Raw genomic sequence first — 72,089 nt, 5'->3', positions numbered from 1 at the left:
TGGAAAGTATTAACAACAGACTTGGTGAAGAAGAAATCTGAGCTAGAAGACAAATCTTTGGAAATTTTTCACTCAGAGCAAGCAAAAAAAAAAAAAAAGAAGAAAAATTAAACATCATGTTGGAGACTTATGGGATGCTATCAAATGACCAAACATACCAATCTTAGGAGTTCCTGAAGGTGTGGAAACAGAGAATGGATTAGAAGGTCTATTCAGTGAAATAATTACAGAAAACTTTCCTGATTTAGAGAATGAAAAGGATGTCCAAGTACATGAGGCACTTGGAACTTCTTATAGACATGACCAGAAAAGATCTTCACCATGACACAATGTAGTCAAACTTTCAATAGTAAAATGTAAAGAGAAGATGTGCATGAGAGATGCCAGATTAGTTTCAGAGGATTCCTAATTAGACTCACAGCTAAATTCTCATTAGAAACTCAGCAGGCTAAGAGAGAATGGAGAGGCCAGCGCCATAGCTCAATAGGCTAATCCTCCACCTGTGGCGCTGGCACACTGGGTTCTAGTCCCGGTTGGGGCGCCTAATTCTGTCCTGGTTGCTCCTCTTCCAAGCCAGCTCTCTGCTGTGACCCGGGAGTGCAGTGGAAGATGGCCCAAGTTCTTGGGCCCTGCACCCGCATGGGAGACCAGGAGAAGCACCTGGCTCCTGACTTCGGATCAGTGTGGTGCGCCGGCTGCAGTGCGCCAGCTGTGGCAGCCATTGGAGGGTGAACCAATGGAAAAGGAAGACCTTTCTCTCTGTCTCTGTCTCTCTCTCTCACTGTCCACTCTGCCTGTCAAAAAGAGAGAGAGAGAGAGAGAGAGAGAATGGAGAGACATAGTCCAAGTGTTAAGAGAAAAAAATTGTCAACCCAGAATACTGCCCCCTGCAGAGATTTTATTTATGAATGAGGACAAAATAAAGACCTTCCATAACAAACAGAAATTGAAAGAGTATGTCATCCCTTGTCCAGTCTTATAAAAGATGCTTAAGGATGTGATATACACAGAAACACAGAAATATAGCCATCATTTTGAAAAAAAATGTGAAGGCAGAAAATCTCCCAATAAAACTACAAAGGAAATACAAGCAAATAATAGGAAAATTTATGAGAAAATGGCAGAATCAAGTAGTTACTATCAATAATAACCTTGAATATGAATGGCATAAATTCTCCAATTAAAAGATACAGGCTGGCAGAATGGATTAAAAAACAAGACTCATCTATCTGCTGCCTAAAAGAAATACACCTAACCAACAAAGATATCCACAGACTGAAAATAAAAAGATTGAAACAGATAATCCATGCTGACAGAAACCAAAAAAGAGCTGGTGTTGCCATCCTTAAATCAGACAAAATAGACTTTCAACCAAAAACTGTTCAAAGAGACAAAGAAGGGTATTATGCAATGATTGAGGGATCAATTCAACAGAAAGATGTAACTATAAAAGATGTATATGCACCCAATGCTAGGGCACTTGGCTATTTAAGACAAATATTAATGGATCTAAAGGAGACATAGACTATAATACAATAGTAATGGGGGACTTCAACACTCCATTTTCATCAATGGACATACCAACTAGACAGAAAATCAACAAAGAAACAGAGCTAATTGACACTATACACCAAGTGAACCTGATATCTACAGAACTTTTCATTTCATAGTTGGAGAATATACATCCTTTGCATCAGTACATGGAATTTCTCTTCAACAGAACATGTGCTAGGCGCTGGCACTGTGGTGCAGCAGGTTAATGCCCTAGCCTCAAGCGCCAGCATCCTATATGGGCGCCGGTTCTAGTCCTGGCTGCTCCTCTTCTGATCCAGCTCTCTGCTATGGCCTGGGATAGCAGTAGAGGATGGTCCAAGTACTCTGCAAGTCTCAGATAATTTAAAAAAGTGCAAATCATACTCTATATCTTTTGTGACCGCAATGGAATAAAGCTGGAAGTAAATAACTCAAGAATCTTGAGAACATATGAAAACAAAGGAGACCGAACAACATGCTCCTGAATGAACAATGGATTATAGAAGAAATCAAGAGATCAAAAAAATTTTCTGGAAATGAATGAAGATGACAATACAACATATCAAAACGTATGGAACACAGTAAAGTCAGTGTTAAGAAGGAAGTTTATAGCAATTGATACCTACATGAAGAAATTTGACAGGCACAAGATAAATGAGCTATCTATGCATCTCAAATACCTAGAAAAACAACAACAAATCAAACTCAAAATTAGTAGAAGGAAAAAAATAATTAAAATTACATAATAAACAAAATTGAAACAAAAATACAAAAAGTCAATGTAATGAACTTTGTTTTTTGAAAAAAAATTGATACACCATTGACCCAACTAACCAAAAAAAGAGGGAGAATACACAAATCAATAGAATCAGAGATGAAAAAGGAAATTTAACAACAGATACTGCAGAAATAAAAAGAATAATCAGTAATTATTATAAAGAGCTGCCTGCCAAAAATTGGAAAATCTAGAAGAAATGGATAGATTCCTGGACACATACAATGTAGCACAATTGAGTCATGAAATCATAGAAAATCTGAACGTACCAATAACCAAGACAAAACTGAATCAATAATAAAGACCCTTCCAACAAATAAAAGCCCAGGACCAGATGACTTCACTGCTGATTTCTACCAGGCATTTAAAGAACTAATTCCAATTCTCCTCAAGCTTTTCAAAGTTATTGAAAGGGAAGGAATCCTCCCAAACTCCTTCTAAGAAGCCAGTACCACCTTAATTCCTAAACCTTAAAAAGATACAACAGAGAAAGCGAACTACAGACAATTTCCCTGATGAATATAGATACAAAAATCCTCAACAAAGTACTAGGTAATTTGATCCAACAACACATCAGAAAGAACACTCACTCAGACCAATGGGATTTATCTCTGATATGCAGAGATGGTTCAACATCATAAAATCAATAAATGTGATACATCACATTAACAAACTGAAGAACAAAAATATGATTATTTCAATAGATGCAGAGAAAGTATTTGATAAAATACAACATCATTTCATGATGAAAACCTTACACATATTAGGTATAAAAGGAACATTCTTCAATACAATCAAGGCAATTTATGACAAACCCACTGCCAGCATCTTATTCAATGGGGAAAAGTTGGAATCATTCCCACTGAGATCCGGAACAAGACAAAGATGCCCACTCTCACAAATGCTATCCAATATAGTCCTGGAAGTTTTAGCCAGAGCCATTAGGCAAGAAAAAGAAATCAAAGGAATACAAATTGGAAAGGAGGGAATCAAACTATCCCTCTTTGCAGATGACATGATTGTATATACAAGGGAACCAAAAGACTCCACAAAGAGACTATTGAAACTCATAAAAGAGTTCAGTAGACTGGCAGGATATAAAATTCACACACAAAATCAATAACCTTTATGTACATAGAAAATGCTATTGCTGAGAAAGTAATTAGAGTTTCTTTATGGCCTACAACCTAGGTTCTTTTATTCCTCCACTATTCAGAAGGATAATTTTTTGTTTTCATTCATATTAAAGTTTTCCTTTTTGTCATTTTCATCCTTGTCTTGAGTACATTCATTTAATATGTACTTCAGATTTATAATTCTAAAATTTCTAGGCTGTTCTTTATATCATTTTTTTTCTTTGATGGTAGTTTCCACTTCTCAGGTTAGAACTAAGAGATTTCTCCTTAAGTTCTATCTGTACTATAGTCTGCATTTCTATATATCTGCAGGGATTACAGTCAGTGCAGTGGGCACTGGAAGAAATGGTAAACTCAACTTGCTTTAGTGGTACATGAAAGTTTGGTGCTCTTCACAAATCTGCCTGCTCCTGTATGTTTTTACAGTCTTTAAACAACAAACTAACTAGTAGAATTTTAAGTTGAATCTAAATACTGTAGTTATTGAGATATTTAAATGGAATTATGGTAGCAATATAAAAATGAATTATTTCTAGTAAAATAAGCTTCCAAAGTTGACTAAAGAATAAGTGTAAAACAATTGCCTACAATTTCTTACCAATTTTAAACGTTAGCTAAAATATTCTCCCTGGAAAGCATAAGCATATGAAGATTTACAGAAATGTATAACAAAACTATAAAAAATGGTTCAGAATCTCTAAGAATTTAAGAACTACTGAGCTCTACTTATTAAGTTTATCTTATTTCAATATCAAAATAGGCTAAGAATAGGATGCAAAATGAAAAATGTAACCCAAATTCACTTATGCCATAGAATCAGAAATCCAAATAAACTTGGAAAGGCAAATCCAGGATATATTCATAAATACTATAACCATATAAAGGTTAATCCTTGGATGAATAATATTATTTAGACTTTGAAAATTTAATAATATACTTACAGAGAAATGTCATTTACTCTTAATTCTTCTGAAGGTTGCAGAAAAGCACTCCTAGTAATACTAAAATATAAAAAAGTAAGACTGGAAACTGTAGCTTGATAGTACCAGAAAAGCCTACAGAAAACATCAAATTTTAATGTGAAAAACTTGAAGTATTTCCTTAATATTCAAGAAGAAAATTATGTTAGCCATATTGTTTTCTTCACCACCCACAGATTTATTACTGATTCACATAATGAAATATTGCAGGTGCATAAAGAAAAATTTTTATTCACTTCAATATAAGAGATTTTCTATCCTATCTTCAGGTTCCAGACAAATTCTCTAGCTTCTACAAAGATATTTCTCTTTGTTTGATGTAAGGAATTACATTGTAGAATACCACCCATGCTGATTTCTTAATACTGCATGGGGCTCTATGTTAGTTAATGAGGCATTTCTCTTCACCACTTTGAGAAGCTCTGAAATGTTTTCATGCTGTGCACAAAGATGAGAGTTTATAGAAATGAATATGCTTTACCGTAAAATTTCTCTATTTTCACCCATACATAAATCAATAGACTTGAGAAATCAGTAATCTACTTGGTGTTTAGTTTACATTTTGCTCACAAGGATTTAGGTATGCTATTGATAAAAATATTCATATTCTGTTAATTGTTTGATAAATTATTCTAATTACATATATAAATATATCCACTGTTATGAGTGTTGGTTTTGAATTTGACATAGATTTTAGTGGTTTAACTTTAAATATGATCCAAAAGGATTTTGTCTACATGGTGGAAAATATATTAGTAGGAAAATATGAGGCAGCACAGTTAAAGATCCCATGGTCTCATATTATTAGAAAGATATTTATTATATTTTGCATAGTAGTCTATGTGTCCCCCAAAGCCCCGTGTATTAGGGACTTGGTCGCTAAAATCTTCTGTTAAAGGTCAATAGGCTAATGTTAACAATTCATGGATAAAGGATCAAGAATTAATACAATTTTGGTTTCTGAAGGTGAGTCCTTTGGAAAGTGATTATAGTTGATTTAGTTATTGGAGTGAAGTCCCTATGATCCAGTCATGGTAGCTTTATAAAGACAGACACACGGACTTAGATGGTAAGTATGCTCCCTCTCTCTGCTTCCCCTCTCACCACATGATCCTCCCTCTGCACATGCTCCACTGATGCCAACCTCTACCTTCATCAGATACGAGATAAATGGGGCTATCTCATCTTGGACTGTGAACCTCCAAAATGTTGAGCCAAATTAAAATTTCTTCTTTCATAAGTAGCTTCTCTCGGGTGTTTCAGTTACTGTAATGAAAAGGTAACTGATACAATACCCAAGTCAGACAGATATGCAGTTTGACAGCATATCATGATAGCATGTGTGTGTGCATATATATGATACAACTAATAAGCAGTGTTTAATGATAAGCATTCTGGGATAAAGTTCCAGTAATGTGGTCCCTCTTCTACAAATGGAAACAGTGCTAATGTAAGAAATAATGGGACTTTTGTTTTACTTTCATTTTTATTTTCTGATGAAGCTTTATTTCACCATATCTTTAACTTATCTCTTTTGTTATAGCTATATAATGGAGAGAAAGCACATTGGAAGACAAAGTACCATCATTTCAATGGCAGTGCATTTACATCTGATACAAATGATTTCCTGAAGTTTCAGCATTAAAAGCAATGGGCAGTGGTGTAGCTAGAGACTGATGTCTGCAGATCCCCATATATTTCTCTGTTTTCCTATAGTGTGTATATGTGAGCTAGAATTAGAATTTTTATGCATAACATAGGCTTGTTTCTTATGAAACAGGCAAAACATAAAAGAAGATTATATCTGAATTCACAAAAGCAAATAAACTGTACATTTTTAATAGCATTCATTTGGTTAAATTTTTACACTGTGTCTTAAACTGAGGCAATGAGGTCATAATCTTATCAGTTAAGCCAAGAATGCTAGTTGTGGTCAAATGATCCACTCATCATCATTAGAGTACATATGCAGGGAATTTGGTCATTGTGTTCCCAGCTGGCAGCTTTTACTAACATCTGGGTTATTAACATCAGAATCAGCAATCTAGGGAATTGTTCCTTCTAACACATCCAGCTAATCCTGGACCCAAATTAGTTCTCTTCCAAGCCCACCTGCAGTAAAATCTAGCAGTCAAGCAGATTACCCTTGTACAGAGTTGCTTGAATTGTGTGTAAGAGTATGTCAGGATTAAATCTTCCAGAAGAATTCAGGCATAGATTTCCATCTGGAATCAGCTTTCAGTATTCTGTCTTCAGAAAGTGAAAATCAAGATGCCAACAATCTTCATCTGTCACCGAGAAATCTCAGTAAAAATTCCGACAACTCCTTACCCAATGCTATTTGGGAAACAGATATTTTCCTCATCTTTGCGATGATCACAACTGGAGAAGTGCCTTATATAAATATTTGGAAAGTTTGGACTATTTACTTATGTGAGATACTCTCATGCAGACACAAATGGCAGGTCTGCTACCATTAGAGGTTCCTGGTCCTGAATATCATTTTTGACTTGTTTTTTACCCAGTTTAAGAAAATTTTACAATATGGTAAAAGGCATCTACATCTTCCTGTGATTGATTCAATTATAGCAATTTTTGTTGTTTACAAGCTATTGGTATAGCCTATGCCAAAATATTTTAAAATGGGTTCTTAAGGTTCAATTGATTTTTCAGGAAGAACTGGCAAACTCTGTCAGGGAAAAGATTACTATACAACGTGTGCATCTGCACATAATTTGTTATTTCTGGTGATCTATCAGAAACCACTGTGGGGTTTGCTTCTAAAGCCTTATAACGTGAATTGCATCACTGTCATTTTCTCTGGTTGTACATCTGTTGTATAGAACTATCTGTGCTTTCTTATAGAACACTGATTTTAGTACATGTGCACATTTGACCCAACTCAGCTCTGCAGTGTTTCTATTAGATTCCCACTCAGGCATCTGTGCCTCCCACATTCGCCCACCCTTTTCTCTTTACCTCTCCCTATGCTGTGTCTTTTTAGAAACACCTATTTTTTTTTTCCAACTCCCACATCATATCATCAATAGAGGCTTAATTTGAATGCTATATCCTTTAAGATTTTCTTCTGATAAGACATCTGGCTTGAGTTCTTATTTTTCTTATTTTTTTGTATAATTTGTATTATTTTTCCCTTTCTGTGGAATTCTCAGATCTTCCAGCATACTGCACAATTCCTCAGGGAAGAATCTTTACATTAAGAGATTTTCAGGAAAAGAAACATAATTATTAGTTAATTAACCACTGCATCTTCTATTCAGTTCCCTTCCCACCAGCTGACCCTAGGACGAATAATTTATATTCTCAGCTTAGACCTCAATGTAGGTGTTTTTCTGCTGTATATCCTTGACTTCATAGCTATACCATATCTTTTCATCAATATTGATTTAAACATCAGGCAAAGAAGATTATGTTGCTATTGAGATTATTAATACACATACCAGGGTGAAAACTACAGAATCAATAGCCCTAGCAATAGAGCCCTGGAATCTGTATTTCAGGAACTCTCTCTACTCCTGAGTATTAACTGAGTAGTCAGGGCATGATCAACAGGAAAATGTCTGAACCTACACCTGCTGGAAGAAGAATGACAAAGTTCTGGTTATTTAAACCTCTATTAAAATTATTAGACAAGAACACATGACCATTTTGAAGTGACAGCTATTTCTGACCTGGGTTTTAAATTGTACCCCTCCATGCTTTGAACAGGTATTTTGAAGGTATGATGCTGTTAATAGACAATGCCCATCTTCAAAGTATGAAGGTTCAAAAAAAAAAAGTCCAATGAAAAAGCCCACATTTTCTAAATTTGTTTGATACAGAATCTTTCTCTAGTATATCACTAACTGTAAGATTTTTCAAATACAAAGGAACCTTACAACCAAGAAGGAAAATAGATCTCATCAGAAAATGGTACAAAGCTCTACAAGGAAATTTCAAAAAGCTGACAAAAAATGAGCACCGTGCTTTAATCTCATTTTTCTATGAACCTTATGAAATTGTAGAAAAGCAACTGGCAAAGAAAGAAGAGCAAATAGCTCTCCCCTATTATAATTTAAAATTTGAAATTAGAACTACGTTAACTCTTCTGTACAACCAAAGGCATCTGAAACATAAAAATATGTGTTGGGTACTTTGTGCATTGGTTAAGAAGCCCTTTGGGGCCGGCCCCACGGCTCAATAGGCTAATCCTCCACCTGTGGCGCCGGGACCCTGGGTTCTAGTCCCAGTTGGGGGGCCGGATTCTGTCCCGGTTGCTTCTCTTCCAGTTCAGCTCTCTGCTGTGGCCCGGGAGTGCAGTGGAGGATGGCCCAAGTCCTTGGGCCCTGCACCTGCATGGGAGACCAAGTGAAAGCACCTGGCTCCTGGCTTCGGATCAGCACAGTGCACTGGCTGCCAACGCGCCGGCCCTAGCAGCCACTTGGGAAGTGAACCAACGGAAAAAGGAAGACCTTTCTCTCTCTCTCTCTCTCTCTCTCTCTCTCTGTGTGTGTGTGTGTGTGTGTGTCTAACTCTGCCTGTCAAAAAAAGTTAAAAAAAAAAAAAAAGAAGCCCTTTGGAATGCCCACATCCTTATGGAGCCTGGTTCAAATTCTTGCTGTTCTGCTCACAAACCAGCTTCCTGCTAAAGCACATCCAATTAGACAGCAGATGATGGGGCAGGTATTTGGTCCCTGTCACTCATATGGGAGATCTGGACTGGGTTTCAGTCTCCTGGCTTCAGCTTGGTCCAGTCCCGGTAACTGTTGGTATTTAGAGAGTGAATCAGTAAATGAGAAATCTCTCTCTCTCTCTCTACCCATCAAATAAACTGAAAATAAATTATTAAACTTTTTAAATATAAAAATGAATATATTTGGAAATATGTAATGTAATAATAGGATTATAAAATGATTTACATTTCTAATAGATTAGTTGGAAATAATTATGTTTGATAATACACATACTAATTATAAAAACTTTTGTTTTAAAAAAAGCTTTATTTGCTATAAACATTAAATATTAAATGATAAAATCATCCAAATTTGGGTCAGGCTATATTAAAATAAACAGATACCCTTCTTTGCAAAACCATTAAAGGTTGAATTATACAGATACTTTAAATAAAATAAAGTACTCTTTGAGGACATTTTTGTCTAACTGTGTCAGTGTAGTGTAGTTTCTAAAATTACAGTTGCTTTTTAGCAGTCTTGGAAACCAAATTTATCCAATTCTTCAGTCTTCTGCTGCTGTCTATGTGAAGCCATCATGCTGGCTTGGGCAGAGCTAACCCCAGTTATTACACTGGAAGTTCCAGATTACAAATCTAGTCCCCTGTGATAGGATCCTGGAGTAATCAGACATACACAACGCAGTAAGCAGTGAAAGTTGACCCTGAAAGAAAAGGCTTCAGTTCTACCACACAGCCTCTTCCCTAATGAGAATGACTGGTAAATATATCAAGGCAGAAGTTGGCACACATCAGACATCCACCCAGAGTCATGTTTCCATTAAAAACCAAACTCAAAACCAGCATTTATTTTTCCAAGACAATTTTATAAGTATTTTTAAAGATTTATTTATTTATTTATTTATTTATTTATTTGAAAGGCAAAGTCGGAGGTGCAGGGCAGAGAGAGAGAAATCTTCCATCCGCTGGTTCATTCCACAAAATAGCCACAAAGGCCGAAGCTGGGCTGATCCAAAGCCAGGAGTTTCATCAGGATCTCCCACTTGCATGTAGAGGCCCAAGCACTTGGGCCATCCTCCACTGCTTTCCCAGGTACATTAGCAGGGAACTGGATCAGAAGTGGAGCAGCCAGCACTTGAACCAGTGCCAACGTGGGATGCTGGCACTGCAGACAGTGGCTTAACCTATTATGCCCCAATGCTGGGCCTGTTTGTAAACATTTTTAAATTTGTTATTTTAAGGGCTGGTGCTGTGGCATTGTGGGTAGAGCCACCACCTGCAGTGCTGGCATCCCATATGGGCAATGGAGCCCCTACACCTGCATGGGAGACCCAGAAGAAACTCCTGGCTCCTGGGTTCAGATTGGTGCAGCTCTGACCATTGTAGCCATCTGGGGAGTGAACCAGCAGATAGTAGACATTAGACATTTTCTTTCTCTCTCTCTCTCTCTCTCTCTCTCTTTCTCTGCTTCTGCTTCTCTGTAATTTGCCATTCAAGTAAATAAATAAATCTTTAAAAAAATGGTACTTTAAGTTAATTCAAAGGTACTGAAGAATGAAGAATATCCAGCTAAATAGGTTTTTTTTTTATTAAACTTTTATTTAATGAATATAAATTTCCAAAGTATAGCTTATGGGTTACAATGGCTTCCCCCCTCCCATAACTTCCCTCCCGCCTGCAACCCTCCCCTTTCCCGCTCCCTTTTCCCTTCCATTCATGTAAAGAATCATTTTCAATTCTCTTTGTATACAGAAGATCAGTTTAGTATATATTAGGTAAAGATTTCAACATTTTGCCCATATAGCAACATCAAGTGAAAAAACTACCATTGGATTACTAATTATAGCATTAAATAGCAATAGGTTTTAAAAACCCCTGTCATGCATGTTCTGACTAGCTCTGGGCAGCTATGACTTCTGGATGGTAGAGGCGCTTACACAGGTGGCAAGGATCTTGTATCACAAAAACTACATGCTAATACCAACTGTGCTCAAACAGCCAGAAAGAACCAGGCTATTTGAATGACAGATAATGTCTTCAGGAAAGTAGCCATACCACTTTAACTGACAATTCTTTTTTTTTAACTATTTTTCTTAGGAAAATAATAAACAATATGCCTAAATTTTTCTACTGATTTTCCTATTATAGCAGGATAAAAGAATCCAAATGTCCCTCAAAACAAGATTATTTAAATAAATTATGGTATATCTGTAAATAGAAATTTACCCATTTATTATAAAATCACAAGTAAATATTTTTATGTATGGAAATATGATTAAGAAAATTAATGAAGAGAGAAGTCAGGGCTCAGACAGTGGTGCAACAAGTTAAGAAGCCTCCTGCAACACCAGCATCCCATACGAGTATCAACTCAAGGCCCAGCTGCTCCTCTTCTGATGCAGCTCCCTGCTAACATGCCTGAGGAAGTAGCAGAATTGGTTCAAGTTCTCAGGCCACTGCCACCCATGTGGGAGACCCAGAAGAAGTTCCTGGCCTCTGGCTTTGGCTTTATCCAGCCCTGGCCAATGTGGCCATTTGGGGAGTGAACCAATGGATGCAAAATCTCTCTCTCCTCTGACTCTCCCTCTCTCTAACTCTGCCTTTCAAATAAAAAATATTTTTTTTAAAAAAAGAACTAAAAGTGTAAAACACCAACAGAACATAATTTTATATATATATATATATATATATATATATGTTGCTATGATTACATTATATGAAATGTGAATTTAGACATATCTGAGTATATAATATATGTGTATATATGTATAACTACATATGCACACACTATTTTTTCACTGACATAAAGGAAATTCAGCAATGTTTGGAATAATTACCTTGAGTGGTGGGATCACTAATGTTTAGTATTATCTTTTAGCTTTGTTTTCAAAATTTTCTCAAATAGAATTATTGAGTCATATACTTTTTCTTCAAACTACTGCATTCTGTAACCCTTTTGTGGTTATTTCTGGTAGAGTTAAATGATCATGTTCCAAAGAATTTTATTCACTTATCATTTGATACAAATGTTTCCTTGATTGATTCCACCCATATATTTTGAACTTTTGAACAGAAAGGCTGTGATCAGATCCTCTCTGTACTATCTGGTATTAGCAGGGTGCTTGACTCATAACAGCACTGATCATCATTTTTTGAAAAAATTAACAAATAAGTCCTAAGGTGAAGTTTCAGGAAATTCATAAAAAGAACTAAAATTGTTCTGATGAAGTACATTTATCAAAAACTCCTTCAAGTAAGCTCAACTTGATTAAATGCCACAGGTATTTAATACATTTCTACAATTTAAATTAAAATATCTTACCAAGGAACATGCACACTGTGAGCCCTTAATTAGTATTGATTGAGATTATTCTATGAGAGGCATGAGTTAGGTCAGTAAACGACAGAGAATCTCAAATCAAATCATCTTTGTAATAATAATCCAAGTTGCAAGTGACTATTCTATTTAAAGAATTATTTTTAAATCATAATTTGAGAATATCTGCAGTTTATTTTAATTTGAAACATTTCTTTCAAAACAATACAAAACCATAGAACATTTGCATATACTTAAAATGGCAGCAATATAGTTATACTAGACAATATTATATCAGTTATTCATAACTAACTATATACATGGAAGTTGAAAATATAAAGAAATATTTCCTTTCCAATTTTTATAAAGCCTAATCCCAGAAACTATAATAAAGGCCGGCGCCGCTACTCAATAGGCTAATCCTCCACCTGCGGTGCAGGCACATCGGGTTCTAGTCCCAGTCGGGGTGCCGGTTCTGTCCCGGTTGCCACTCTTCCTGTCCAGCTCTCTGCTGTGGCCCAGGAGTGCAGTGAAGGATGGCCCAAGTGCTTGGGCCCTGCACCGGCATGGGAGACCAGAAGAAGCACCTGGCTCCTGGCTTTGGATCAGTGCGGTGCACTTGCTGCAGCGGCCATTGGGGAGTGAACCAACGGAAAAGGAAGACCTTTCTCTCTATCTCTCTCTCTCTCACTGTCCACTCTGCCTGTCAAAAAAAAAAAAAAAAAAAGAACTATGGTAAATAATTACTCTCTTCATCAATGTGTATGATTATGCCTAGGTAGCTAATTTACTTATATTTGCAGTTATCTTTTCAACTGTAGAAGTAGTTATGAATCTACACATTTTACGGACAAGAAGATTGTGATACAAGAAGTGTAATTTCTCCAGGGTCTGGGGCCAGCACAGTGGTGTAGCGGGTAAAGCCACTGCCTGCAGTGCTGGCATCCCATATGAGCATTGGTTTGAGTCCTGGCTGCTCCATTTCCGATCCAGCTCTCTGCCATGGCCTGGGAAAGCAGTAGAGGATGTCCCAAGTGCTTAGGCCCCTGCACCTGCATGGGAGACCTGGAAGAAGTTCCTGCTCCTGGCTTCATATCAGTGTAGCTCCTGCCATTGCGGCCAAGTGGGGAGTGAACCAGCAGATGGAAGACCTCTCTCTCTCTCTGCCTCTCCTTCTCTCTCTGTGTAACTCTGACTTTCGAATAAATAAATAAATTTTAAAAAAATTTCTCCAGGGTCACACAATTAGTACTTTATAGAACTGAGGCAGGCTAATATAAAAACCTGTGCTTTTCAAATTAATGCTAAAGTGAGAAAAACTATGAGCTGAAAAAATAATCTCTACTTACTGGAAAATATTCAATCCAGTATGCTACATGGCAATTAATAAATGCTTTTTACAGCCTAAGAAATTAATTCTTCAGGTTTCAAAATTATGTATCTTATAGTGATTTCTAGGGAATAATAAACATTAATTTATTAATGTCAGAATGGTACTTTTGACTTCCTGTGGAAGGCCACATATAAAATGTGAAGCACAGTATATTAAACATTTTTTTCAAGAAGAAAATCACAAGTAAAAGTTTAAGGATATATATCTTCTGTGGCTATCAAGATAATGTTTTCCATCAATAAAATAAAAAGTATATGTTGAGCATCTTAGAATTTTTTAAATCCCCACGTTCTCATACTAATGAAATATTGGTCAGCTATAGGTAGTCACTGAAGTAGATAGATGATAACTTTTGTGAGATGTTAATTTATAAAATTCATCTTGACAAAGAGCGTAAGATATAAAGCCAAGATTAAAGGCACTATTATTACTTTACTTAAAAAGCAAAGCAATCTGCGACCAGGAAATTTTCACATCTTAAAAGAAAGGTGATCAAAAATCTCAGGAAGTATACATGGAACTAAGTTTACCTGACTCCAATGATGGGACAATGACATTGTTCATACCCAGAATCAACTAATTCCAGATGTTCTCTTCATCAGGTTCTGAGTAATGTAACAGTGGTCTTTTTATAAAATCTTGAAAAGAAACCCATCTGTACTTTAGCAATACTTTTTTCACACCCTTGGATCTTAAATGGACTTAATGGATTTGCCGAGAGTCTTCAAAGGTTGATGATCATCCTTCCTGTTTGAGTCAGTGCTAGTCTCTCACACATGATGGAAGAGGATTATGGCAGGCAGTGGAGTCTCTTAAAATTTATTTCTGAAAAAGCTTCAAGCCAAGTCAAATTTAACTTGACATACTTCCATATGTAACACAACCTGTAATCTGATTAACACTTCCAGAAAACCAATCCCTTTTCCCTAATAAAGACCCCTAAGTACTGCTTACATTAAAGTACATCCACTATGGCATTATCAAAATGGTAAATGAGAAATGAGTGAATAATCTCCAACTGGAGGAAGTGTTATAATGAAAACAGTGTAGCCACAAACTAAAAGATTACACAGCCTATATGGATCTTTCTGAATTAATTTTAATGAGAAAATACTTACAAAATGAAAGTTCCAAAGTATGCTTTAATTTTTAGGCATTAGAACATTCTCCCTCAACACTAGCAGTAGGCCTGGACACACTATTGCCCTGGCATCAGTCTCAAATATGCAATATATAAAATCCCTCGTAAGAGGAAGCAGATTCAAAGCAGGACTAAGGTGTGAATTTGAGGCCTTTAGTCAGTTCTTTTATGAAATTTCCAAATCCTGCATACATGCCTTCATCAGAAATAAAGGCTGAAATTCTGTCATTTCCAACAACAGGGATGAAACTGGGGACTGTTACATTAGGCAAAATAAACCAGACAAATACTACATGGTTTCACTTATACATATGCACAGAAACATCAGTACCACATGACCTCACTTATGTGCAGAATATAATACACTCGATTTCATAAAAGTTGAAAGTAGAATAATGGTTACCAGAGGTTGAGAGAGTAGCTGAGGAGGGGGAGAAATAAAGGTTGATCATTTGGTACTAAGTTATGTAGCATAGAAGACATTCTGGTTTCCTATTGCACAGCACAGTGACACAGATCATGTGCGGTATTTTCAACTTATTTTTAGAATATTCTAATTTACTTATTTTGAGAGACAGAGACAAAGACACAAGCTTCCATCCATTGGTTCCTTCCCCAGTTTACCATAACACTCAATCTGGGGAGAGAGAAGCCAGGAGCCAGAAGTTCAATTTGTGTCTCCCACATAAGTGGCAGGGATACTACTAATCGAGGCATCAGCTACTGGCTCCCAGAGTGCACAGCAACAGGAAGCTGCAATTGAAAGTGGAGCCAAGACTGAAACCAGGGACCCTGATATTGGATGCAGTATCTTTGCCACACCAAGAACCTGCCTCTGTATTGTTTTCTAAAGCTAGAAGAAGGGATTTTGTATTTTTTAACAATAAAGAAGTGCAGATGTTTAAGGAGACAGATACATTTAATTAATGACTTGAAACTTACACAATATATGCATGAGGAAATACCTCATGGTACCCTCAAAATATGTACAATTTCCATGCCTCAGTTTAAGCTATAATAAGTTAAAAGGAATGTATCAGATAAATCATGAATTTTACCAGTCTTGGGCTTTCGGACTTGTGAGTATATGTATAAATGTGAAAATTGTCCCTCAAAGTATCTTTCAAGTCTTTCATTTAAATTAATTCAAGTTTGATCAATTTCTCATCAAGGAAAAAACCAAACATGCATGAACACAAAACAATGCTATTTCAGGAACAGGGCTACTAATAGCTGAAAACTTGGCATGATCAAAAGCTCTTGCTTTCAGTTTAGAAGAACAAACACTGGTTTTGCTAGTATTTTGTAGTGGATGCTAATCCAGGTTCACAGAGTTCCTAGGAATCTAGTGCCTAAAAGCAGAGTAACAAATGTATTACCAGGCAGATGCAACTGCCAGGTGAATTGGTCATCTGTGTTAGTCTCACAGTAGGGCCTCACACTGATGACAAGTTGAACAGGACTCCTGTTTCTTTTGAGCTGGTATGCTTAACCAAAATGACTATTGGAACAGGAGAATAGTTCTCTGATTCACACAAAGAATCAGTTGGCTTAGCTAACTCACAGAGATCGGTGCCTCCAGCCCACTAAGGGACACAGCTAAGGGGAAGACATCAAGATGCAAAGACACTCACTGAATGACTTCTTCCATGACTACTGCTTAGAAGGATGAGCATAACCTAAATGGTTTATCTGGTTTTTTTTTTTTTTCTTATTTTCCTTTAATAGCCAACCACCTGCTAAAAAACCTCACAGACACATTGATTTGGAATATTTTTCAAGATACATCAGGACACTTTTTTCCATGTTTTAGTTTGGAAGACTTAAGTATTTATTTTTAAACTCAATTATTTTTAAATGGAGTATTTTTTTAAGATTCATTATTATTTAAAAGGCAAAGTTAGAGAGGGAGAGAGAGATCGTCCATCTGCTGGTTCAATTTCCAATATCCACCAATGGCCAGGGCTGGGCCAGGCTAAAACCAGGAGTTTAATTTGGGTCTTCTATGTGGGAACAGGGGCCCAAGCACTTGGGCCATATTGTATTGGTTTCCCAGGCACATCAGCAGGAAGCTGAATCACAAGTGGAGCAGTAAGAACTCAAACTGGCAATCATATGGAATGCTGGTGTCACAGGCAGTGGCTTAATCCACTGTACCACAGTGCTGGCCCTAAAACTCAGTTCTTAGAAGACAATTCTCGTTCTAACCACAAGTTGTACCAGTATTGTGTGCTTTGTGAATTTTTTATTACTAATGGTATATTAATTACACATTCATAATCAGAAAAATATATTTTAACACAAAATATTCACAATGAAAATCTTACCTTATTAATGACTAATAACAATAATGTATCATTTATGGAGCTAAATATGCTACTTGCTCTGTGTTCTTTACAAATTCATCAGTTCAAGTTATCCCTCCATAATAGGAATAGCATGCTTCTCATAATGCAGCCTAAATGTTTATTTCTTTTGTTTCTATATGTCCTCTGTCATTTATTTTCACCAATAAAATCATTTATTCTGCCAATCTGCACATTTTTCTTAATTATTTCACATGAATCCTCTACAGCACTCAAATCCACTTGCTACTTCTACTTCTCCCTTGTAAACCTCAGTTCAATGTCAATACAATAGGATTTTTAGGTCAGGACTGAACTACAATTGGACACTGATGTAATTGCAGTGTGCTCAAAATCACTTAACTGTGGAAGCCATTTGAGTCCCATTCATCCCGAAACCTGATTCTCAATACTGGCATGCCAATGATGCCTCCTTCACTTACTGCCAGAGCTTGTTGTCAGCCAGTGTTTCGGATAGAGATTACAACTCCAAGAAAGGGGGAGCTGTGTAACAATTATATTACAATTGGACTGCAGAGGTATCTAATTACCATCTCATCTGAGAATTTCAAACCTGCTAACTACAGTTAATGAGGCCTCAAGATCTGAACTTGGAATGTATGCCTTTGAATGTTATTGATGGGTCAAAATTCAGACTCATGGTTTTAGTTCACCCTAATACCTGCATCAAGTATTGGTGCTCTCTGCAACTCAGCACTGCTACTCAAACATCACATTTGATATCAAATCATGACATCCTTATCTGAACAGATCCAGGGAGACTTGTGCCTTAAGTACTTGGGATGGAATATAAAGCTATGAAAAAAGAGAAAGCTACATTTGATTGGATATGATAGTTTTCCATTCAACAAGAAACTGCCTTCCTACTGTGTCCACTGACACTTAGAGAAGATGAGTGATGATATCAAGAAGCAAAAAAGATCATTTGCTTTTTCCTGTCTAACTCTGTTATTAAATGATCCATTACAAGATTGCCTTTTATTCTTTTGCAGCAGGTGCTTCAGACTCAATTGATGAGCTTTATGGTGTAGGCATTGCATCTTTAATTCCAGCTAAAAACTGGAATCTCACCCCGTTGGGCAAAAGGGTGAATGTGGTAATTGACTAATGACTCAGACAGGACAAAGGACTGTGAGTCATTCATGACTTAAGGCCAAGCTTCCTAGAACCCGTCAACTATTTTAGCAATTTTTGAGGAGGCCGTCTCGGAAAGTGTACTCCTGCTGCTGTTGAAATGGCAATTCATTTAGAAAAGTAACACTCTGACTAGTTGCCAAAGGACTACAATGCCAAAGTATCTGAATGGAAAGGGAAACATTCCGTCCTAACTTTTGGAATTCTACAGAGAATGAATAGTGAAACAAAATGTAATGAAGAGAAATCCCTGATAGGCCAGATGGGCATCTCATGAGAGACCTGAGAGCCTGGGAATAAAGTGTCCAGAGGAAGTTTGGTATGTTCTTCATCAGAGTGTTTAGACATTCTAGGTAGTTATTTTATTAAGGGCCCACAGGGCTGGCCCTGTGGCATAGCAGGTAAAGCCACTGTCTGCAGTGCTGGCATCCAATATGGGCACTGGTTCGTGTCCCAGCTGCTCCACTTCTGATCTAGGTCTTTGCTAAGGCCAGGGAAAGCAGTAGAAGATGGCTCAAGTGCTCTTGGCTCCTGGTTTTAGATTGGCTCAGCTCTGGCTGTTGCAGCCATTTGGGGAGTGAGCCAGCAGATGGAAGACCTCTGCCTCTCTGTAACTCTCCCTTTCAAATAAATATTAAAAAAAAAAAAATAGAAGAGACCACCTGTGACAGCAGTGTTGGGGTACAGGGGGTAAAGCCATTGCTTATGACATAGGCATCCCATATAAGGGGCCAGTTAGAGTTCTGGCTGTTGCATTTCTGATGAAGCTTGCTGTTCATGTGCCTGAGAACATGATGGAACATGGCCCAAGCACTTGGGCCCTGCCATCCGTGTGGGAAACCAGGATGGAGCTGGCTCAGAGCTGTGGCCTGGCCCAAACCTGGCTGTTGTGGCCACCGAGAGAGTGAACAAGCAGATGAAGATATCTCTTGATGTGTATCTCCCTGTTGCTGTCATTTTTGCCTTGCAAACAAATATATCTTAAAAAAATAAGATACCACCTGTGATCGTCTTAGTCTGGGATGTTTAGCTTCTATTTGAAAAATTTTCAGGAGCCAGAGCTGTGGTGCAGTAGTTCAGTTCCCAGGAGTACTCTTGTGCAAACATGTTTAGGGGGAAGAAGACAAACCCAAAGGAATATGCTAGTAGCCTGATACAAATAGTATAACACTAACACGAGTGATTTTAATGTGAAACTTTTTTTCCTCTGAGATATTTTTTGATGGGAGGAGGATATTGGCACAGATTATAGTACTTGACATGTCAACATCAGATAGTTTTCATTCTGAGCTTTAAAAGATATTGTACTTGTGAAAGTAAGGAAGTTACCATCTCCTTTCACTGCTTCCTTAAATGATTAAATATAATATGTAAAAGATATTTAAAGTTACCTCAAATTAAAAGGGATTATAAATGAGGCTGATTAGGTATCTTTTGGAAATAGTAAATTTGGTGATGTTCTGATTATTCCAGGTATAAAAATTAAAAATTTTTTGGGACTTTGGAGATTTTGATATTTAAAATCTTTAAATTGAAAGTATTTGAATACACTAATAGTTCATAATATTCTCAGAAACATCTGAAACCTAAATAAGAGGAAAATCCAAATAAAATACACAATTTATAATTGTATTTTCAAAATTATGTGTTTGTAGTTCAAAAATCTGCCTCTAATGTAAAAGTGAATTGTTCTTTTTTAAAAATCATTTCAATGAACATAACTGGTATCTAAAGGAAAATAAAATCTGAAATTTTATTTGGGTTCTCATTTGTTTTGACATAGCTTTTTCACCTCTAGATGTTGATTAGATTGCAACCGTGTCACTTCACAGGCAATTTGCCTGGATAAAGCCAACTCCTCCCTCCCCTCTCATTAGCTGATGGGGTGACCTGGACTCAGACACTCAGGAGTTACTGCTCAGTAGGGCTCCGGTCCCTTACATCACTCTTCCATCCTCCCTGCTACTGTGTAACTTGTGGTCAGTTTCACGCTGAGCACCTTTTCTCCCACATTAATACTCAGTTATTTTTCAAGTGGCTTTGCAGAACAGATGCTCTCCATGATTTCTCATCTTTCTTCTTCCTCCTGACATATTTTTTGCAAAAGAGTCCCTCCTTATTTTTCATCTAGTCCAGAAGGAAAAGACAAGGGGGAAGAGAAAAGAAACAGAGAGAGAGAGAGAGAGAAGAGAGAGGCTCATCTTAGGTACCCTAGAAAATAAACAAAAAAAGTTTTGTTCCTAAATATCCTACTGCAAAATCTGTCATCTATTCCTCCTCATAAATCCTTGGCTGACAAATTGTGTACTTATATTTTATCTCTCCTATGATTAATTTCCTCTTGAAAAATATATTTTTGATAGCTATTACACAGCAGTTATCAACACAATATACATGTGTTGCATTTATTCAAATTTTTATGCAGACCTCAGCTGTTGGTACATGCTAACTTTAAAGAGAGTTTGCTTCTTAAATCCTCTTCCAACTTCTTTCTGTTGCTCCTGATGTACAGTTTAAATATCAAATATCCCTGCATTTGCTCTCTGTCTCCTGTCAGAAATAACTTAAGTTTGTCTCCAAGTTTAATCAGTTACAAATGCTCTTAAATTTAATTTCTGAAATTCATTCACTGTGGACAGACACTACTGGCTGTAAATGAACAATTTTTCTTCTTTTTCCTGAAGAATAAAATGCAAGTTTCTGGATTCAGAGAAGTAAAAACAACTGGATATCTGTCCTTCCCTCCTGTGGATAATCCATTAGCCAGACACCGAACCCATAAGGAGCTATGAACATGTTGATCCTCCAGAACACTCAATGGAGTCAATCTGGATTTTTTTTTAGGACTAAAAACATTTAGGAATCAAGCCTTTGAAAAGATAAATCAAAGGGCTGGTGCTGAGGCATAGTGGATGAAGCTATTGTCTGCAGCCCTGGAATACCATAAGGGCACCAGTTCGAGTCCTGGCTACTCCACTTCCAATCCAGCTCCCTGCTAATGTGCCTGGGAAAGCAGCAGAGGACACCTCAATTTCTTGGGTCCCTGAACTGATATGGGAGACCTGCGTGAGGCTCCTGTCTCTTAGCTTTGGCCTGGCCCAGTCCTGGTTATTGCAGCCATTTGGGGAGTGAACCATCAGATGGAAGATCTCTCTCCCTCTCTACCTTTCCCTTTCTTTCTGTAGCTCTGATTTTCAGATAGATAGATAGATAGATATGTTTTAAAACAATAAATCAATAAGCATCTGCTGAGGACCAATTTATTTCAAATACTGTGCTATTAGTTCATCCTATAGGTAAAAATTTATTTGGATAAGAATTCTTTTAATCCAATTTCATCTTCTACTTATTCTATGTGCTTCTGAAGTATATTCGTGATAAAAGATTTACAGGTGTAAATGCAGTGCATAGAACCTACTCTAGGACTGACCACATACTAGGCCATAAAGCAAGTCTGAGCAAATTCAAAAGAATTAGAATCATACCATGCAGCTTCTCAGAAAGTGGAGTGAAGTTGGAAATTAGCAACTCAGGAATCCCTAGAGCATATGCAAGCACATGGAGACTGAACAACATGCTCCTGAATGAACATTGGATCATAGAAGAAATCAAAAGAGAAATCAAAAACTTTTGGGAAATAAATGAGGATAACAACACAACATATCAAAACTTATGGGATATGGCAAAAGCAGTGTTGAGAGGAAAGTTTATAGCAATAGGTACCTACATTAAGAAATTAGAAAGGCACCAAATAAATGAGCTTTCAACGCATCTAAGGGATCTAGAAAAACTGCAGCAAACCAGACCCAAATCTAGTAGGAGAAGAGAAATAATTAAAATCTGAGAAGAAATCAACAGGATTGAATCCAAAAAAAAAAAAAATCACAAAAAATCAACCAAATGAAGAGCTGTTTTTCTTTTTTTTGAAAAAATAAATAAAATTGACATACCTTTGGCCCAACTAACTAAAAAAAAGAAGAGAAAAGACCCAAATCAATAAAATTAGAGATGAAAAATGAAATGTAACAACAGACACCACAGAAATAAAAATAATCATCAAAAAAGAAAAGATTTACAGGTGTAACCTGGGTGGGGAAGCTTGAATGTTTAAAAAGAAAAACATTAAATTGATAAACTATGGCTCAATACACAGTTTCTCTCTCACACACATGCACACACATATACACTCAAGCTTTGTTGTAAAGGGAAACAAGAAACTTCTCAGTGGTTCCACAGTAGATTATAAACTTTAATTATTCTTTCTCAAAGACTTTTTGTTTCAATGGAAAGAGGAGAAATCCTTCCCCAATGTATTATAATCCAAAATCCCTATTACAAAGGTATTTAAACATTTCTCATTAATAATAGGAATCTGGAAGCCTAGAATTTCCTGTCATTTTAAAAGTGATGATTTTTTTTTTTTTAATTTCCTAAAGCCTGCCAGTAAGCCAGTCACTCTCCGTCTAAGACATGCCAACAGCCACCTCTTTCAGAGAAGGAAGGGCCAGGCTGCTAATGCACAGATGTCACTCACACACAAGACTGTTAGGCAACAGGAGAGAAGAAGGGGACCATTCGTCTGTAATTCTTAAAATCTACATTCCCTGTAATTTTCAGTGATGCTTTGCTTTTTTGGCTTCTAAAATAGACTGAAGCACAACTACAGCTACCGGTTCATAGCATTTTCTCAAAGTGAGGGCAGACAGCCCAGTTAGCTATTTCTAGACCCAAAGAAGGAGGCGATTTTGTTTTCCATCTCGACTTTCCTGTACCGGTCAAATAACAGAAATTTGTTTATCCCATCTGCCTTCTTTAATGATCATGAACAGTGACAGATCCCAGAGAGAATGTACAACACTTTCTACTTTCTGGAGTTCAGTGTTATTCTCTGTCAGGAAAAATTTACAAGTTGGCTTTCCTGTTTGTAAAGTTCAATTCCCAGAATAGTAGGTTATAAATAGTAATTACCATCAACTACCCTACATGTAGGCTGTGCTCTGAGGAAAAAAGTCCTGATGGTTCAGAACTGAGTTTTTCTATCTTATTTGTGGAAATACACAAATGTGACATTGTTGTTCCTCACTCTACTCTTTATCTTAGGGAGGTCAGAAGCATGTGGGTTATTTTACTTAAGAATTAGAAGGAAACAAAGCATTGGTGGGATTCTCTTAGAGCAGCTATAAGAACAAACATCTGGGGAACTAATCTTCACCTGGCCTGACATTCGAAAGCTCAGCACAGCAGGCTAGGAGAAATGAACTTGGACTCAGGTCGTCTGGGCCTTAAATTCCAGCTGCCCAGGAGAGCTAGGAGAAGGTCCACAGACCCCTGAGCTCAAATTTCCTCCTATCTTAAATAAGGAAGTTACTGCCAACAATCCACACATTCAAATTGTAATTGTCCTTGGTTTAATTAAAGTCAGCACAAAGATGTTGGAGATGGCAGAATTTGAGTTTTTCCTGTGGAATTCTTGAGTTTCTTTTCCATTCCGACTAGGTCAGGACCACTGGACATGCTACTGGTGCTCCCTAGGCTTTAGTTTGCTCATTTGTAAAACGTGGAAGGCATTTCTGTCCTCTTGCCCACGTTGGGAGGAGGCCTCATGCCGAAAGATGCAGGTAAGTGCCAACCTATGGAAGGCTTCTACGAATGGTGACTACTATTATTTCAGAAAATCAATGAGTAATAGCATTAAAAATCATCTGTTTCATTCTATCCTATAGCAGTCACTTTCTGGGGGAGGAGATCTTTCCTTACCTTTGTATAATAGGTTGAAATGTGAATGTTAGTATACAACTATGCCTATGTGACCAATGCATAACCAACTCAGGAGCAGTTATATACTAATCATAATAATGAAAGGAAATGAGAAGTACGGTCAGTTCTGCTATAAATAGCATGTGTGTTACCATATGAAATTTGGCAGGAAAACAAACAAGATTTTGGGAAAATCAGATGAAAAAGGCAATACTCAAAACTTTGTCAATGACACATAAAAGACAAGCAGCAATACAAAATACACACAGTTAAATGATTGAGGAATGCATAAACACTGTAACAACTATGCTAATTGACCTTGAAAATGATGGGAGGTTGCAGTTGGAAGGGCTGCACAATGTAAATGACCATGGAGTCACAGCAGGGAGTTATCTGCAATTCAGAGAGCACTGAAGCCAGATCTGAGTGAGCATGGGTCATACCACGTATGCTGAATTGAGGTAGCTGGGAGACAGTTCAGGTGTGTGCATGTGTGTGTTTAGTTAGTGTAGCTTTCTGCCTTCACTTGGTGTTTCTCACTAACAAAAATCAGGCACCAAAGCACATTAAATATGCAGCATGCTCTAATTGTTCCCTAATCTATAAATCATGTTAGAACAAATTTTTATTTATTTGAAAGTCAGAATTAGAGAGGGAGAGAGAGAGAGAGAAAGAAAGAGAGAGAGAGAGAGAGAGGATTGGAGCCGTGGCTCACTTGGTTAATCCTCCGCCTGCGGTGCCAGCATCCCATATGGGCGCCAGGTTCTAGTCCCGGTTGCTCCTCTTCCAGTTCAGCTCTCTGCTGTGACCTAGGAAGGCAGTGGAGGATGGCCCAAGTGTTTGGGCCCCAGCACCCGCATGGGAGACCAGGAAGAAGCACCTGGCTCCTGGCTTCAGATCAGCGCAGCGCTGGCCGTAGCGGCCATTTGGGGGGGTGAACCAATGGAAAAAGGAAGACCTTTCTCTCTGTCACTCTCTCTCACTGTCTGTAACTCTATCTGTCAAATAAATAAAGAGAGAGAGAGAGAGAGAGAGAGAGAGAGGGAGAGAGAGAGAGATCTTCCATCCACTGGTTCACTTCCTAGATGGTGCATCAGCCAGGTCAGGGTCTGGGTCAGGTTGAATCTGGGAACCAAGAGCTTCAACCAGGCCTCCCAGATGGGTGCAGGGGCCCAGGGACCTGAGCCACCTTTACTGCTTTCCGGGGTGCTTGAGCAGCAGGCTGGATCAGAAGAGGAGCAGGCAGAACTTGAACCAGCACCCATATGCAATGCCAGTGGTGCAGGCAGTGGCTCAGCCAGCTGCACACAAAGCTGGTACCTTGAACAAATTTACATTTTCAAAATAAACATTAAAGCAGACTTTGTAGTTTTCAGGTAGTATTTATCTTTAAATCTCTTCCTTACGTGAATCATGTATATCTGTGTGTATATATATAACAGAAAAGATGAAAATTCTTAGAATTCAGTGAATTATGATTTTCCTGGCTATTTTCATAACCAAATTATTCATGTAGTAATATCTGTATAGTGCTGTATTTTTTCCCACCACACCAAAGGACAGTATTAAAAAAAAACCAGAATACCAAATACTAGAAAAAAAATCAGTCTTAAAAATTCTGATAAGCACTCTTTTGATTTGAACCTTTTTTCAAGTCCCATATGTGTCTCAATTTCCAGCTTCAGTGAAAATCAGAGAGAAGGTGGTGGGAAAGTAGAGATATAGAGAAGAGAATAGGGTAATGGAAATTCAGTTTAAAATGCAGACAAATCTGCCGTTTCTGCTTGATGGCCTGTAACATTTCCATGTAGTGCACTTTGCATGGCAGAATAGCTACTAGTAATAGAATTCTCTCACAGTGGAGGTTAATTACTTTTCAGCTACAGCAAAATAAATTTCCTGTCAAGCTCACGGACAGGAATATACCAGTGTCCCCATTTTTACCTGCAGTTTTAATTCAGCATTAATATCTGACACTGCCTTGTGTCTAGTGGGCTGTTCTTTTGAACAGTGGGAACCCCAAAAGAATAATGAGGGATGGTCAGTTATGTAGTATCAGAATGTGTGTCTAAACAGTGGTTCACTTCTCCCAAAGTGCACCATAAAGATCAACCGACCTCACTCTCATTTTAGAAAACAGAGGTGACCCTCCTAGTGATATGGAAAAGTGTAACTTAAAACAATACATAGATTCAAGGAAGTTCATCTTTCCAGTGCAGCAAATCCTGGCCTTCTGCTGCTTCTCACATGGGTCATGGGCAGACTTTAAACGTCATTTATTTCAGTTCACTGCCCTTTGATCAGGCCAGGTCCACTGCACAATGTGCAGAACTTCATAGCATAATGTATCACTGGTTTCTCTTAACTATCCAGTTCGGTAGCTCAAATTTTTTTCTCCTACATGAAATCTCTTCTTCATGACTGCAGTCATGTCCTGTCACTGGGAAAGACGCTGTCACAGTCACTTAGTCAATACCAACTTTGGCAATCCTGAAGGGCATATGGAATAGGGAAATGAGCCGCCCTCACTACCCACCACGTGGACAGCAGTTCAGTGGGACAGAGTGTTTCTCCACTGCAAATACCAGACTTCACGGCTACAATGCATATTTTTGTGTATTGCAGTAAAACATGCCCTTTGTTTGCAGGCACTGATGACTCGATCTTCACATGATTTTTATGTCACAAAATATTATTCTTCTCTTGTTTTTTGTGACCATTCTTAGCTCCCAGATCACAGTGAACTGAAGTTAGTTGATGGACTGTAGTTGGCACAACCCTGAAATAAACACTGGTTAGAGTTCACTGAAATTCCTCTCAATATTATCAGTTCCCTGTCCTGACTCAACCTAGGAAAAGAGACACCAGTCATCAGCATTTATCTACACTATAATCTCCAATAGCTTAATTTCTGAAGTTAAATTCCTGCTCCAATACCACCAAAAAAGTTTTACAAAAACTAATACAAAAGAGATCTCTTTTTTTTAATCTGCAAAGGTAAAGAAGATGTGGATTATGCATTATGATTGGCAAATCAACTTTTCATTGTACATATGTACAGGCCTTAAGTTAATGGATTTAAAACAGAAGCAGGAAAGGTCAGAGACGGAAGTTACTCAATTGTAGGACTCTACAGATAAATCTAATTTAGGGGCACACAGTGGGAACACTGGAGCTCTATAAGGGCTACCCAATTACACAAAAAAAAGTTGAGCAAAGGCAAACTGGTGACATTTACCTTCCTGCTTATTTCAGTAAAGGGCAAAGAAGTACACTTCTACTAGAGGGCTTCATTTTTTTCTGTAACACTAGCTCAAGCTACATTCATCAACAGTTCTCCATGGCTACTACCTAACTCCAGTGGCAGGACAGACACCTGCTGTTCAGGGGAAAGTGTTAATACACCCATTTCTTTCACTTTCTCTTTGCCATGATTGCATTTGTGTGCCCTAATTATGACTATCTTCTCTCCTCTTTTTCTCCTGCTTTCCCAGTTTTTGTTCTTTGAATTAATTTCTTTTTTTTTTTTTTCATATGAGATGCCAGCACTGCAGGTGGCGGCTTCACCCAAGATGCCACAGCACCCCGGCCCCTTGAATAGTTTCTTTCTTTTAAAGATTTATTTTATTTATTTGAAAGTCAGAGTTATAGAGAGAGGTATAGATAGAGAGATATAGGTCTTCCATCTGCTGGTTCACTCCCCAGATGGCTGCAATGGCTGGAGCTGCTCCAATCCAAAGCCAGGAACCAGGTGCTTCTTCTTGGTCTCCCACATGAGTGCAGGGACCCAAGCAGTTGGGCCATCTTCTGCTGCTTTCCCAGGCCACAGCAGAGAGCTGGACTGAAAGAGGAGCAGCTGGGACTAGAACCGGCGCCCATATGCAATGCCGGCGTTTCAGGCCAGGGCATTAACCCGCTGCGCCACAATGGACTGTGCTCATCATTTATCTAGGGTTTGTAATTTACAGAGGGTCTGCTGTGCACCACATTGATCACAGACACACACCAAGGAGAGGCAAGCTGTACACACAAAAATTAAAAATCTATTTGCTGCCCTTGGCATGCTTTCATTTCTTGCTCAACTTCGTTTGTTGTGTTTAAGTTACTGTTTTATTCTGGATTCCATAAAAGAAAAATTAGTCTATTTGGTTGCTCTCCTGAAGAAACTGCCTCCCAGGAAGTCTGCGGATTGCCCCTGCCACTTTACATCTTGATTATTGATACCATGTAATAGGATTTGTGTGGACTTAAAAAAATTACAATTAGTCCACTATATTGCCTATTTTACATTTATATTTAGAACATTTATTATTGGGGCCGGCACTATGGCGCAGCAGGTAAATGCCCTGGCCTGAAGCTCCAGCATCCTATATGGGTGCCGGTTCAAGTCCCGGCTGCTCCACTTCCAATCCAGCTCTCTGCTGTGGTCTGAGAAAGCAGTAGAAGATGACCCAAGTCTTTGGGCTCCTGCATTCGCAAGGTATACCCAGAATAAGCTCCTGGCTCCTGGCTTCAGATCTGCACAGCTCCGGCTGTTGCGGTCAATTAGGGGGTGAACCAGCGGATGGAAACTTCTCTCTCTCTCTGTCTCTCTCTCTCTCTCTCTCTCTGTCTCTCCTCTCTCTGTGTAACTCTGACTTTCAAATAAATACACAAAGCTTTTTAAAAAATTACTATTGTTTTCAAAATTATTTGTATAAATGTAACAACCAAATTGTTTTTTCTTTACAAAGAAAATTTGCTAGAGAGAGGAAGGATGATGGACTATTTAAAAGTCCAGTCCCTTAAGCCTCATTACCTGGACTCAAATCTACACTCAACTGCTTTATTCTGAGTAACCATAAGCGTGTACTGTCCAGGCCTCAGTATCCTTATTTATACAGAGTGATAGTAACATTTCCTCTAGCTCCTCTATTAGAGGAACCCAGTGATAAAGTAGTCTATAGTTGCACAGCAGGTAAGACAGTCCCTGTTTGACACCATAAAAGTGGTCTCAATTGTTATAAACTTTCTGGAGGCATTTGGATATCCCCTCTGTTAGGGACTCAATGTATCTCCCCATCAGTCCTATGCTGAAATCCCAATCCAAGGGTGACTGTCTGGGAATGGGGCCTCTGTGGAAGTGCTAAAGGAGGTCCTAAGGTGGAACTCTGTTCTGATAGGATCAGTGTTCATATAAGAAGAGACACTAGAAAGCTGTTAGTTCTTCATGAGCACACACCTAGGAAGAACCATGTGAGCCACTGCAAGGTCAGAGCCGCTTACAATCCAAAGGGAGAGCCTTCATGAGACATTGATTTTTCAGGCACCTTAATCTTGGATTTCTATGGCTAGCACTGTGGCATGGTGGATAAAACCACCACTTGCAATGTTGCAGGCACCCCATACGGGTACCAGTTGAAGACCCAGCTGCTCCACTTATGATCCTGCTATCTGCCAATGTGCATGGAAGAGCAGCAGAGGATGGCCCAAGTGCATGGTCCCTGCCTCTTGTATGGGAGATCTGGAAGAAGATCCTGGCCGTTGGTTTCAGCCTTGCCCTGTCCTGGCCATTGTGGCCATGTGGGGAGTGAACCAGTAGATGGAAGATCTCTCTGTCTCTGTCTCTTCCTTTCTCTTTGTAACTCTGGCATTTAAATAAATATATAAATCTTAAACAAAATCTTGGGTTTCTACTCTCCAGAACTGTAAGGAGATGAATTTCTACATTTAGGCACCTTTTTGTAGTATTTCATTACGGCCGCCTGAGCTACCTAACTTATTAATAGTTAACTATTAAATTAGTTGAAAACATTTACTTTCTCACACTGAGGTTTTTCATTTCAAGATTTTAAATTTTCTTTTTTTAATTTTTCATAGAGAATAATATTTTTTCTTACCTAAAATATTAATTAAGTGAATACACAAAAAAGATATCAGTGAACTGGAATAGGGACCCTCAAATTGGGCAGAACTCTCAGCCAAGACTCTGTGCTAAAAATAAAAGGAAGCAGAGATCTATCAGTTAATGAAATTCCTATCAAAATATCTTCAGAGTTCTATGCAGACCATGCTTATTATTCAATGTAGAAATGCTTATCATTCAAGAATGTGTATGGGGAGGGATAGATCCTAAGACAGGTAAAACAATCTTGTAAAAGGAGAATTAACTGGGAAGAATCCGCAGATAGTAAAGTTACATATAGATCCAATACTAGCCCTGGCTGCTCCTCTTCTGATCCAGCTCTCTGCTATGACATGAGAAGGCAGAAGAAGATGGCCCAAGTGCTTGGCCCCCTGCACCCACACGGGAGACCTGGAAGAAGCTCCTGGCTCCTGGCTTTGAATCAGCACAACTCCAGCTATTGCGGCCATCTGAAGAGTGAACCAGAGGATGGAAGACCTTTCTCTCTGTCTCTCCCTCTCCTTGTGTATAACTCTCTCAAATAAAATAAATAAAATCTTTTTTTAAAAAAGAATACATGGATATTCCTCAGAAATCTGAATATAGATCTACCATATGACCCAGTCATTCCACACTTGAGAATTTACCCAAAGGAAATGAAATCAGCATATGAAAGAGTTATCTGTACTATATTTAAAGCAGCTAAATTCACAATAGTAAGATACAGAATCAACCTAGATTATCAACCTAGCCCATTAAAGATAAAGAAAATTTGGTGTATATATATATATATATATATATATATATATATATATATATATGATGGAATAACTATTCAACCATAGAAAAGAATGATATCCTATCTTTCACAACAAAACAGATACAATTGGAGGCCATTAGTATTAGTGAAATAAGCCAGTCCCCAATAAACAGATAGCATATATTTTTTCTGATTTGTGGTAACTAATATACAGAGTACAAAATAATGGAAGTGAAATTGACATTTTTTAAAAAAGATTTTATTTATTTATTTGAATAATACACAGAGAGAGGAGAGGCAGAGAGAGAGAGAGGGAGAGAAAGAGAAAGGGAGAGAGAGAGAGAGAAGTCTTCCATTCACTGGTTCACTACCCAGTTGGCCACAACACTAGGAGCTGTGCCGATCCGAAGCCAGGAGCCAGGAGTAAGGAGCTTCTTCTGGGTCTCCCATGTGGGTTCAGAGGCCCAAAGACTTGGGCCATCTTCTACTTCTTTCCCAGGCCATAGCAGAGAGAGGGATCAGAAGTGGAGCTGCCGGGACTTGAACTGGCACCCATATGGGATTCCGGCACTGTAGGTGGCAGCTTAACCTGCTACACCACAGCGCCAAACAGAAAATTGACAGCTTTAATTTGATAATTGTTTATAGCCTTTGTCTGTACTCCCAAGGAACAGTGGTTCTCCTACTTAATACTTGTTGGATTCTTTATTTAGTGGAGGGTTAAGCTTATAATTATAAAGTAAATTGAAAGTGTGCAATTGTAAAAATTAAAAGAAATAGAAAGGAAAGAGGAGGGTGGAAGGAATGAGGGAGGTGGGAAATTTCACTTTGTTCTAAAAGCTGCATACACAGAATGCATGAAATCTGTTCTCTCTATATAAACACATTTTAAAATAATATACATTTACTCCAAAATAAGAGATCAATATGCAAAAGTAGATGATATAAAAATAAAGTAGTAGAAATAGTATTAATTGATTCTTAACTTTGTGATTTTACTATTGCTACATGCTCCAGGACTGTAAGTACCTAAGTTGAAATTCTGTATAGTCTAGAATGTATATAGTTTGTACATTTATTTGTTCCCCCATTCTCCTTACACGGTTGGATCTTTCTAGTCCTTGAAAGTTCCAATTTGCTTTAGGACTTGATAGAATAATTAAGACTACAGGAATCACCATGCAGAGCATTCGACTCAAGTCTCCCAGTAAAAGGAAAGTTGAACTTTTGACATGGAATAGAGGCAAGCCCAGAAGGCTGCTGTTCAGCAGAGTTTGATTCTCGGATTCAATTTCTGAACACTTTGAAGTCATTTTATGCCACTTGACTCACATCATTCATCTCAGTGAAAATTTGTTAGTTAAATGTCAACTCCTTGGTGTTAGTCTATAGACTTCACAGAGGGAACCAAGGCTGTCTAACAATGTTTGAAAAGACACTTCTAGCTCAGGCAGCATGTATAAGTCACAGAGGAAGCCTTCTACAGTAAGAAGATCCTGGCTGTAAGACAGCTTTGCTATCAGTAAATATACCAAGAAGAAATAAATTACACGTTTAACGTACAGAATGAATTGCCACATAATTCCTGCCGAGAGAAAAATCTACCCACCCAGTTTTTGTAAATATTTTAATCTTCTTTCTCATTTCTATTAACATGGTGATTCCAAGGTAGCTGTATCTTATAGAAGACATATTAGAGGGGCTGGTGTGTGGAGTAGCAGGTAAAGCTGCCACCTGCAGTACCGGATCCCATATGGGCGCCTGTTCTATTCCCAGCTGCTCCAGTTTCAATCTAGCTCTCTGCTGTGGTCTGGGAAAGCAGTACAAGATGGCCCAACTCCTTGGGCCCCTATACCAGTGTGAGAGACTTGGAAGGCGCTCCTGGCTCCTGGTTTCAGCTTGGCCCAGCTCCAGACATTGCAGCCATCGAGGGAGTGAACCAGAAGATGGAAGACCTCTCTCTCTCACACTTTGTCTCTTTCTCTCTGCCTCTGCCTCTCAATAACTCTGCTTTTCAAATAAATACTTAATTCTTTAAAAAAAAAAAAACATAATGGGAATGTGTCGCTTTGAGCGTCTCTCTGTGCTGCTGCAGGATGTCCATTTTGAAGGTATTTTCTTTTCTCCTTTTTTTTTTTTTACTTTTTGACAGGCAGAGTGGACAGTGAGAGAGAGAGACAGAGAGAAAGGTCTTCTTTTTGCCATTGGTTCACCCTCCAATGGCCGCCGCGGTAGGTGTGCTGCGGCCGGCGCACCGCGCTGATCCGAAGCCAGGAGCCAGGTGCTTCTCCTGGTCTCCCATGGGGTTCAGGGCCCAAGGACTTGGGCCATCCTCCACTGCCTTCCCGGACCACAGCAGAGAGCTGGCCTGGAAGAGGGGCAACCAGGACAGAATCCGGCGCCCTGACCGGGACTAGAACCTGGTGTGCCGGGCACCGCAAGGCGGAGGATTAGCCTAGTGAGCCTCGGCGCCAGCCCTTTTCTCCCTATTTTCAAACAGAGCCTCTCTGTTGATAGGATGTTATCAGAAGAGACAGAACAACATCTAGGCAGTATTAATTACAGGTAAATCTAAAGAAATGAAAGTTTGTTTTCACACTCTTGCTTCAATCATCAAACAACAGATCTTAATCACAGATGTTTGTATTGAAGAGGATACTGATAGTATTTTTAAGATTCAGTAATTCACATGCTGTATTTGCAATGGCAACAAAAAGCCTTTCCTTTTAAAAATGGAGCAAATGGGCCGGCGCCGTGGCTCAACAGGCTAATCCTCCGCCTTGCGGCGCCGGCACACCGGGTTCTAGTCCCGGCTGGGGCACCGATCCTGTCCCGGTTGCCCCTCTTCCAGGCCAGCTCTCTGCTGTAACCTGGGAGTGCAGTGGAGGATGGCCCAAGTGCTTGGGCCCTGCACCCCATGGGAGACCAGGAGAAGCACCTGGCTCCTGCCATCGGATCAGCGAGGTGCACTGGCTGCAGCGCGCCTACCGCGGCGGCCATTGGAGGGTGAACCAACGGCAAAAGGAAGACCTTTCTCTCTGTCTCTCTCTCTCACTGTCCACTCTGCCTGTCCAAAAAAAAAAAAAATGGAGCAAATGAATGAATATTTAATCTTGTCATGAGATCATCCATAATTGCCAAGATGACACTACTTTCATTCAAAATAATTATCATATTACAGATAATTTGTGATGAAACAGATTTTTTTTTTTTGACAGGCAGAGTGGATAGTGAGAGAGACAGAGAGAAAGGTCTTCCTTTTGCCGTTGGTTCACCCTCCAATGGCCGCCGCGGTAGCGCGCTGCGGCCAGCGCACCGCGCTGATCCGATGGCAGGAGCCAGGTGCTTCTCCTGGTCTCCCATGGGGTGCAGGGCCCAAGCACTTGGGCCATCCTCCACTGCACTCCCTGGCCACAGCAGAGAGCTGGCCTGGAAGAGGGGCAACTGGGACAGGATCGGTGCCCCAACCGGGACTAGAACCCGGTGTGCCGGCGCCACAAGGCGGAGGATTAGCCTAGTGAGCCGCGGCGCCGGCCGAAACAGATATTTTTACCATGGTATCATGTAAAAGTGAGGCAATTACTCTGTGTCATAATCTTAATTTTATTGTCTCAAAGTTTCAATTATTATAAAAAAACATATGCTGTTTCTATCAGCAAATTTTGAAAAAGTAGCAAATCCTTTGATGTAATAAGCCACTGAAAATACAGATACATTACAGTTTATTTTGGGAATAGCACAACTAAGAGAAAGAGAATTAACTTTTACAGGTCTGCCAATAATAAATGCAAGGTTAAAAAGAGTACGTGTCCCTTAGACAGTATGTTTCAAAACCAGTAGTAGGTCCTTTGTCATTCTCTGCCTAGTACACAATTATTAGCCAGAACTCTATCAGCTAATCTCAGCTGCCTTAAAAACATTAGCAGGGACCATTTATCATCATATTTCTTATTAAGGCTTGGAAGAAACACCACACAGTGGTGTATCTTGGAAGTTGTACCTGTGAAGAAAACCATTCTCTTATTTTCTTGCTGACTGTGGTTAATGTTAAAAGGTAATTACTATTATAAGGTTTGCCTGTACTTTAAATGCCAATTCTCACAGATTCAGTGACTTAAAATTCCAATCCTATCTTGTACAATTATACATAGCTGTCCTTTTTCCCCTTGTTTGAATGTCTTAGATTCATTCAGTATATTGTTTTGCATTTCCCTTCTCAGCTCTTCCAGCAAAATCACGTTCATAATAAAAATGCATGGAGGGGCCGGCTCCGTGGCGCACTAGGTTAGTCCTCCGCCTCCAGCGTCGGAATCCCATATGGGCGCCGGTTCTAGTCCCAGCTGCTCCTCTTCCAACTCAGCTCTCTGCTATGGCCTGGGAAGACAGTAGAAGATGGCCCAAGTGCTTGGGCCACCGCACCCACATGGGAGATTGGGAAGAAGCACCTGACTCCTGGCTTCGGATCGACACAGCTCCGGTCGTTGAGGCCATCTGGAGAGTGAACCAACAGAAGGAAGACCCTTCTCGCCATCTCTCCCTCTCACTTTCTGTAACTCTATCCCTCAAATAAATAAATAAAAATCTATTAAAAAAAGAGATAAAAGTAATAAAAATGCATGGAACAGCCATTGGATGTTGCAAGAATATGTTTAAAAACCAAACTGCTAAATACATGTTTTATTGGCTAAGGTTGGCTACAAAATAAAAAATATGATCGGTCCTTTAATTGTTATTTATTTCTTTTAACAGTTCTTGCTTCACTTGTTTGGGATTTTTTAAAAATATTTTTCTTCCATATTATTCCCATAAGGCATATTTTTCATGAAATAATTGATCATTGCTGTCAAGAAGATCTGACTTGGTTTTCAGATCTGCATTCTTAGTGGAACTGAAATCAAACTTCTTCCTTTCAATGGTTTGATTCTTTTCAGAGATTCCTTACTCCACAAAAGCATAAAGAATATGAATAAAGATACTTCTTCCCCCCCTTTCCAATATCAAGGTTAGCCTATCAAAGAACACTGGTCAGCATTTTAATTTTTTCACTTAAGAATATATCTTTTTTTAACTTTTATTTAATAAATATAAATTTCCAAAGTACAGTTTATGGATTGCAATGGTTTTCCTCCCCATAACTTCCCTCCCACCTGCACCACTCCCATCTCCCGCTCCCTCTCCCTTTCCATTCACATCAAGATTTGTTTTCAATTATCTTTATATACAGAAGATCAATTTAGTATATATTAAGTAAAGATTTCAACAATTTGCATCCATACCGAAACACAAAGTACAAAATGCTGTTTGAGTACTAGTTATAGCATTAATTCACACTGGACAACATATTAAAGACAGAAATCCTACATGAGGAGCAAGTGCACAGTGACTCCTACTGTTGACTTAACAAACTGACACTCTTGTTTATGACGTCAGTAATTACCCTAGGCTCTTGTCATGAGTTGCCAAGGCTATGGAAGCCTTTTGAGTTATTTAGATGAGGTCATAGTCAAAGTGGAAGTTCTCTCCTTCCTTCAGAGAAAGGTACCTCCTTCTTTGATGGCCTATTCTTTCCACTGGGCTCTCCCTCGCAGAGATCTTTCATTTAGAGTTTGTTTTTTTTTTTTTTTTTGCCAGAGTGTCTTGGCTTTCCATGCCTAAAATACTCTCATGGGCTCTTCAGCCACATCCAAATGCCTTAAGGGCTGATTCTGAGGACAGAGTGCTGTTTGGGACATCTGCCATTCTATGAGTCTGCTGTGTATTCCACTTCCCATGTTGGAACGTTCTCTCCTTCTTAATTATATCAGTTAGTATTAGCAGACACAAGTCTTGTTTATGTGATCTCTTTGACACTTAGATCTATCATTATGATCAATTGTGAACTGAAATTGATCAAATAGACTAGTGAGATGGCTTTGGTACATGCCACCTTGATGGGATTGAATTGGAATCCCCTGGCACGTTTCTAACTCTACCCTTTGGAGCAAGTCAGATTGAGGATAATTTTTTTTTTTTTTTTGGACAGGCAGAATGGACAGTGAGAGAGACAGAGAGAAAGGTCTTCCTTGTCTGTTGGTTCACCCCCAATGGCCGCCGCGGCTGGTGCACTACGGCCTGCGCACCATGCTGATCCAAAGCCAGGAGCCAGGTGCTTCCTCCTGGTCTCCCATGGGGTGCAGGGCCCAAGCACTTGGGCCATCCTCCACTGCACTCCCGGGCCATAGCAGAGAGCTGGCCTGGAAGAGGAGCAACCAGGACAGAATCTGGCACCCTGACTGGGACTAGAACCCGGTGTGCTGGTGCCGCAGGCAGAGGATTAGCCTATTGAGCTACAGCGGCGTAGATTGAGCATAATATATGTTTAAGACAGTTCTTTAGTGGAATATCATTTTTTTTTTGACAGGCAGAGTGGACAGTGAGAGAGAGACAGAGAGAAAGGTCTTCCTTTTGCCATTGGTTCACCCTCCAATGGCCGCCACAGTAGGCGTGCTGCGGCCGGCGCACCACGCTGATCCGATGGCAGGAGCCAGGTGCTTATCCTGGTCTCCCATGGGGTGCAGGACCCAAGCACTTGGGCCATCCTCCACTGCACTCCCAGGCCACAGCAGAGAGCTGGCCTGGAAGAGGGGCAACCGGGACAGGATCGGTGCCCCAACTGGGACTAGAACCCGGTGTGCCGGCGCCGCAAGGTGGAGGATTAGCCTAGTGAGCCGCGGCGCCGGCCATAGTGGAATATCATTTTTTTAAGATTTTTATTTATTTATTTCACAGGTAGAGTTACAGACAGTAAGAGAGACCGAGAGAAAGGTCTTCCATCTGTTGGTTCACTCCCCAAGTGGCCACAACAGCTGGAGCTATGCCAATCTGAAGCCAGGGGCCAGGTAATTCCTCTTGGTCTCCCATATGGGTGCAGGGGCCCACGAACTTGGGGCCATCCTCCACTGCTTTCTCAAGCCACAGCAGAGAGCTGGACTGGAAGAGGAGCAAACGGCGCCCATATGGGATGCCATCACCACAGGCAGAGGATTAACCTCGTGCGCCATGGCGCCAGCCCCTCTGAATTCATTTTATAGCTGCATATGGACACATCACAACTTAAATAACCTTACTGACAGAAATATGGTGTTTGCCTTTCCATTTTTGGTGTGCCATACCACGCTTCAGTGAATAACGCTGTATGTGTAGCATTTATGTGCAACTGGCTGATCAATTTCTAGATGCAATGGCAATATTACGTATGCTACATAATACATAATCAGTATGTAAAAACTGCAATCTAGGCAAGTTTCCCAATGGCAACAGTATTGGTAGTTCTGGCCAGGTGGTCCTTCATTGTGGAAGCTATCCTGTGTGTTGCAGCTTGTAGAGAAGCTTCCTCATGACAATCTACTGTCCCAGGTTTTGGCAAATGTTCTCTGGGAAGGTAAACCTGCCCCAAGTCCTAGCCTCTGTACAGGGTTGTTTTACCAAATTACAGACTAGCGTATGGATAAAAATATTGTTTTTACAACAAAGTCCGACCAAATTTTGGATTTTAGAAGTTCCATGTGGCAAAGAATGAAATTTTTTAATCATTTCAATGTATATTTTTCTTATTTTGAGAGAATTAACCTCTTGTCAAATTTTTTGTGTTTTGTATAAAGTGCTGTTTATGTTCTTTATATTTTCTATTTTAGTCTGTTTGTACTAATTAAATTATCATTTATTTCCAGAAGCCTTTAATATTTAAGAGAGACTATTTCTTTGGAGTATAATAAATTTAATATGTTTCTAAAATTGGCCATTTAATTTCCATGCCTGATAATGTATATTTTTAAATGTCTTATGAGTTGCAACAATATTTACTTTTATGACTTTCCAATTTTGAATCATATTTAGAAGGGCTCCCCATTCCATGATTTTTTAAGGAGTTCATCCACTTTTTTTTTGGTCTAGTGCATTTTGCCTTATTTTCAACATGAATCTCCTATCTTGAAATTCAAGAGTATTAAGTGTATCTTCTGCAGATATTTATGGTAATATTAAAATATTAAATACTAAAATTATGGCATTCTTTTATAGACTACAGACAATTCTAGACTTACAATGGTTTGACAGAATCTTTCAACTTTATGATGGTACAAAAGTCAAACATTTTTGTGTTTGCTTTGAATTTTGAATTTTGATATTCTCCCTGGCTAGCGATACACCACACAATAATTTCTAATGACACTAGGCAGTGCAGGCAGCAAGGTGCAGATCCCAGCCAATCACATATTCTCTATAGAGAACTGTGCTCTAACACACAGTTTTCGGTGGGTTGGATGTATTAACTGCATGTTCAATTTAAATACTTTAAACACATGATCAGTTTCACAGGATATAACACCATCAGAAATAAAGAGGCATCTATAATTCCTCTTAACTAATTTAAACACATGATTAAAGACCATTAATTTAGAGACCACTTGCCAAGATGGTGTAAAATGACCAGATACCCTTTCATTTGAAATTTTAGATTCTATTTCATAGTTTCTGAAAAGGTTCTGGCTAGTAGCATTAGTATTCTCATTTTAAATACAAGATTCTGTAATCTTCTTTAATAATAACATGGAAGTTTTTCACAGATTCCTTTTGCAATAGGTCATATTCAAGAATCTCAAATGCTGATGATATCTCTAAGAAAAATTTCTTACTATAATATTTGAAATATATGAAATAATATATGGGAACCCTCTACTAGAGCTCATTGGCTTTTAATGAGAAGTGCAAGGGGCATCCTGTGAAGATGTGCCTATACCTTTAAATTCCTGTATAATAAGAATCAGAGCATATAGACAAAACTTCCTCCTGAGCCAGGTTTATTTTTAGGTAAAACCACAGAATCTAATCAGTTTCCTGTTATAATGTAAAGTGGAAATATAAAGATGCCTGATTATTTTGTGTTAGGACCAACTGTTTCATTCTATCATCTGTCTTTTTCTATCACCTCCAGTGTGATATCCTGGAATGGGGCTCCTGACACATAATAGAAAGCTTCAGAGGAAACATTAATATGTTTCTTAGTTCAAGTAGTTCACGTTATCACAGAAGCAAATGAAAAGTCTCCCGACCTTTTCATTTACTTCTGTGACAACATGCTCTGAGAGGAAAGATTTTCGCCAGCTGTTTTAGTTTTAAATTACAGTGCCATGATTGGTTTCATTTCTGGGTCACCCATAGCAACCATTACATGCAAGAGCAAGAAGAGCAATGGACACAAGTGAAATTCTCAAGAATTTAAGTTCAAATGCTTTGAATTATTATCAAGAAGATTTTGTTAGTTTGAATCTGGTGAACGAAGATTTACATTATTTGTTCATTAATTTCTACCTTCTTTCCCTTTTGTCTTTTAATATCCACATCTTTTAGAAACTATTCATTATTTATGCATAACCTCCCAGCTGTCTTTAAAATAGGTTTGGAATATGTTTCCCCGGCCTTCTGACAGGCTTTGTGAAAGGAGTAAGAGGGCTTTGAAAGGAAAGTGAAGCCAAGATCACTTGGACCATTTAGAACCTCATATTAGATGTGGCAGATATTAATTCTTTCTGGAATTGTGATTTATTTTGTTTGCTTACTTAATAATTTTCCCAGCTAGTTTTTCCATTTAAGTTCTTCTCAGGTGCCTAGGATCCCAAGAAAATACAAAAGCTTGATTTCTGACAGTTTGGTGCTCCCCAAACGTGCCTGCAGACTGAGCCTCATGTACTTGTACTTGCCACTGTCCTGCAGGATCAGCTTCACCTCAACAGGTCAGTTTCCATTCTCTGGGGCCCTTGTTTCTTAACATTCACTAGCACTATAAAATAAACTGTAACAATGATTTCAGCCACGAGTTGACAAATACACTTTTAAAATGACAGATAGCAAGAACAAGGATATATCCAGAAATTCTTGGAAAATCAAATTAAAATATGTGTTTATTCTGGTGCAAGATTTTGAAATCACTAAATAATTTTCCCATAAAATGTTCTTTCTATGAACTTCTTGAGGACCCCTTATGAGCCATGCTATCTCTGTTATGATTATTTAGTTCTGTCATGGAAGTGAAAGAAACCACAGACACAATGTAAGCAAGTAAACATGGCTGTGTTTGGATAAAATTGCATGCACACTGAAATTTCATTTTCATAAAATTTAGAAGAATTATAGAATATTATTTTTAGATTTTTCTTAACCAGTAAAATAATACAGAAACCATTTTTGCTTAACAGAAACTTCTCAGTTTTATACAATCCCATTTGTCTATCTTTGCTTTGGGTACCATATCCAAAATATCACTGGCTAAGGCAAAGTCTTGAAGTGTTTCCCCAATGTCTTCTAATAGTTTATACTTTCAGGTCTTACATTAATAAGTTTTTGACTTGACTTTTCAAATAGTTAAAAGATGGGGGGGGGGGGTCAAGGCTCAGTCTTCTGTATATGGATATCAAGTTGCCCCAGATCACTTATCAAAGAGACTGTCATTTCTCCAGTGGATTTTTTTTTTTTAGGATTTTTTTTATTTAGTAAATATAAATTTCCAAAGTACAGTTTATGGATTACAATGGCTCCCCCCCCCCATAATTTCCCTCCCACTCGCACCCCTCCCATCTCCCGCTCCCTCTCCCATTCCATTCACATCAAGATTCATTTGCAATTATCTTTATATACAGAAGATCGATTTAGTAGATATTAAGTAAAGATTTCATCAGTTTGCAAACACACAAAAACACAAAGTGTAAAATACTGTTTGAGTACTAGTTATAGCATCACTTCACATTGGACAACACATTAAGGACAGATCCCACATGAGAAGTAAGTACACAGTGACTCCTGTTGAATTAACACTTTGACACTCTTGTGAGCTGCACTCTTGTGCAGCTTGGAAAGAGAACCATGACAGGGATTGATAGTGGGTCAGGTGTATGTGACTGCTGGTGCCCACCAAAGCTGGGATGGATTCAGAGAAGGAGCTGCACTGATGCCAGGAATCCAGGGCATTCACCAAACCTAGCACAGCATAAAAGGGTCTGGGGGGGGGGGGGGAGACAGTGGGGCCAGAGTTCAGGCAGGTTTGTACAACCCACAGTGCCTGCTGAAGCCAGGGTAGATTTGGGGAGGGAGCCACAGTGGAGCCAGAGTGCAGGGCGCCCACTCAGTGAGGATGGATTCTGACACTGACTCCCTTCTCAAGAGGGTGTGATACTAGGGACTAGTGGAGTAACAAGGCAAGTTCTCTCCATGACAAAGGCTGTTACACACATTCCAGGTAGCTTTCCTTGCTGGGCTCCAAGCTTGAGATGACTGTGGATATACCTCTTGTAACTAAGCTGATATCCAGCATCCCGGGAGATGGGGTCTGAGGGAGCTCTGTGTTTACCATTTCTCTCTCAGTAGGGACACCCTCAAGTCATGGTTCAAGGTCACGATTGCTGATCTACTTTGTTCCCCTCTTGAGGCTATCATCCTTGCTCTCTGTGTCCTATAGGGATCTCAGGTCTCCCTTGCTGAGTTCCAGGGTTCTTCCTTAGACATTCACTTCAAAATGAAGTTATTTACTTGTCATTGTGGTTCTTCTCTGTGGCAGAGGAGATGAACACTGGGTACCTCTATTTGGCTATCTTCTCATTCCAAAGAGACTCCTCTAGTTATTTGCATGCTGTAAATTCTTGGTTGCACATACAATTTCCTTGTGTGGGATTTCAATGACTATCCTAGCTTTTAGGCTCACCCTTCTCCTCTGTCCTCACCAAATCTACTATCCTTGAATTTGAATACTTCGAATTTATATTTAACATATTTCCATACTTAGTGTATCCTCAGAGTTGGTTTGTATGGTGTTTAATGAGAATAACACTATATGGAAAGAAGAGGGATGAGAGAAAGACTCTAGAACAGAAAAACATTGAAAACATTGACAAAAGTAAGTTCATATCAAAAAGCAGCCCTTTAAAATCAGACAATGAATGGACACTGCCTTTTACAGTAGACTGCCCTTTCAACTGAGCAACTCAGCAAGTTGTGTATTGTTAATATTTTTTAGAGGTGAAAAATATACAGCCTAATTGTTATCAATTAGTTTAGGTCACCAGAGTCTTCTTCCTTATCTCCTCACATTAGGGCTACATTACTCACTTGAAGACCTTTCACACCTGTTATTCTTTTCCCATCAGGCTACAGGCAGTGGGACATGCTTCCATAGCAGAAACTTCACCCAACAGCTTTATTTAAACATTCTTGAGTTTACTGAAAATCTACTGGCAAGTTTTCCATCTAGACTCCAAGTGAATTACAAGTGATACAAATGCCTTTACTTTGATAGAGTGTGGCAGCATATGTCAAAGTCAGTTGCTGTCAAATCTAATTTATATTTTGTTGAAAAGTTGGACATATTGAAGTTCAGCTTAATTGAGATTGCTCATTACAAGTCACCCTCCCAGGATGGAAACAAAAAGTGAATGCCGCTTTAAGTACAAGAGGGAAAAGTTTCATCGATAATGTAAAAATAGCATCTGATGAGCAGATAAGAATCCTGTGTAAGACACACTATCATCAGCAACCACAACAGCTCCTACTGTAGCAGTTATGTAGCACAAGCTCTGTGAAAGAAGCCAAAGCAATCATAAGCATTTTTATAGCAAGGCTGTTCATGCTTTTATAGTATGCATTGTGTCAGCACTTTAATTATAAAATCTGTTTTGTGTGAGTTTATAGCAAAGCTGTAAACCCTCCAAAATTAATTTTTAAAAACCCATTTGTGTTTAAGACAAAATACTTTAAGAATGTTTTTTAAATGCTGATCACAGTCATCCACGTATCAAAGAGCAAATGCATCAATTAGTATGTGCAGTTGTAAGGTCCTCGCAACAGTAGATGGTCAATAAAAATGAAATTGAGTAACTGAGACATGTTTGGAAATATAATGTTCTCACAAGCAACATGCAAACAGAGAATTTGATAAAATTTTACATTATTATTTTAAAATTATATTATATGAAAGACTCATTAGGTTACAGAGCATCCTATGGTTTTATTGTGTAGCATTTACAAAATGACTGATAAACACAATTATGTGGGTTTTTTTTTTTTTCAGTGAAACTGAAAGTCAAGAAAGGCAAGAATCACATCTCTCAGTTTTACTCTCAGTGATATATAGCAAGTCGTACCATGGTTTTTCCTCAAATTACATGAAAAATAAACTCATATCATAAAAAGCACATGTATTGCTTACCAAATAATTTATTGGTCATTATTAGACATATATTATTTTATCATAATGACTCATTTTATTCCATCATTTCAGTTTGTGATAGAATCCTTTTAACCTCTTTTATATGAATAAAGTACTATTTATAGAAAATTTATTTTATAGTAGTACATATGAGTATCTTCATTCTACTTAAATAATTTTAAGGAATTTATTAATACATTAGATTATCAGAGCCACAGCAAATTTGTGATAATTACTAAAACACAATTCTCATCAATTCTTATGTTAATGTGATATTAATATAAAGAGAACAGACTCCATGTAGTTCATAGTTACAATTCTAAGAATATAATGATACTTCCTTTCCTCCCTCTGTCCCTTCCCTCATTCTTCTTTCTCCCTTCTTTTTTAAACTATGAGATACCATACTTTTAATTTACATTAGAATCAAAGACTTAATGCTCAACTAAATTAAGAATTCAACAAGTAAAAAGGAAAAGACCAATACAGGCAGGGGCCTCTGAAAAGATGTCCATTTCACTTATATAAATTATATTTTAAAATAATCACAAATTATAACTATAATTGTACAATATTCTTATTCATAATTTTATGTTTATTCTGAGTGATTTATTTCTTGTATGTTGGTAAATTTTGAAGAATTGTCTACTGCATCCAGCTATGGGTCTACTTGTTAAAGTAAACATTTAGCTCCATAATTTGAAAATATTATTGTGAAATTTTAATTTAAAGTAGAACATTTTGGTGAGGGTTCAATACAACAACATCCTGATCTTCACCAACATAGCTAACTCACCATATGAAGTGTTCTATCCAGCTACAGAGTCAGGAATATCACGTAGGGGTGACTCTTGTTTAAAGGGACAATAATTCTAAGGGGAGGTTGATGGCAGACAGGTATCAAAGACTGTTTGCACTGTCACTCATGGTAATATTATACATTATGACTAATATACTTAAATTTTAGGGGCACTGTGGCATAGCAGATTAAGCCACTGACTGTAGTGCCAGCATCCTATACTCAAGCCGGTTCAATTCCCAGCTACTCCATTTCTGATCCAGCTCCCTGATTATGCGCCTGGGAAAGCAGCAGAGGATGGCACAAGTGCTTGGGCCTCTCAGGCACATGCAAAACTGAAAGAAGCTCCTGATTTCGGGCTTCAGGCTGGCCCAGACCCAGCCACTGGGGCCATTTGGGGAGTATTGTGACCATCTGGGGACCGAAGCAGTGGATGGAAGATCTTTCTCTCTGTGTGTGTCTCCCTTCCTCTCTATAACTCTGTCTTTTAAATAAATAAATAAGTCTTTAAAAAATTTTATTATCTACTTAAATCTAATGAAATGGGGCTGGCACTGTGATGCAGTGGGTTAAGCCACCATCTGAAGCGCTGGCATCCCATATAGGCACTGGTTCCAATCTGGGCTGCTCCACTTCTGATCCAGCTCTCTGCTTGTTTCTGATCCAGCAGAGGATGGTCTAAGTCCTTGGGCCCCTGCACCCACATGGGAGAGCTGGAGAAAGCTCTGGTTCCTGGCTTTGGCCTGGCCCATCCCTGGACATTGGGGCCATCTAGGGAGTGACCCAGAGGATGGAAGACTTTCTCTCTCTCTCTCTCTCTCTCTCTCTCTCTCTATATATATATATATATATAAACTCTGCCTTTCAAATAAATAAATAAATAAAAAGAACAACAACAACAACAACAAATACTAAAAAGGATAAAGTATTACATTGTACATCTAAAGTCAGGACAGGAGCTGATCAGTTCATTGTTGCATATAGTGTCCATTTCACTTAACAGGTTTCCCCTTTGGCGCTCAGTTGTCACCGATCAGGGAAAACAAATGATATTTTTCTCTTTGGGACTGGCTTAATTCACTCAGCATGATGTTTTCCAGATTGCTCCATCTTGTTGCAAATGACTGGGTTTCGTTGTTTCTTACTGCTGTATAGTATTCTATGGAGTACATGTCCCATAATTTCTTTATCCAGTCTACTGTTGATGGGCATTTGGGTTGGTTCCAGGTCTTAGCTATTGTGAATTGAGCTGCAATAAACATTAATGTGCAGATGGCTTTTTTATTTGCCAAATTAATTTCCTTTGGGTAAATTCCAAGGAGTGGGATGGCTGGGTTGTATGGTAGGGTTATGTTCAGGTTTCTGAGGAATCTCCAGACAGACTTCCATAGTGGCTTAACCAGTTTGCATTCCCACCAACAGTGGGTTAGTGTCCCTTTTTCCCCACATCCTCTCCAGCATCTGTTGTTGGTAGATTTCTGAATGTGAGCCATTCTCACCGGGGTGAGATGGAACCTCATTGTGGTTTTGATTTGCATTTCTCTGATTGCTAGTGATCTTGAACATTTTTTCATGTGTCTGTTGGCCATTTGGATTTCCTCTTTTGAAAAATGTCTATTGAGGTCCTTGGCCCATCTCTTAAGTGGGTTGTTTGTTTTGTTGTTGTGGATTTTCTTGATTTCTTTGTAGATTCTGGTTATCAATCCTTTATCTGTAGTATAGTTTGCGAATATTTTTTCCCATTCTGTTGGTTGCCTCTTCACTTTCCTGACTGTTTCTTTTGAAGTACAGAAACTTCTCAATTTGATGCAATCCCAAATGTTAATTTTGGTTTTGACTGCCTGTGCTGTTGGAGTATTTTCCAGGAAGTCTTTGCCTGTGCCTATATCTTGCAGGGTTTCTCCAATGCTAATAATTTGATGGTTTCGGGTCGTAGATTTAAGTCTTTAATCCATGTTGAGTGAATTTTTGTGTAAGGTGATAGGTATGGGTCTTGCTTCAAGCTTCTGCACGTGGAAATCCAATTTTCCCAGCACCATTTATTGAATAGACTGTCCTTATTCCAGGGATTAGATTTGGATCTTTGGTCAAATATAAGTTGGCTGTAGATGTTTGGATTGATTTCTGGTGTTTCTATTCTGTTCCATTGGTCTATCCATCTGTTTCTGTACCAGTACCATGCTGTTTTGATAACAACTTCCCTGTAGTATGTCTTAAAATCAAGTATTGTGATGCCTCCGGCTTTGTTTTTGTTGTACAGGATTGCTTTGGCTATTCGAGGTCTTCTGTGTCTCCATATGAATTTCAGCATCATTTTTTCCAGATCTGAGAAGAAGGTCTTGGGGATCTTGATGGGTATTGCATTGAATGTATAAATTGCTTTTGGGAGAATAGACATTTTGATGATATTGATTCTTCCAATCCATGAGCATGGAAGATTTCTCCATTTTTTGGTATCCTCTTCTATTTCTTTCTGTAAGGTTTTGTAGTTTTCATCGTAGAGATCTTTAACATCTTTGGTTAAGTTTATTCCAAGGTATTTGATTGTTTTTGTAGCTATTGTGAATGGGATTGATTTTAGAAGTTCTTCCTCAGCTGTGGCATTGCCTGTGTATACAAAGGCTGTTGATTTTTGTGCATTGATTTTATATCCTGCTACTTTGCCAAACTCTTCGATGAGTTCTAGCAGTCTCTTAGTAGAGTTCTTTGGGTCCCCTAAATAAAGAATCATATCATCTGCATAGAGGGATAGTTTGAGTTCGTCCTTCCCGATTTGTATCCCTTTAATTTCTTTTTCTTGCCTAATAGCTCTGGCCAAAACTTCCAGAACTATATTGAATAGCAGTGGTTGTTGTTGTTGTTGTTCTAGTACTTTTGGTTGAACTCAGTAATTAACACACAATTATTCTCAGGTGTTTAAATTTTAACTGAAAAGTGATCCCTGTTAAATCTAAGAGTGGAAAAAGAGAGGGAGGAGATGAACAATTTGGAACATGCTCATTCGGACTGGCCGCAAATGGTGGAGCTAGAAATGTGCCAGGGGATTCCAACACAATCCCATCAAGATGGCATGTACCAATGCCATCTCACTAGTCCAAGTGATCAATTTCAGCTCACAATTGATAGCTCTGATAGGTCTAAGAGTCAAAGAGATCACACAAACAAGACTAGTGTCTGCTAATACTAACTGATAGAATCAAAAAGGGAGAGAAAGATCCAACATGGGAAGTGGGATACACAGCAGACTCATAGGATGGCAGATGTCCTAAACAACACTCTGGCCTCAGAATCAGTCCTCAAGGCATTCAGATCTGGCTGAAGAGCCCATGAGAGTATAGCAGGCATGGAAAGCCAAGATATCATGGAAAAAAAAAAAAGACCTAAATGAATGATCTCGGTGAGTGAGATCCCAGTGGAAAGAACGGGGCCATCAAAGAAGGAGGTACCCTTCTCCGAAGGGAGGAGAGAACTTCCACTTTGACTATGACCCTATCGGAATAAGATCAAAGTCAGCGAACCCTAAAGGCTTCCATAGCCCTAGCAACTCATGACTAGAGCCTAGGGAGATTACTGACGCCATGAACAGGAGTGTCAAATTGTTAAATCAGCAACAGGAGTCACTGTGTACTTACACCCCATGTGGGATCTGTCCCTAATGTGTCGTCTAAAGCCAAGTGATGCTATAACTAGTACTGAAACAGTATTTTTATACTTTGCGTTTCTGTGTGGGCACAAACTGATGAGGTCTTTACTAACTATATACTGAAGTGATCTTCTGTATATAAAGAGAATTGGAAATGAAAAAAAAAAAAACAACCTGGTGTTAAAATGGAAATGGCATAGAAAATTAATTAATTTAAAAAAAAATTATGTAGGATCTCTGTCTTTAATGTGCTGTACATTGCTATTTAATGCTATAATTAGTAATCCAATGGTAGTTTTTTCACTTTATGTTGCTATATGGGCAAAATGTTGAAATCTTTATCTAATATATACTAAACTGATCTTCTGTATACAAAGAGAATTGAAAATGAATCTTTACATGAATGGAAGGGGAAAGGGAGCGGGAAAGGGGAGGGTTGCGGGCGGGAGGGAAGTTATGGGAGGGGGGAAGCCATTGTAACCCATAAGCTATACTTTGGAAATTTATATTCATTAAATAAAAGTTTAATAAAAAATAAATAAATAAATAAATAAATAAAAAGAATAACGCTAAGGAAGTAAAGGCAATATTGGAAATATTGAAAGCATTTGACTCTAAACTAAGGAATTGAATTTACAAATATATTTGTCATGGACTCAATGAAATAATGTTGAAGTGAAATACAGAATGTTTTAAAACATCTGCCTGTACAGTGAAGAAATTTTATCAAACCCTAGAGCCTAACATTAGATCTGACAATCTCTTCCATTGTACAACCTTGTTTTACTTCCCTCATCATGTTGTGAATTGAGAATAGTGCTTACTTCTGTCCCAGAACCAACGGCTGTTGTCAGACTGTGTCACAACATTTAAAAAATTTAACAATGACGTGCTTTTTTCTAGTAACTTTTCCATAATATTACTTGCAAAGACATAGCTGTAGTTAGTCTGACAGGGCATCTTCAAGATAAATGGTTTCTCAGAATGGTTAAAGAAAGTGAAAGAAGTTTATGCAAAAGAGCCATTCAAAGACTGTGAAGTTGGTGAATTTCAAATACCAAAGCATACTGAGTCATTATAATGATGGATAGGCTTTACTACCTTCAAATAACACAGAGATCTTCTCTGAATAGTGAACTTGCTGTATTATAATTGGTAGTATGGGGAAATACTAACCACATAGGCCATCAAAGAAATGTACCACATATTTTGACAACAAGAAATATATTTAATATAGCACACAAGTTTAACATATTGCAACATATTCAATATTCGTATTGTAACTGGATAGTTTGACTATTATATTACATTGTATGATACCATTGAGTATCATACATATCCAGTTGAGTCTAATGCCTTGGCCACTACAACTTCATTTTTTACTTTTCTTCAAAAAGCTTCTATTCAGCCATGAACCATTGCTTAATAAGTCATTTTCTACCTTCTGTTACACGTTGTAACTATTAATTATTTTCCATCTTTGGAAATGTCCCCGACTATTAATTTCAATATCATATGAATATAAACTATTTTCAGGATATAATTAAAGAAATTGGGATACATTAAATGGACTAAACATGGTTTCTGAGCTTTGTATTCTAGAATTATTAAAAATAATATGTAAGAAGTACATTTATGGCTTTTGGGAATGTCTAAAGAAAAGTGACCCATAGTTTAAACAGTCATTTAAATGGTAGTAGAGACACACAGACTTTGACACTATTGCTTAGGATTTCTACTTCTGCTAATTCTGACTTCTTCATACCAGCTTTGTTGCTATTATTATTGACTGGAAAAACAGATTGCTATTTACTTAGGCCTTAGTTACCTTAAGCATGCAGATTTCTATTTTCTTGCTCTTAGTTATCTAACTCTGTATGTCACCTGTGTTGGTAGGTCTGCAATCAAGGTAGACATATATAAAACCCCATGTTGAATATTATTCTCTTTGAAGTACAGTATAACTGTTTTTATTATTTTGTTTTTGAAAAATTTTAAACTTCATATTAGATATTTATTTATGTAAAGACATATAGTCTAGCATAGCTGTTAAATAAATAACTTTCAGACTTAAACTGCTAGTTTCAAATTCGTATCTTTGCAAATGAGGCATCTTTGCCAGTTAATTTGTTTAAGATTTATCTCCTCAGTTATAAAAGTATAATCTTTAAAATGCCTACCTCTGTGAGTATTAAAACAAAATATACCTATTTTTGTATATGTGTAAAGAAGTTGAAATATTTCCAACACAAATAAGCATTCAATAAATAAATAGTAGCTATTATTATTATTATTATCATTATCTCCAATATCTAGCTCACATATCTCTATCAGTTTTTCTCCGGGAAAAATAAATCGTTACATCTCCTTTGTCTGACAATGTCATCTTGCAACCACTCTGGGTAGTAGCTGCTGTGTTGCATCATCGTCATTTCAGTTTCTGCCTCTCTGGAGAAAATGTTTTTGGGGGAGAGGTCTAACACTAATCATCTGCCCTCCATTATGAATGGACACAAACCCTAGTGACCAAAATGGTGTCATCACCTTACAGTAGAAATAAATGGATTTCTATAACCAAAGTAATTCCGTAGCACATGCTTAGGTTCAGGTTTAGCAAAAAAGAGCAAAAACTTCCTTTACTTCTTCTAATGTTGAACTGCACGTGTTTCTTCTATAGCTACAGTTGTTTCCTAAAGGGAAAATTTAGTAAAGTTAAAAGAAAATCAGAATTAATATGCAGGAGACTTTTCCTTAAGAAACAGAAATTTTCCCCTGACAACCAAACTTGCATTTTAGCTATATTTATTTAAAAATTCCATTGACTTTTTAAAATTCTAGGAGAAATTTTCAAGTCCTAAAGCAATATAACTACTGCCAGCATATGCTATTGGTGTGAATAACATTAAAATTATCAAATGTCAAGTAACAGGTAGTTTCTCAGAAGAACAATTTATGCAACTTGGAGATTGTCCAAAGAAAAACTATATATCATAGTTAACCAATGATACTGACACCTGTTCTCCCTAAAGATCCATAAGTGAATATCTAAGAATGTTATTATAACTGAAGAGCAGCTACTTTTAATATATCTGTAAATTATAGAAGGCAGTGTTTAAACTTACAAAGAATATATATTTCTTGACAATAATTAAAAAGCTTAAAAATTTCTGAACCTATCAAGCTCTTAAAGTGATCTTCTAGTCAAAACAGTAGTAAAGCTTAACTTTAAGAGGAAAAAAATGTGCAGATAATCTTTACTACATATTATATTATAAATGGCAGTTGCTACTAAATTGAAAGGAAACAGCAAGACTATATATAAGGAAGAATAAAAATCTAGTCTATTCAAATGTCTATTTTATAAAATTTGTGATTATTTTATTACTCTTATAATGTATTCTATGAATCATTTTTAATTCTATAAATTATTTTTAAACATTTTAAAAAATTTATTTATTTACTTAAAAGGAAGAGTTACAGAGAGGGAGAGTCAGAAAGGGAGAGAAAGAGGTTTTCTATCAGCTGCTTCGTTCCCCAGATGGCTACAATGGTCAGGGCTGGACCAGAACAAAGCCAGGTGCCAGGACTTCCACCCAGGTCGCCCACTGTGAGTGCAGGGTCCCAAGCCATCTTTCACTGCTTTCCCAGGCATATTAGCAGGGAGCTGGATGGGAACCAGAGCAGCCAGGACATGAACTGGCACCCATATGGGATACCACACACAGTTCTTTAACCTGCTGTACCTGATGCTATATTAAAAGAATTAAAGTGAAATTGAAACATGGATTATAATTTGCACAAAGGCTTGAAACCATGAATGCACTAATTCACTCATCTAGCTGAGGATAACAAAGGGATACAAGGAAGTTACTGACAACCTGTGCATTTTGCCAGTTATTCCATGTTGAATACTATTATAGGAGAATGACATACAAATGATAGTATTGCTGGAGAATTCATAGCTTAGTAAGTCTAAACCTCAGATTCATTCCTTTTAATGTGGTCAAAATTTAAGACTATTTGGAAATGCAATTATTTAACTTTTACATAATATTTTATTTTTTAATGAAAAGCCAATAAATAAATACAATTTCAGTAACTGAAGATTAGGTAGGTTTAGGCTAACAGTCCCTCTGAAAAAACCTGAAAAATACAGGGAAAAGTTCTACTAAGAAATAAGGTTCAGGATAGAAACACAGAGATGATGACTTAACATTTGTAACTTTCACAACTTTGAAGTGCTTTCTAATTCTAAGAGATTCCAAGCACATCAATTGACCTTCATCTCAGGTAAAGGGGGCAAAGGTGTAAGGTCATGGCCACCTAAATACAGAAGGCCTCAGTAAACTCCTTGAATTTATTTGAGATCCAACAGAGCTACACCTCAGTAAAGTTAAATGAGAAGTTAACTGTGCCTCCAACCTCCAGGCCAAGCAATGCAGCAGATCTCAAGTTTATTTTAATGCCTGAAATCACATTACGATGGTATTGGATAGCTCATACTCCAAACACGTGAGAAAAGGAAACATAAAAATTCATGAAAATGACATACTAAACCATTTTCTCACAATTCAAAAATATAATGAGCATAAAAAATTTAAAAATAAGCAGTGGTACAGAGACAAAACTATGAGAGAGCAACAAGCAAAAAAGAAATTCAGAGGTTCACGATAACAATATAGAATAATGAACTGAATGTTTAGAATAAAAACATTCCCTGGGGGCTTATATTGTGGAACAGCAGGTTAAACCACTGCTTGCAATACCACTATCCCATATCAGAGTGCCAGTATGAGTTTCAACTGCTCCGTTTCCAATCCAAATCCCTGTTAATGTGCTAGGGAAAGCAGTAGAAGATGATCCAACTCCATGGGCCTTCTGCCACCTATGTAGGAGACCAGGATGGGATACCTAGCTCCTGGCTTTGTCCTGGCCCAGCCCTGCCTTTGGGTCCATTTGGAGAATAAGTCAGCAGATGGAAGATATCACTCTCTCAGACTCTCTCAGTTACTCTACCTTTCAAATATGTAAATCTTGAAAAAAGCGTTATTTGGAAATTTTCATTAGAAACATAAAGTATTTGTAAAGAATGCCATAGAAAAATCTAGAATTGATAGTAATAATAATTAAAATTAACAATTTTACAAAGTCCAAAGGAAAAAAGTAGCTAGACTAAAATGTCGAGACAAACATGGAAAAATACGAAAGTAAAGACTAAATTACAATCTTATATCTGGTATAAACATTCATTAAGTATTCAGGCAAAATAATTATGCTTTTAGAAAAATAAAACTGAGAAAATACATCTCCAGAAATTCTTCAGCAAAGGAAAAACTAAAGTCTACAGGAACAAGAATAAAATGAACACAACTAGTATATTATAACTGCAAACATGGATAAATAGCAAGAAAGAGAGGCCATCATTTGACAGCATTTACATTTATTAATAAACTCAATGGTAGCACGTAACTAAGGAAACCGCAAAAAAGGACTTAAAACCTTAAGAGAAGGTGAGAACCCAAATGGTGTTAGACTTCAATAAGGCAAAGCTTATGTTGTAATTTCTAGGTTAAACACACACCCACCCACCCACACACACACACACACACGTACACTTAAAAAATTAGGAAATGAGGGCGGTGCCGTGGCTTAACAGGCTAATCCTCTGCCTTGCGGCACCGGCACACCGGGTTCTAGTCCCAGTTGGGGCACCGGATTCTATCCTGGTTGCCCCTCTTCCAGGCCAGTTCTCTGCTATGGCCCAGGAAGGCAGTGGAGGCTGGCCCAAGTGCTTGGGCCCTGCACCCGCATGGGAGACCAGGAGAAGCACCTGGCTCCTGCCTTCGGATCAGCGCGATGAGCCGGCCGCAGTGGCCATTGGAGGGTGAACCAACGGCAAAAAGGAAGACCTTTCTCTCTGTCTCTCTCTCTCACTATCCACTCTGCCTGTCAAAAAAAAAAAAAAATTAGGAAACGAGTGAACCAAGAACTTGCAAGGATAAAAAATCAAGATTTCAGCATAACCAATGCAAACACAGCAAAACTGGAGTAGGCATTTGGCCTACCAGTTAAGACACCTGTTAAGATGCACATATCCCATATTAGAGTGCATGGTTGATGCCCAGTTCTGGCTCCTGATTTCATCTTCCCACCAATGTAGAATGTAGGAGGTAGGTGATACCTCAGCTAGCTGAGTCGCTCTCACCCATGAGAGACCTGGATTGAGTTCCTGGATTTGGCCCTGGCTTGGCTATCATGTCCAGAGAGTGAAAAAGCAGCATAATATTTCAAATTCCATTAGACTTTCTTCCAACTCTCTAATATCTGTTTTTGTATCATCATTTTTCTCTTTAACTTACCCTATTCTTATATTCTGGTTCAGTGCCCCCCCTTACAAGGGTCATATTTACTCGAAACATACTAGGGATGATAGCAGGGATGATAAATCATTTTGAAAATTTTCCTGTAATCCCTACAGTAAATGATTTCAGATCACAATTCTCCCTTAAGTAGTAGTACAATTTTCTCTTTTATTGTGTCCAGAATCATTCTGTAACTCCTATAAAGTTGTTTTATTTTCTTTTAAATTATTCTTGAATAACAGTAATTGTAATTGTAATTCAGGGGCCAACATCCTGCTGCAGGCTAATCCATGGCCTGCAATGCTAGCATCCCATGTGTGTGCAGTTCTCATCCTGCCTGCTCCACTTCCAATCCAGTTCCCTGCTAATGTACTTGGGGAAGCAGGTTAAGATTGTTCAAGTGCTTTGGCCTCTGCCACTCACATGAGAGACCCAGATGGAGTTTTAGGCTCCTGGGTTTGGCTTGGCTCAGCCCTAGCCATTACAGCCATTTGGAGTTTGAACCAGCAGACAGAGAACCGATCTTTCTCTCTCCTTCTTCCTTTCTCTTCTCTCTGTAAGTCTGCTTTTCAAATAAATAAATCTTCAAAAAGTGTTCAGTTTTTAAATGCTAGTTTTGAGCTGAATGCTATACAATCCTCTACGTAACCTACAACTTCCATAAGGAACCAGAAGAGCTGGAATTTACATCCAGATTTGTCTAATCACAAAGCCACCACACCATACCGTGCTAGCCCTCCCTGCAAGAGAAGAACTCTGCCCCTCAAAATCCACACATTCCCTAGCCCCCTGTACGTGACAGCCTTTGTTCTCTTCTTTGTACACCAATAATGTACCTTTATTGCATCTATACCAAAATAGCAGATTAATAGAATTTTCAATTCAATGTTCAGAGTCCATTATGATTTCACCTCATTACCATCACCTGCCACATGTTTCACCCAACAATGGACCACATATAATCGAGTGGTCCTATGAAATTCTTTCATCTAGTAACATCTAGGCATGTTAGTTTGCATCTGTACACAAATGGTGTTTTAATAATGATAAAATCCTAAGGGAGGTGTGAACCTCCTAGGGGAAGGCACTCTGTTGACTTTCATTACTTGGCTGGCCTGGGAGGAGAGCTGGCCAGGTAAAGGCAGGTGGCATCTCTAACAAGAAATCCACAGTTCTGCCTGCAATGTTGCTGACCCTACTTCACCATACCCTCAGCTGCAGTGGTCACTTTGGAAGTTGGGCTGAGTGAAGGGCTTTTCAGTTTAGAGCCAATAAGATCTGTGGCTCTGACCTGGGCATCCTTCGACTCCAGGGCAGGTCCATTTCCCGTGATCCAACTCTTGGCAGAGCTGCCAGGGCTCTTCACAAGCTGACTTCTGCTGAAGCCCAGGCTTACCACATTGAAAGCCACTGCAGTGGACTGGCCTGTTGGGTCTCCTTGAGGGCAGATCACTGTACAGATCAGCCATTAATAGGCCTGCCACCCATTGCTTCTGATGCCGAGCTTTCTTTTCCTCCTGGTTTGTGTTAAAGCAGACCAGAGGATGCAAGTCAAGGGAGTGCCCAAGTCCCATCTCTAATCTTCGGTGGCCTGAACTACAAGTCTATAGTCACAGGCATGTTCTGTAGTAGTTTTTCTAAGGTAGACAATGCCCATGAGGAAAATTATATTCTCACTTTAAAACTTTCTTTCCCTTTTGTCTGAAAGGGAGGTTTTTTCTACTTACTGTATACTTCGCTGATGGCGAAGTGAATCTAGCTATGAGATTATTATTTAAGTTCTTATTTTGGCCATGCTATTGCAGAAAAATGTTACCCATCTCTTTTATAAGGTCTAAAGATTAAATTGTGCATCCTACAGATTCCTTCATAATAGAATTAGTTTCCTACCTTGAAGAGAATAGAGAAATGAAAGAACAAGTTGGGCTTAGAATAGAGAAATGAGGGAGCAAGTCCTAGATCGCTTGCTGACAATAGCAATATCACATGAATACTTAGCAAACCGTTTCAACCATTAGATAACAACTTAAGAAAACATTTACCAGAAGGTCCAATGCCTTCTATAAATTTTAAGAATCATGTATTTGAAAACACCTCTTAAATATCTAACATGGTGTAGTTTGTTTAGCCAGTTAACTTAAGCACAACCATCTAAAAATGTTTTTAGTTTCTTTCTACCAACAAGTCTAAAACATATGATACACAGATTCAGGTCCCACAAATTAAAATGTATCTTTGATTGATTTTAGCAGCTTAAATTTATGGACAATCTTATCTATAAGCCATTTAAAATAAAACTCTTAATAAAATTTCCCCATGTGAAGAGATAGATAGGTCTGGGCCTCTGAATTTACAAGGCCTAAAGCCCAACAGATTATTATCAAGCCCCTTCTATCAGGTTCTATTTGCCTCTCAATCAGAAAAATTACTTGTAGCTTAGACAGCACCTTTCTTAGCTCCTCTAATGATGACTCTGTCCTTTGTTCTGAGCCCTGTCTGGTGCACTTGGGCCTCATTCCTTTGTAATCATAACCTCTACTCTACCACCAATGGATCTACTCCCAACCTGTGTGTACTGATGGTCCTCTTCCCCACTTAATGCTGTATAATTGTTCAAACCTGGGAAATGCCACTCTTAGGATCATTGGTTACTATCCTCACTCTGTCTTTTATGACCTTGTCTAAATATGATCAGAGTCGGCAAACTTGGAAGGCTTCCATAGCCTTGGCAACTCATGATGACAGCCTAGGATGGTTACTGGCGCCATAAACTAGAGTGTCAATTTGTTGGGTCAACAACAGGAGCCACTGTGCACTTGCTCCTCATGTGGGATCTCTGTCCTTAATGTGCTGTACATTGTGATTTAATGCTATAACTAGTACTCAAACAGTATGTTTCACTTTGTGTTTCTATGTGGGTGCAAACTGTTGAAATCTTTATACTAAATTGATCTTCTGTATATAAAGAGAATTGGAAATGAATCTTGATGCAAATGGAAGGGGAGAGGGAGCGGGAGAGGGGAGGGTTGCGGGTGGGAGGGAAGTTATGGGAGGGGGAAGCCATTGTAATCCATAAGCTGTACACTGGAAATTTATATTCATTAAATAAAAGTTAATAAAAAAATAATGATAAAATCACTCAAAGATACGTTTCTTAGTACATCTCCCTTCGTGATAGGCCAGTCACGACTGTATCTCTACAGGTCTGTTTTGGAATCTTGTTTTCTACCCACTATTTCTATTCCTGCATACAGATGATGCATGTAACAAACTATTATACTACTGTTAGAGTTCTCCAGATAATTTCTGTGCAATAAAACACATTATTTCCAGAAAACATACTTACAAGATGCAATATCTAATGATCAGCATCATCCAAATCTTGGGTATTGAGTTTCTGAAAATTGTAACTTCAGACTGGTTATTGAGAAAGATACCACTGGAATATTTGGCTTAGTGGGAATCCCATGTCTTGTGTGTTTTCCAAAGTACAGTTTTGCAATACTTTTCTGAACATATGTGTCTAGACTCCAGAGATAAGACGCAGAGCTGGAGGCAGGCACTTACTCTATCTAAAAGAGTTAAGAGTTCTGATCAACCAATTGTTCCTTTCAATTCATTTCCACTTAGTCTTGCAGACATTCTTTCTGTATTATAGTCATTGTTTTATCGTCCATATTAATTTTCATTATTTTGAGTTCCAGTATACATTTCAGTGGAAAGTCAAATATTACAAAGATTTGCACTACTCTACTTTTAGGTCTCTGCACTCACTCCTGCAGTCTTCAAGGTATAGTTTAGGCAGAGGTGTTGCCCTACTTGCTTTTAGAATATGAAAAACTCTATAAACTCATTAGGAAATAGTTTTAGATAACAATATACCAGTTGAATTAAGGTAAAACCTTAAATCTGTTATTTAAAGTATTGTTTTGTTTAAAATGAAGTTAGCTTTACTAAGCAGCTGAGATATTAGAAACTAGAACATGAGTGGTCAAACCTTTGGAAGATGATCCAAGGAACAAGTGAAAAATATGTAGAGAGAAAATGAGATATTCTAGAAAATAACATTCTACACTACAGATCATTTGAAGATAAGTAGTCTAAGCTAAAAAACTTGAAAAATGAAATTTTAGAACCAATAAATATCAGAGAGAATTTAAAAACTATCCAGTTCAGTTTTCTCCTTTCCCATTGTCTCACAGGTCTCTGCCAGATAGCTGTCCAACTCAAGCTCAACTCTTTTGAGGACCTGTTCACAAGTAAGCTTTTATTCTTATCGCTATTTCCACACTGAGTTTAAATGTGTGGCCTCCATATATTCTACTGAGGAAATTTTAAAACAGAAAGATAAAGGAAGCATATCAGGAATATTGGCAATTATAGAAATATCAGAAATGGGAATTACTCCAGAAGAAAATACAAATTTAAGCTGAGGAAAACCTATATTTATATAATGTGAAACTGGACAGAGTTGAGTTTTGCGTTACTCCAAAGAAATCTGAGTATGTATTTAATACGCTGGGATATAGTATAGATGGAATTCCTATTGCCTTGTGAAAGTTCAGAGAAACATTGAACAAAAACTTAGGAAGCCTAAATTTTATTCAGTAGGCACCCGAAACAATTAGGTACAGGTGTGACATGACGAATACTTTAGAAAAATTAACTTGAAAATGAAATGCTGAAGTCATAAAACTGGGAGAGAAAGAAGTTAACACAAGTAAGGCACTGCATAAATCTGAGCCCGTACAATAACTCTGAAAAATGAGATACAAGCTAAAATTGCAGTAGAAATAAATTTTGTAACACTTAACAACTGATGGGATACAAAAGATAAGATAGAATACAAAGGCAGATAATGATTTCAGATTTTGAACCTGTTGGAGTGGAATGTTGTGGGTTTTGCATATTTGTTGAATGTGACATACAACTAGAACATGGTGTTTAGAAACATTATAGAGATAATTGGAAATACTGGACTAATCTCAAAAGAGAAGTCAGGCTGAGAAATTTCCAAAAATCAACATGGAAGTAACACTGAGGTTATGCGTGGAGATGTGAAAACCAAATATATTTGTAGGCAGAAGCTAAATAAACTCTAAAGAAATATAAACTTAGGAAGCAATGTTTCATTGTTTCCTTGAATGATATTGGATTTTTTCAATTGTCCTAAAACACATTTCCAGAAAGCTTAAAACACATGTCAAAACACTAGAGGGGTAGAGCTGATAAAGAAACATTTCCTCAAAGTGACTCATTTTAAAATAACATATACATATTTAGAATTTAAAAAGATGTTTAGGTATGTTTTCAGGGTTTCAGTGATATTTAGATGACTCTGAGAGACACAAAAACCACCTTTTTTTGAACTTGAGCAATTCTAACACCCAATATTATTTCTCTAGCTCTTCATTATGCATTTGTTAATAAGAGATTTCTTCCGTGTGGCTGTACAACATATTCAGGATCCACCTGTCTGAGGAGGTGATTACAATAATGAACACATGTGTAAAGGTATACACTAAAAAGAGGGATATATACTACATTTCGATCAAGAATGTTCTAAAGAATCTATCTCTTATCTTTTAATTGCTCCTTTAGTAAATCCCTTGGTTCATAGCTAAGAAAATCAATCCTTTTTCCCATCCTCTCTTGCTTTTTTCACCTTCATTCTTAGCTGTTTTTCTTTCTCTATTATTGCTTTTTAATTTTCCCATTGTGAAAAGGCTTCAGTTATGATCAATCTCAAGTATTAAATGTATCTTAAAAGTGAAAAAGGCAAAAACATGTATATTTTAGTATAGACAAGTTACAAATATTCAGGCACAAACATAATACTAAATGATTTTTTAAATTTGCTATTCAAAATGTATTTGATAATACAGTATTTAAATTCAGACAGGAGTGTTCAAAATCTTATACTCAATATTTGCTATGTTTATGATGAAATTTGAAAGAAACAGACTACTGATTTTTTAAAAATGTATCACTTATAAATGGCAATGTGGAAAATTTGGTGAATTCTTGTTTGTTGCAGTGAATGAATTGAAAGGCAAACAAGGGACAGACACATGGGTGAAATATTTTATACTTCATTTATTTCTGGAAATTCTGGTGAGAAACGGCACTTAAAATTCTTCTAGGTTTGGGTGGGAGGTTCAGAGATCAGTAGTAACAGAAAATATGTGTTTTTCTTTGCAGTCAGGAGTGAAAGCTGGTTTATGGATTCATAGTGGGTTTATTAGATATTAGTTCATTGACTCAGCAAACATTTACTATATAATGTACGTATGTCAGATTCTGTCAATTATTTGGATGAATTAATGAGTTAACAAAGGTTCTTACAAATAATAGCCCTCTAGTACAGGACAAGGGAATCAAGAAATTATTCTGGCGCTGCAGCTCACTTGGCTAATCCTCCGCCTGCGGCGCCAGCACCTCGGGTTCTAGTCCCAGTTAGGGTGCCCGATTCTGTCTCAGTTGCTGCTCTTCCTGTCCAGCTCTCTGCTGTGGCCCAAGAAGGTGGTGGACGATTGCCCAAGTGCTTGGGCCCTGCACCCGCGTGGGAGACCAGAAGGAAGCCTGGCTCCTGGCTTCGGATTGGCACAGCATGCTGGCCGTGGCGGCCACTTGGGGGGTGAACCAATGGATGGAGGACCTTTCTCTCTCACTCTCTAACTCTGCCTGTCAAAAAAAAAAAATAACCTTAAAAAAAAGAAGTTATTTCTATAGCATGCTTCTATAGAAGAAAGTAGAGCAATCAAAAGGAAACCAGACTGCTAGGATTTGAAGGGACATATTTCATTGCTGGAAAGAGTGGTTAAGCGATATCTCACAAATAACAATAGAACAAAGATTAGGAATTGAGTGAATTAAACACAGAGCTACTGCAGAAGAGATGTCTGGACAAGCATATGATAAATATACCTTTCCTTATGCCACAAGTCTACCTAGGAAAAGAAAGTCACAGACATCCCTTGGCTAGGCCATTGAGAAGAAGGGAACTAGAGATAAGCCTACAAAGACAATGAGTTAGGCTGCAGAACCTGACCCTTATTTATCTAACAGGCCATGGTGAAGATTTTGGCTTATGAAAATGTAAAACTGAAAATGAGAGGTACTGCAGATGAAGGAGCTCAATATTGTATATGATGGATTTAGGATGCTTACCTCCAATGGAGATGTCAAAGTAGACAGATATTTGAGTCTGGAGCTTAGGGGTGAAATTTGAATTACAACTACGAGTTTGAATGCTGGAATATTGATGTGCATATATGTGGGACTAGTGAGTTTCTCAAAAGAGTGAATATATTGAAGGAAAATTTCCTGTAAGATTTAAATATTTAAGAAGGTAGGGTCAAGAAGAGGAGCAAATAAGTAAAAATAAGAAGGCTAGGCAAGAGACAAAGGAGAAAACCAAGGTTATGCATTGCTTTGGGAAGCAAGTGAAGGCAAGATCATTCAAATACAAGGGAGTAATTAATTCACCACAGACATGAAGAATCACCAAATCTAGCAATATGACAACCTTGATAGGCATGATTTCAGTGAAATTTGTTGAGGAAACACCCATACAGGCTAAGTGAGAATGGGAAGAAAGGAATTGGAGACAATCAGTGTAAACCAAGTTTTGAAGCATACTGCAACAAAGGAATGGAAAATATGTATTGGCAATGGTAGAGAGAAGTAAAGGCACTTGAAAGTTTATTTTTAAAATAAAAAATAATATGTATGCTGATTGCATTGATTTATCCAAGACACAAAAGCTGGTAAGGAGAGAGGGAAACATTAGAGAAACAATATTCTTAAGTAGACAAGAAGGAATTGATTAGAGTCATGGATAATTCATTTATAGCAAAGCGAAGGGGGGCAGGAGTAGAAGGGCACAAATGATAGTGACAGATGTGATAGAATAGATCTATGGGAGATGTCTTCTGTTACATCTAATTTTCTTTGTAAAGAAACAAGAACTTGAGCCAAAACTGAGGACAGAGAAGGATACAGTAAGGATTTGAAAACAGTAGAGAAGTTGTGGAATTTTCATTCAAGTGAATGATATAATTGCTAAACTGGAGAAAGATAATATATACCCTACAAAATTTATGGTTCATTACACATTTGTGGAGACAAATTTGTGAGATCAGTTAGGTAGGTAGATTTTTTTCCTTTAAACTGTTTATCCTTATAAGAGCAGGCATGGGGAAGTTTGCATTTAAAAAGTATTACAGATTTGCTCCCCCCAACCACTAATGCAATGAAACAAGAGAGTATTTGAAAGTAAATGCAAAGAAATTATCATAGAAAATGTACTCAAAAATAATTTGATAACAGTTAGTATTCTTTCTGAAACTAATAAAAAATGGAAAGAGGAGATTACTTAAACATGGTTGATTCCAAAAAGCTTTAGGTATACTGAGTGCTTAATAGCTGAATCTGTTTATGTTAAAATCAATATATAGGGATGGCTAAGTCACTAATGCTATTTAATTTTACATTATATCCTAGATGATACATTAAGAGTATAATAAAGTAACATAAATTCCAAAAACAAAAAAGTCATCATTTTTATTTAGAGATGGTAGACACAAGAGCAAACTACAAATATTAATGAAATATTTTGAATAACAAAAATAGATAATATATAATACTGTAAAGTTGAAAAATAGCTAACATAGTATAGAAGCAAATTAAATATTACTATAAACAAAAATAATGGTAATTCAATGAAGTCAAATACATATGAATATAAAAATACAAATGTACAAACACATATTTTCACATATACTTCACAGGCCTACATATATACATATGCATACATAAAAATGTTCCTATTTGTCTCTAGATTATCTTGAAATGAAATTTGGAGGCTATCCTATCCTAAGCTCTACCTCACTTTAATTATCAACTTAAAAAATTAATTTCAGGGGAGTGATATATGTGAAATGGCAGAGCAGCAAGGTTTGGACACTGTTTTCCCCATGAACACACCAATTAAGCAAGGATTCACAGACAAAAACACTCTGAATGAGAAATCCAGAAACAGAATGAGAGGCCCCAGTGCCGAGGACAAATGCCAAATTAAACTCACTAAAACTGGTGGGAAGACCCAGCAACCCTCTGACCAAAATCTCTACACCCAACATCTCACTGTATGAACAGTAAACAACTCCTTAGATCCCAGGTTCGACCAGGGAAAGGAAAGAATTTGCTCACCCATACACTGCACCAAATTATGTAAGTGGCTTTGTCTCAGAAGATTGGCTACTGTCTCACTATCTGGAAGCTCTAATAGGCTGCCATAGTTGCCAGTTAGGGGAGAATGGAGTAATCACTTTGCTAGTCTTAGTTGTATTGTTCAGTGGTTGATCTTTTCTATACTCTTTCTTTTGATGAAATCTTCCACTCCTATTCTTTAAATGCCATGTGTGTGAAGATAACTTCAGATTTCTATCTCCAAACCAGATCCCTCTACACTCTTGGTTCATGTATGCAACAGTCTCCTCAACTCTACATCTGGAGACTTCTGGATGTTTTAAAAATAGAGCAATGATCTGGCTTGTACTTCTTATTTCCTGTCTGTCCCACACACAATTCTGCACTATTCACTGTTCTTCATCTCAACTGATAATTCCAACCTTTCAGTTGCTCAGTTAAAATCCTTCTTCTACAGCCAGCATCCCATCTATCAAATATCTCCATCATCTGAAATGTCTTGGTAGTGAAAGGTAAGGAATAATTCACAATGAAATGTCTATTTTTTTCAAAATAAGAAGACAGAATATTTTGTAGAAAGAAATGTTTCAGGAATACATCAATATTTTCGCATTTTTACTTTTCTCCCTTAATGGAGGTTAAAAGTGCCAAAAGATATTTAGTCGTAATACTATTTGCAACAGCATGGGGCTTTGTGCTTTAACAGCTTCCACCTAGCAAAAAATGTACTGCAAATACATATTTGTGAGCTTGCTATTTTAGTTAATTATATACTCGATTAGACACTGGCAGAATCTGGCAGCTATTATGACTACTAATAAATGTTTATTTTTGTAGCTCTAGATTTTATAACATAATAACTAAACAAGAGCTAAGAAAATCTAACCATTAGCCTTTGTGAGTCATCTAATGCTATGTCTTTTAATAGCATTCTTTGCTTGACAGGTTTAATAAACATGGTGGTTTAAGCAGTAGAAAAATTCACTACAAGACTCACATACTTAGATTTTCTTTAAGTAATTGTGTAGGTTTGTTCATTTATATGTGACAAATACAGTTTTAGTACCTTAAAAATAAAAGTACCTTCTAATAATGAAAATAGAATAGAAAAGATAATTTTCAGCACCATAAGTGATTCAAAGAAAATTAAAATATTTTGTTCCATAGATTGGTAAAAAAGAAAAAAGGTACAATATGAATATTCATTATGAAGTTATACAATAAAAGCAAATACTGAAGGGACTGATGTTTTGGCGTAGCCGGTGAAGTTGCTGCCTGCAACATCGGCATCCCTTTTGGACACCGGTTCAAGTCCTGGCTGCTCCACTTCCAATCCAGCTCTCTGCTAATATGCCTGGGAAAGCAGCAGGGGAAGAACCAACTGTGTAGGCCCCTGAACCCACTTGAGAGACCTGGAAGAAGCTCCTGGCTCCTGGATCTGGCCTTGCCCAACCCTGACCATTGTAGCCATTTGAAGGAATAAAACAGTGGATGGAAAATCTCTGTCTCTCTCCTCTTTGCAACTCTGCCTTTCAAGTAAATAAATAAATCTTTAAAAAAATACAAGAAATAAATATGTGTAACAAAAAAAACTCTAAATACAAGACCTTTATTTAATTTTTAAAATTTATAAAGGGAAAACATTTCATGTATTTCATATATGCAGGTTGAAGAGGGTAATGAAACTTCCCGCCCTATCCACCACCCCCCATGCCCAACCTCCATCCTCCTTCCTTTCAACAAGATTATGTTTTTAAAAGTCCTGCATACTTCCCATGTATAGCATGTAATCAACTCTTTAAAAATTTGTCCATGCTTTATCACCTTTCTTATTATTCTGAAAGAGAAAGAGAACAAGGACTGATCTTTAATAAACAAGCTGTGTTGTTCTTTGTGTTGGAACATAGCAAAGCCGTTCTCTCAATGCCATTATGAGAAGAGAGCAGTCTAATGCTGTCCCTGGTGAAAGAAGCTTTGGAAGCAGTGGGGTTCTTGTCCTCATGCAAGAAAGATTTCAGGCATGAGACAGAGAGTAAAATAATAAGGCTTTATCAGAGACAGGGCATCCGTCAGAATGGAAGGGACAGGTCGAGAGTCCCCAGCCACTTAGACTGGGGGACAGGAGGTTCCATGGTTGAGTGGAGAGAATACACCTGGGCAGGCCAGGCGGGCGGCTCAGCAGAGAGCAGAGGGCTGAGCGCACAGTCTTGGTTTGGACTCCCAGGTTTTAAGGGAGTCTCTCTACCCCCTCCCTCTCCTCCTCCAGGAAAAACGATGGGGAGCCCTGGTGAAAGGCTTGTTGGGTGAAAATTAGCAAATTCCTCCCCAGACTTGCTGGCTCCCAGCAGAGCAGAGGACTTTCACTTAGGGCATCTATAAATTAATTTGGAAAATAATGATTAAACATTTTGATGACTTTTCCTGCTAACTAAATAAAAGCAGCCAGTTAGGATTACAGATTACTTCAATAAAATAATCAAAATTAATTAACTATATTGATAAAACACTATACTCAAGTACCACAAAATTACAAGTGTATGTAAACTAATTCTGAACAATTTCAGATTATGTATCATACAGTGTGCTGTGACAATAAACTCACTGAATTAGAAATTAATTTAAAAATTGGTGGAGAAGTACTTAAATATTTGGAAATTTGCTATTATTAACTAATCTTAAGTGCAATGACTTTACATGAGAAGTAAGAAATTAGTTTAATCAGGGGTCGGTGCTGTAGCATAGCGGGTAAAGCTTCCACCTACAATGTCGGCATCCCATATGGGTCCCAGCTGCTTCTCTTCTAATCCAGCTCTCTGCTATAGCCTGGGAAAACAGTGCAAGATGAACAAGTCCTTGCCCCTACACCTGTGTAGGAGACCCAGCAGAAGCTTCAGACTCCTGGCTTTGAATCGGTCCAGCTCCCTCCATTGAGGACATTTGGGGAGTGAACCACAGATGGAATACCTCTGTCTCTGCCTCTCTGTAACTCTGCCTTGCAAATAAATAAATCAAGGGGCCAGCACTGTGGTACAGTGGGTTAATGCCCTGGCCTGAAGCACTGGCATCCCATATGGATGCCGGTTTGAGATCCGGCTGCTCCACTTCTGATCCAGCTCTCTATTATGGCCTGGGAAAGCAGTAGAAGATGGCCCAAGTCCTTGGGCTCTGTACCCATGTGGGAGCCATGGAAGAAGCTCCTGGCTCTTGGCTTTGGATAGGCACAGCTCTAGAAGTGGCTGCCAACTGGGGAGTGAACCAGTGGATGGAAAACCTCTCTCTCTCTGTGTAACTCTGACTTTCAAATAACTAAATCAATCTTTAAAATAAATAAATAAATAAAAAATCTTTAAAAAGCTAGTTTAATAAAATGGAAATGAAAACATAAAAAGACAAGTTTTGAGAGGTGCATCTAAAACAGCACTTAGAGGCAAAAATATAGCTTTAAAAGATTTTTGGAAAAAATTTAAAATTAATCATCTACTATCCCACTTTAATAAGCTGAACAACCCATTGGAAATCATATAGAAGCAAGGAAATAATAACCACAGATAGAAATCCATGAAATAAAATATAAGCATTAGAAAAAAATCATTAAAGCTGAATGTTAATTTTTTAATTAAAAAAATCAATATATTTTGTATATTGCTGGCTAAATGGAACAAAAGTCTTGCCTAAAACAGATGTAAAGTAAAGGTCACAGAAGTAAGTATATGACATAACAGATAAGAAGCTGACTTACTGAAAAATGTTTCAGGTTTTTTTTTTTTTTTAATTTATTTGAAAGGCAGAGTTAGAGAGAGAGAGAGGGAGAGAGAGAGAAATCTTCCACCTGATGGATCACTCTCCAAATGGCCACAAAGGCCAGGACCTCCAAAGCTGAAGCCAGGAGCCTGGAGCTTCTTCCAGGTCTCCCATGTGGGTACAGGGGTCCAAACTCTCCCGTCAGCTTTTTGCTAATAAGCAATATGAGAGGCTGCAGTGATAGTTCGGTTAACTGGGTTTGGATACCTATCTGGGAGAGCTGGACTCAGTTCCTAGTTTCCAGTGTCAGCCTGGCAGCCTCAGCTTTACTAGGCATTGGGGTAGTGAACCAGCAGATGGGCTCGCTCTCTCTCTCTCTCGCTTCCCCTTTCTCTTTCTGCCTTTCAAATAAATAAATTTTAAAAATTTTAAAATAAAACACTGTTAGCAAAGTAGGAGAAGGACAGAATGACTTCAGTCTGATAAAGATCATCTTGTAAAACCTTGAATAACTTAGTAGTAGCATACTTAATGCTTGATGACTAAATGTGCTTCTTAACATAGGAAGCAAAGCAAGAACATGAACTACCACAAAGGTAGACTCTCGGTAGATTATGTGTAGCCTAGCCAAGCAAAACTACAAAACAGGAAAAAGGAGAGGAAATGCACAATTTAGAATGATATAAAATTTGGAAAGGAATGTGAAAACTACTCAAAAAATACATGATAGCATTTATAAAATATTTTTTAAAAATATATCAAAAACTAAATACAATGAGTGAATTATCAAGGTCAGAGAATGTATATTTCAGTGTAAAGAAATCTATTGTTTTATATACTTGAATATACATGAAATATTCAAAATATTTTCAATAACATCAAAACCATTGAATAGAGAAAATTGAATGCTTTTTTTCAAGACATTTAAGAGAAACATTTAGTGAGAGAAATGAAAGAAAACCTTTATAAATGAAGAGATTGACATATTCATATATGGAAAATGAACTATTATTAAGATGTCTATTAGAAACTGTACTGCCTCTCTCCTAAATTCATATGTTGATGCCTAACGTCAATATGTCAAAATATGACTATATTTGGAGATAGGACCTATTAAGGTATGAAAAACTTAAAACAAGGCCATTAGAGTGGCCCCTAACCCAATCTGACTTATGACCTTATATGAGGAAATTTGAACACACAGAAAGACACCAGAAACGCAGAAAAAAGAACATGTGAAAACAAAGGGAAAAAAGTGCCATCAGCAAGCCAGGAAGAAAGTTCTCAGAGGAATCCAGCCCTGTGGATACCTTGACCTAGGAATCCTAACCTCCAAAACTGAAATATCAATTATTATTGCTTAAGCTGCAGTCTGTGGTGTTATCTAAGCAGCTCTAGTAAAATGATACTGTGTCAGTACACTCTAAATTGATTCTGTTGAATCCTAATCAAAACTGAAGCAAAAGTTGCTTAAAGAAAGTGATTTGCAAAATTATTAATTTTGTACAGAAATGGAGGAATCTATAATACCTGAAAAATGTAAAAAAAATGGAGAATTCACACTACTGATTTTTTTTTTTTTGACAGGCAGAGTGAATAGTGAGAAAGAGAGAGACAGAGAGAAAGGTCTTCCTTTTTGCCGTTGATTCACCCTCCAATGGCCGCTGCGGCCGGCACATCTCGCTGATCCGAAGGCAGGAGCCAGGTGCTTCTCCTGGTTTCCCATGGGGTGCAGGGCCCAAGCACTTGGGCCATCCTCCACTGCCTTCCCGGGCCATAGCAGAGAGCTGGTCTGGAAGAGGGGCAACCAGGATAGAATCCGGCGCCCCGACCGGAACTAGAACCCAGTGTGCTGGTGCCGCAAGGCGGAGGATTAGCCTAGTGAGCCACAGCGCCGGCCACACTACTGATTTTGACTTCTTATAAAGTTACAGTAATTAAGAGAGTTTTATTAGCAAAATGTTGGATAGATGAATCAATAGGAAACAAAAGATCTGCAATAGATTCATTCTTATAGAATCAATTGATTTTCAACAGACACTAAAGCAATTAAATAGTACTAAAGACTCGAAGATATACAAACTTTGTCTCTCAACTTATACTGTATACAAACATCATTTTTTAAGATGTATCACAGGCCTAAATATCTTTATGACTACTAAAATTTCCTTGGATAGGTAAATTTCTTTAGATAGAACATACAAAAATATAAAGCCATAAGCTGAACAGTTGATAATTTTTGCCCAATAAAATTAAAACCTGTACAAACTAGAAACACAATTAAATTAATAGCTAAACCTCAGCTCAAGAGAATATATTTGCAATATGTGTATCTGCCAGAATACTTATTTTCAGAGTATATAAAAAACATTCACACGATAAAAGGACAAATTTCCCATTAAAATTGATAAAAGACTAGAAAATATGATTTACAAAACATATAATTATGTTAATAGATACTTGTAAATTGCTAAAGTACCATTAATTGCAATTACAGATATAATTTAAAACAATAATAGAAGTCCACTATACATACAGTAGAATGGCTTGATTTTTAGTTTATTCACAATATGGTGTAGTGTGTAGAACATCTGGGCCAGGAGTTTAATGCTATGGGCATGTAAAATAGTACAACCTTGTGGGAAAATTTTTTGAGAGTTCAAATTCTTTTTCATCAGGTATGGATAATTGTCCTTCTTTGGAGCAAATTTTACCATTTGTATTCTTTTTATTTCATTTTTGTAGATGATCAAAATTGTGAGTGGTTTTAGTTACACATGTCCACTAAAACATAAATATAATTCCTATCTAAAAATGCCTATCTTAAAAAATTATCAATTTGTACTTTTAATGCCTTTCTAATTGTTTTCAGCTACAGTTCTCTTATTATTCCCTCATTTTCTTTGCATTGTGGTTCTAGAACTAGTTGGTCTCAGTAACACTGCATTTCTGTGAAATTATGTCATTTCAGTGAGGAAGAAGTCTCTAAAAACTTCATCTAATTTTGTCTTCAAATATTTGGACTTGATTTCCATAATACTCTTAGAATATCAGAAAATTCACCAGGTTGAGGTCAGGGGAGAGCACCTGTTTCTGATCCATCTTACTGTTATGGACATCTTGGGATGGCTCAGGTACCTGGGTCCCAGCCTCCCACAGGGGAGACACATGGATAGGGTTCCCAGTTTCTGTTTCAGCCTCACCCTGCCCTGGCTGTTGCAGCATTCAGGTAGTGAACCAACAGGTAGATCTATCTATCTGCCTTTCAAATAAGATGAAATAAACACATTTTCAACACAGAAACATAGAAAGTATATATACCACCTGTTATACTGAGTCTCCATTTATTTATATTTATGCTGTGTATCTCTGAAATTATATTGGTTGAAATTATTCAATATGAATATTTGCGAAGCTATCTAGATCTTGATATAATATCAGCTTTATTTTCATCATAGTGGGAATTTATAGGTGGCTTTTTTAGGTGGAAATGTATACATGAAAGTTGAGGAGCTAGCAAAATAGAATATATAAATCCTTACATCCAAATAAATATATCTTATAATCTATATAAAAATAATGGTTGGGGAGAAATCAAGAGCTGTCAGTTATTAATAGTTATTTTTCTTATTTCTGAACATATATTGATCATGCATGACATTATAAAAAATAATAGAAATCCTACATAATATTTTAAAAATTTAATTAATTTTCTATGCCATTTCCAATTTAACACCAGGTTTTTTTTTTTCATTTCCAATTATCTTTATATACAGAAGATCGATTCAGTATATAATTAGTAAAGATCTCATCAGTTTGTACCAACACAGAAACACAAAGTGTAAAAATACTGTTTCAGTATTAGTTATAGCATCACTGCACATTAGACAACACATTAAGGACAGTTCCCACATGGGATGTAAGTACACAGTGACTTCTGTTGCTGACTTAACAATTTGACACTCCTGTTCATGGCGTCAGTAATCTCCCTAGGCTCTAGTCATGAGTTGCCAGGGCTATGGAAGCCTTTAGAGTTCACTGACTTTGATCTTATTCCAATAGGGTCTGTCTTTAATGTGCTGTACACTCTTATTTAATGCTATAACTAGTACTCCAACAGTATTTTTTTTTTCACTTTGTGTTGCTATATGGGGGCAAACTGTTGAAATCGTTACCTAATATACACTAAACTGATCTTTTGTATATAAAGAGAATTGAAAATGAATCTTGATGTG

Source organism: Lepus europaeus, chromosome 20, assembly GCF_033115175.1.
Source record: "Lepus europaeus isolate LE1 chromosome 20, mLepTim1.pri, whole genome shotgun sequence".
NCBI classification, from domain to species: Eukaryota; Metazoa; Chordata; class Mammalia; order Lagomorpha; family Leporidae; genus Lepus; species Lepus europaeus.
This window is presented reverse-complemented; position numbering follows the sequence as displayed.